This window comes from Punica granatum, chromosome 1, assembly GCF_007655135.1.
Source record: "Punica granatum isolate Tunisia-2019 chromosome 1, ASM765513v2, whole genome shotgun sequence".
Lineage (NCBI taxonomy): Eukaryota > Viridiplantae > Streptophyta > Magnoliopsida > Myrtales > Lythraceae > Punica > Punica granatum.
This window is the reverse complement of record NC_045127.1, coordinates 27696938-27769026: the sequence shown is the minus strand read 5'-3', so window position 1 is coordinate 27769026 and position 72089 is coordinate 27696938. Positions and strand designations below refer to the sequence as shown.

The window sequence follows — 72089 nt, the reverse complement described above, 5'->3', positions numbered from 1 at the left end:
GATAAGATGACTCACCATGAGTAAGAAAAGTCGGGTTGATTCGCCACGCACAAGGATGAACGATAAGAATAAGGATTTTCGCCACTAAACAAGGAATTTGTTCAGATAAGAAAAGAGAGGAAACGCTCTAGGCAATTCATTCAAAATATTCATCAAATTCGTATTTTTGAGATCTCCTCCTAGCATATATATATATATAGAGGAAAAACACCTCCCTTAACTCTTGAATAAGAAACTTACATCTAATATTTTCTAGATTACTTTCCTAAAATAGAATAAGGAAACAATCTGAAATATGAAATTTAAGACTACTGACTCAAGCTAATAATGAAAATAATATCTAATTAAGAGCAACTATATTATAACAGTATACGAAACTTAATATCTAATTGAGCTAAATTCTTGTTCTAGAATCTTCTAGGATGCGTGTTTGGACCCAAAAAATCAAATACGTTTTGGGCTGCAATCTGAAGCACATCAATAGGACTTTGTCAACTTTGTTGAGGGCAATCATTAAAAAGAACATCAAAACATGGGAAGAGTATTTACCACATGTTGAGTTTGCTTATAACAGATCTGCTCATTCTGCTACGAATTTTCCACCATTTGAAATTGTGTATGGATTTAATCCTTCAACTCCATTGGATTTATCTCATTTACCTTTGACTGAAAGCGTTAATTTAGATGGCAAAAAGAAAGTTGAATTTTTCAAACAGATTCATGAGAAAGCAGGACTCAACATTGAGCGAAGAACGGAGTAGTATGCAAAACACGCCAACAAAGGGTGTCATAAACTGATTTTTGAACCCGGAGATTGGGTTTTATTTCATATGAGGAATGAGAGATTTCCGGCGCAAAGACATTCCAAATTGCTTCCAAGAGGGAATGGTCATTTTCAAGTCCTAGAACGCATCAATGACAACGCTTACAAACTATACTTACTTGGTGAGCACAATGTAAGTGCTACTTTTAATGTTTCTGATTTGCTTCCTTTTGATGTAGGTGATGATTTGAGGACAAATCTTTTTCAAGAGGAGGGGAATGATGCAAATCGTAGCACGATTTCAAGGGATCTAGTTCAAGTTCCAATTGGACTAGTTACGTGAGCACGAGCACAGAAGTGTAAAGATGAACTCAACGGCATGTTTCAAGAGGTTTAGGCTTAAGTAAATTCGTGGAGGTTCATTGGACATGAACCATGCGATCAACAAAGATACATCAACATGATTCAAGTTCTAGAAGATTCCAGCCAAGTCTATGATGCAAAAGATTAATTTCATTATAATGCCAATTTCTAAAAGTTTCTAGAATATTTGTTAAAGATTAAGAGACGATATCATCAAATTTTTTTAAAGTTTAAATCTCATAGAGATATTATATGAATATTTAGATTTTATATCTTTATAGATTAAGTCATATCTCTATAGATATTTTAGATTTTATTTTCCTTACTTTACGAGGGGATATAACCATATTAGGATTAGTTTTGGTCTATATATACTCATCTTAGTCAATTTTTAAAAGGAACATTCAGAAAATCGTGGGAGTATTATCTTTGGTTCTTCAAGAACTAATTCGAACTTATCGGAAATTTTCGTGACGTTCATCATCGACTTATCAAACGGATTTCCACCACCATTTGTGGCGTCTTCCTATACCGAGGTTCTTGTTTCGTAATAAACAACGGGTTGAGGTCAATTATACCAAGGTTCTTATTTATGTCGTAAACAACGGGTCGAAGATTTATCAATCAATTTTGATTATAGAACGATCTTGGGATCCTTTTGTTGATGGGTCTCGTCATTCTTGGCGGGAATCGCATCAGCCCTCGACCTCCGGGTCTTAAACAGGCACTAGTGACTCCTTTCTTACACGTGTCTATCACACGCCCCCACGGGAAGGTGGACACTCCCAAGTCGTGCGATCGGTCGCGCATATGCGGGCCGACGAGATGAAATTCGATTGTGCACAGTTTGGCGACTTCACTGTAGACACTTAGAGGGGGCTCAGGCTCAATCTCGTTTGTTTGTTTGTTATGCTTATTTATTTACCACTTTCATTTATTTTCTCCTCATTTACTTTCTTTAAATGATTTGCCTGATTTTTATTTTCCCAAAGCCGAAAGGTCTGTGAAGCTGGTAAAACTAATTATATTTTCTGTCTTATATTCATTTTTAACTTCCAAGTCCAATCCTTAGATTGAGCTGGTTCTAGGTAGCATTGGAAATTGGAACAAGCGAAGAGGTGCAATAATATCTGCATCCCGGATCAAAGCAAAAAAGATGTTTCCCTTTGTCATCCCCTCTACGCTCATGTTGATTATATTGAATGTTTTAGTGCTCTTCGATCAACTTTAAATCAGTTATTGGAAGACTTCTCTTAACATTACTGTTTGTGTTTTCCCCCTTCAATTTTATTTTGTTGCACCTTTTGACACTAAGTTGTTCTATGCAGCTACTTTCGTCATGCTGCTGGTTCACTTTTAATCCTCTCCAAAAACTTGGCGCAGTATATTAACATAAACAGGTCAGCAATTCATGCTGAGCAGATTTACATTATTTCTTATTCTTACTGTACGGATAGGACTTGGGAGTTTAGTGGGCCCATAGTTGAAAAGAGTAGATTTAATGTGCAGTAATAATTTATTTTAATGTTGCTCTGATCATCGTCTTAGCTTCCTTTTGTCAAAGACAGCATGCAATAAAGCACCATGAGCATAGCAACTATTCCTGTGATATAATGCAATAGTAAACAATCATTCCATATGTTATTCAGTGCGTCTCTGAAGACTTACGCTCATGATGATACCTCAGTCGGTTCTTGGATGATGAGCATTCAATAAACCTTCATAGACGACAGCCGTCTTTGTTGCAGTAGCATCACACAAGGTAACTCTATCTCATATCCCCGCCCTTCTGTTTCATACAGCATCTACCCTTACCTTTCAAATGCGACACAAATTTTATCAAATCTGAGAAATAAATGGTGCTTCGGTGATGAATTTGGTCTAAAGGCCGGGGTTCTAAAAACAAATTAGAACTTCTTTAGATGGATAGGAGATATTTCTTCTAGAGCTAGCTTTGGTTCTTTGCAATTTTTCCATGCAATAGACTTGAACAGTGAACATTCCTGTGCCTTGCCTTCATTTTCAGATAAGGTTTGTTCCCTGGCTTTAGGGGATAAATTCTTCTGGTGCCCACACGGCCAACTCCTGCGCTCGCTTCAAGTATTCAAGAGTCATTTGCGACATCATTCTTGTTAGAAGTATTCAAGACACTTCTTTCCGTGGGATGATGGAGGGATATCTATACACTGTCGGAACATACCGCCATATATATATATATATATATATTGAATAGAAGATGATGTAAATTCATTTCTTGTGTTTTCCCTTCATTAGGAGACGATTCATGCCAGAGCTGAACTCGCGCAATTTCTATGAGCTTTTTGTCCTGTTGATGACCTTCCTAGGGTGAGAGAACAAGTAGTTTATGCATTTTGGTTTGCTTATGAGATCGAACGGGGTTTCTTAGGGCCTCCTAAATCATTCTTTTTGGAGATACTTAACGAATTACTGGTCGCAATCTCAAGCTGCATTTCTACGACCAGATGAAGAACTTGATGCCTTCCTGAAGGATTTAATAAATTAAAATTTTCCGATTTAATATAAACTAAATTGAGTACGAGCCGCGTGGTATGACTCGTTTGGATATTGCTGGCTAAAATTCATCCATTTGATAAATGAACTGTAAATCTTGATCTAGTAGAATATTTCTTTTATTGCCTTTAATGTCATGATGAATGATGAGGAAATGTATTACCCGTTAGAATTGCCGGGGCCAGAATTAATGATGTAATCGAGCGATAAATCTTTTAATGTGCGGGTAAAATTGGTTGCCGTGAGATCGGGAGCTCCATGTATGCGTGTGATGTCATATGCATGCTTTGAATCACACATAGCTTAGGTTGTGTGGATGTGGCATGGCCCCGTGGGTTATCTAGGGGTGATTAATCTAGTTTCTTTTTCTTTTTTGTTATCGTGGAGTGTTCTGAGTTTTGCCTGACTAATGACCGCTGGTTTCAAGAGATTTCGAATCTAGGACGAGGTGGATACTTAGCTCCATTCTTGCCATCAGGTAAAATCCTTTCGGGTTGGGTGATTAATCCAATTAATCAATAGATTTAGATCGCTTAACTCTATGACCAAATACAATTTGGAGATGTTTGGTAGGCCGGATAGAATTTCTAAAATCCTAATCCTATGTTTGGTGCCGACCGGATTAGAATATACTTGGATAAAAGTAGAATGCAGCAAATCTTAGGGCATGTTTGGTTCGTAGGAATTGATCAGGAATGGAATACCTATTCCGCACGGAATACACATTCCGACGTTTGGTTCACGGGAATGCGGAATAGGTATTCTAGATGGGCAACACAAGCCGGAATTGATCAAGAACAAGAAAGCCCCCATTGAATGTCCGGAATAGGCATTGCTTATCCCGAAATAAATGCGAAAAGACGAAAATGCCCTAACAATTCTTCAGAATTTTCAGTCTGATGCCATCGGTTATCTCATTTCCCCGACCCACTAATAAAGGACCCTCTGCGATTCCTCGAGCCCTCCTCCGATTGCGATTCCTCCCTCAAAGCTCCGCGCCTCAACGATTCAACTCCGCTAGTCCACTCGGCGACTCCACTCTGGCAGTCGAAGCTCACACGTTAACCCATTCCCCGCTCCAGAGCCCCTGACCTCCTCGCTCTGTCGAAGCTATCTGCTTGATTTCTACCCCAGTTTTCCGTTGTAATCAGGTTTGTCCCGCTGCTTATCAAGTCCGAGCTTTCAATTTTAAGAAAAGTTTAGTCGATTATCAAGTTAGGATTTTCGATTGGTTGTTCTGGCAATTGATTTTCAGGTTAGGAATTTGAATTTCAAGTAGGTTTTCGGTTTTAGGATGGGGTTTTCGAAGCTGTTAGGTTGTCTTGAAGGCATAGTCTCCGGTTTTGATTCCTTTGAGTGTATTATTTGGGGAATCAAATTTTGTTTTTCCTCTTCTCTGAAGCATACTGATATGCATTTGCTAATTCAACTGCCGAAGTTAGCATCATATTAAAATCAGAATGTGTTGAAATGTGTTGTCTCCAGTTGTCTTTGTTCCTACTGATATGTGTATTTTCTATTGTGGAAAGTGTTGTTTGTTCCAGTTGTGTTGTTTCCTGTGTTTCAGTGCTTAGGTTCTATTGTTTCTGGTTGTGTTTCAAGGTATGTGAATGCTTAACATCCTTGATAATGGTCATCATAATGTTTACAGAATTAATAAGTGAGTTTTGGTTAATCTCTTTAGATGATCTGGTGGGATTTGAGGAAGCTTGGAAAGGAAATGCCAGAAAGCATCTTGATGGGCTCACGAACCAGAGCTGGATAAGAAAGAAGGGTGGAGTGATGTTCTTCAAATTGCAGTCCAACATGTATTCGAATTTTCGGGTCCAAACGCGTATTCTAGATGACTTTGGAACAAGAATTTAGCTTAATTAGATATTAAGTTTCTGATATTGCTATAATATAGTTTCTCTTAATTAGATATTATTTCATATATTAGATTGAGTCAGTAATCTTAAGTTTCCTATTCCAGATAGTTTCCTTATTCTATTTTAGGAAAGGTGTCAACTTCATATTCTAGAGTTAATGAAGGTGTCTGTCCTCTATATATATATGCTAGGAGGAGATCTCAAAAAAACGAATTTGATGACTATTTTGAATGAAATTACCTAGAGCGTTTCCTCTATTTTCTTATTTGAACAAGTCCCTTATTTAATGGCAAAAACCCCGATTCTTATCGTTCATCCTTGAGCGTGGCGATTCAACCCAACTTTTCTTACTCGTGGCGAGTCATTTTATCGAGTGAGTTTTTTTTGTTCTACCCTTCACCCTTCTTTCTTACCCAGTTCCGGTTCGTGAACTTATCATTTGGTATCAGAGCAAAGGTTCTATTCTTGTTGGCTGAGTGAAACAGGTGAAGGAGTATATACACGAGTGTTTAGTGAGGAATCCTTCTAAAAAACGTAATGGCTGAGGAAAACGTCCATCAGGTTTCGAGGGGACTCACACTCGAACAAGCCCAGTTCCTTGGGTTCCAGTGGAAGCAAGACGAGCTTTCTGCACGGCTCGATCAACTGACCCAATTGGTTGAGCAATTGGCTGTGGCGCGTGCTCCTCCACTACGTGCACATCGAGTTCCTAGACGGAATGTTCAAGTGGAAAATGAAGCTGACCAGGAGGACGAACTTCATGAAGAAGAAGAGCAGTCAGTTCCACGACGGGACCAAAGGGGCGTCGATAACAACCTCAAGCTGAAGATTCCACAATTCAAAGCACGAGTTCCCCTGAAGAGTACCTTGAGTGGGTCTAGTGCATCGATAAGGTGTTCGAATACTATGAGTACTCCGAAGCCCAGAAGTGTCAGCTTGCTGCCCTAGAGTTCACCGATTATGCTAATCTATGGTGGAAAAACATAAAGGCACAGCGAAGAAGAGATCAAGAAGATATGATTCGTAGTTGGCGGGAGATGAAGCGCCTCATGCATAGAAGATTCGTGCCTGAGTACTACAAGCAAGATATGTTCCTTAAACTGCAGATTATTTGTCAAGGAGGTATGTCCGTTGAAGATTATGTTATGGAATTCGAAATGTTGTTGATGAGATGCGAACTAAATGAGCCATGGGAGCAGACCATTGCTCGATTTATTGGTGGCTTGAACAAGGAAATTACGGATGTTGTGGAGTTGCAACCCTATGTATTTCTAGAAGATGTGATTAAGCTGGTCAATAAGGTGGAAAAGCAGCGAAAATGCGGCAAACTCAATGCATCACGGGTGTTTAACTCTAAATTAATGGTTGCTAGTTCGGTCAACAAAGGGTCTACTTCGAAGTGGAATGCACAGCAGACTAAAGTAGGCACTCATAGGCCTCAAGCTGAGTCGACAAAGGGAAGGGAGAAGCACACTGATCCGCAATGCCCTGTCCGGAGCTGAGACATCAAGTGCTTCAAATGTCTTGGACTCGGACACATAGTCTTCGAATGTCCAAATCGGCGGATGATGACCATCCAGAACACTCAAGAGACTGAGAGTGAAGATGAAGGGGTGGATGAGGAGGTTTCTGGAGGTGCGCAGAAAGAGAATGTAGAGTTTGCCGATGAGGGTGAGATGCTCATGATTCGTCGAGTCTTGAGTTCTCAAGCAAAGCTGGAAGAAGAACAGCGGGAGAATCTCTTCCGAAGGTGCACCATCCAAAATAAGGTGTGCGGAATTATTATCGATAGTGGGAGTTGCACCAATGTTGCTTCTACTACCTTGGTGGAGAAGTTGAATATGGCTACTACGAAGCATCCATGCCTCTATAAGTTGAGATGGCTGAATGATCAAGGCGAGGTACGAGTCACTCAGCAAGTTCGTATTCCATTCTCAATTGGGAAGACGTATAAAGTGAAGTATTATGTGACGTGGTTCCGAGGAGTGCAAGTCATCTTTTGTTGGGAAGACCGTGGCAGTATGATAGGAGGGCTTTGCACGATGGATATAGGAATACTTATTCAATCACCAAAGAAGGGAAGAGTATTGTCCTGGCACCGCTCAATCCACAGCAAGTGCAGAAGGACCAGAGTGCGAGTGCCAATGACTCGAAGAAAGAAAGCTTGGTGATGACTCTTACAGAGCTTGAGAGGACTTTGTTGAACTTCAACTTAGTTCTCATTCTATTCATGAAGGAAGCCACACCTGAAGAGTAGGTTTCTCTTCCGCCTCGGTTCATGGCTCTCTTAAAGGAGTTCATTAATGTATTTCCTGAGGAGTTGCCAGAAGGGTTACCTCCAATTAAGGGGATTGAGCATCAAATTGATCTTGTTCCTAGAGCTGCTTTGCTTAATCAACCAGCATATCGATGCAATCCGGGTGAAGCGAAGGAGCTGCAATGGCAAGTGAAAGAATTGCTTGAGAAGGGCTATGTGCAGGAGTCCATGAGCCCATATTCTGTACCAGCTCTTCTAGTGTCCAAGAAGGATAGATCCATGAGAATGTGTGTCAACAGTCGGGCCATTAACAAGATTACGGTTAAATATCGTTATCCCATTCCTCGACCAGATGATATGCTTGACGAGTTGAATGGCTCGAAGGTGTTTTCAAAGATCGATCTCAAAAGTGGATATCATCAAATCAGCATGAAGGAGGGAGATGAGTGGAAGACAGCCTTCAAGACCAAGCATGGTCTATATGAGTGGATGGTTATGCCGTTCGGACTGTCCAATGTGCCTAGCACCTTTATGAGACTGATAACCATATCTTGCGGGAATTCATTGGCCATTTTGTTGTTGTCTACTTTGACGACATTTTGGTCTACAGTAAGACCCTTGAAGATCATGCTGAGCATCTTAGGAGAGTTTTCGAAATTCTGAGACGAGGGAAGTTATATGGCAATATGAAGAAGTGTCAATTCTGCCAGGACAAAGTCGTCTTTCTTGGCTTTATTATCTTTCAGCGGGGTGTCAAGGTTGATGAAGAAAAGGTCAAGGCCATTCGAGAGTGGCCCACTCCTACTACTGCATCAGAGGTGAGGAGTTTCCATGGCTTGGCTTTCTTTTATAGGAGATTTGTAAAGAATTTCAGCACTATACTTGCTCCATTAACTGAATGTATAATGAATTGCTTGAGAAGGGTTATGTACGGGAGTCCATGAGCCCATGTTTTGTACCAGCTCTTCTGGTGCCCAAGAAAGAAGGATCCATGAGAATGTGTGTCAACAGTCGAGCCATCAACAAGATTACGGTTAAATATCGTTATCCATTCTTCGACTAGATGATATGCTTGACGAGTTGAATGGCTCGAAGGTGTTTTCAAAGATCGATCTCAAAAGTGGATATCATCAAATCCGCATGAAGGAGGGAGATGAGTGGAAGACAACCTTCAAGACCAAGCATGGTCTATATGAGTGGATGGTTATGCCGTTTGGACTGTCCAATGCGCCTAGCACCTTTATGAGGCTGATGAACCATATCTTGCGGGAATTCATTGGATAAGAAAGAAGGGTGGAGGGTAGAATCAACTAAACGCACTCGATAAAATAACTCGCCACGAGTAAGAAAAGTCGTTTTGATTCGCCACGCTCAAGGATGAACGATAAGAATCAGGGTTTACGCCACTAAACAAGGAACTTGTTCAGATAAGAAAATAGAGGAAACGCTCTAGGCAATTTCATTCGAAATATTCATCAATTCGTTTTTTTGAGATCTCTTCCTAGCATATATATATAGAGGGAAGATACCTCCATTAACTCTAGAATAAGAAACTGACATCTACTATTATCCAGATTACTTTCTTAAAATATAATAAAGAAAACTCTGAAATAGGAAACTTAAGACTACTGACTCAAGCTTATAATGAAAATAATAACTAATTAAGAGCAACTATATTATAACAGTATATGAAACTTAATATCTAATTAAGCTAAATTCTTGTTCTGGAGTCTTCTAGAATGCGTGTTTGGACCTGTAAATTCAAATACGTGTTGGGCTGCAATTTGAAGCACATCATCCCCTCTTGGTTGGAAAAAGACGCGTTCTCGAGTCTTCGTTAATCTTCTGCTGGTCTTCATGTGTGCGCTTTGGTGCTTTTTAGCTTATCACTTAATGACCAACTTTTCTGTCCAAACTCTCTCCAATAATTCTTCATAGATCGACTTCTTTTTGCTTCCTTGCCAACCATCTCTTTGGTTGAATTGCTACTGCTTTCCCGATTGAGTCATATATACTTCGGCTAACTTTGGCTCGATATAAATCTTCCATGGCAATTTCTCTTTGAACCTCTACCTGGTCTAGGTTTAAAATCAGTTCAGCCTGGACTTTCTCTGCAAAGTTTGAAATTAGTTCCTCCCAAATAATCTTGCCATTCGCTAAATCCTTATTGACCAGAACATTATTATCTTGTGACGCTTGAGCTGCTTCATTCTTGGACTCCATTACTTCCTCTTTTAATTTGTCACCCTTCATAAAAACTTCTTCAAGCTGTACTTTTTCCTCAACATCAACAATCGTCATAGGAAAAGCATTAGTTTTTCCATTCTTAAGAGGATAGGCAAACTTCGTGCAACAGTCTTCAGATTCGTGTAGGCGTTCTTCACATCCTAAAGGAAAGAATCTGACCTTTAAGAGTTGTTTCATATGCCTCTACGTAAATACCAAATTCCTTCCATCTCGAAGACAATTATTTTCCAATTTCTCCCACCAAGTAGAAGCTTTGCCCCTTAACCGATAAACAACTCTATCAACTCGGCTTCCATCATCGGGGATGCCGTAGTAGTCGAAGAATCGGTCCACATCCGAAATCCATGCCACGAATTCCTCGACATTCATGCTTCCGTTGAAAGTCGGGATTCTCTTTGGGTGATAATACTCTTGCACCCATTCTAAACTCTCGAGGGCTTGGGTAGCTCGCCCCAGCCGCGCTAAAATTTCTTTTGTTCGTTGTAATGTGGGGAGCAGGTCTTGGTCGAAGGTAAGCCCTCTTGGAACTCATTCTGGGTGGTCTTTAGCCATTATCTCCGCATATTTAGCAAAATCCACTCAATCACACTTGTGTTCACTCCTTCACGTGTTTCACTCGGCCAACATGGATAGAACCTTCGCTCTGATACCAAATGATGGGCGCACGAACTAGAACTGGATAAGAAAAAAGGGTGAAGGGTAGAACCAACTAAACTCACTCGATAAGATAACTCGTCACGAATAAGAAAAGTCATTTTGATTCGTCATGCTCAAGGATGAACGATAAGAATCGGGATTTTTGCCACTAAACAATGAACTTGTTCAGATAAGAAAATAGAGGAAACGCTCTAGGCAATGTCATTCGAAATATTCATCAATTCGTTTTTTTTAGATCTCCTCCGAGCATATATATATATAGGGAAGACACCTCCATTGACTCTAGAATAAGAAACTCACATTTAAGAGTACGTTTGGATTTAGAGTTAAAGTAACTTTAATTTTGATTTTGATTTTGATTGTGGAAAAGGACAAATGAGATGTGCTTATAAATTTGACTTGGAAAACGTGTGTTTTTGTTGTATAGTGTGTTGAGGTAAAGTTAAAGTTAAAATTTTTGATTTGGGAAATGTGTGTTTTTGTTATGTAGTGTGTTGAGTTAAAGTTAAAGTTAAAGTTAAAATTAAGTGTTTGGAAATTCAAACAGGACATAAAACTACTGACTCAAGCTAATAATGAAAATAATATCTAATTAAGAGCAACTATATTATAACAGTATAGGAAACTTAATATCTAATTAAGTTAAATTCTTGTTCTGGAGTCTTCTAGAATGCGTGTTTGGACCCGTAAATTGAAATACATGCTGGGCTGCAATCTGAAGCACATCACAGCTGGATTGATCATTCTAACAGCTACAATGGTCACGGTATGTATTGTTTCCCCAACTCCCGCATGGGTTTCTATTTCCCTCTGCGTTATATGGCCTTTGTTTTTAATTTTGGCTTATGCCAATTTCATTTTCAGGAAGCAGCAGCAGTAGGGGAGCTTGGGCTCTTCCATCAACAGACCATGCTGCTCCAAAGGTCGCTCAGCAGATTATTGAGAGTGCTAAGCCACCTTTCACGCAGGCCTCCAGTAAGGTGAAGCAAGAAACCAGCAGAAAGGGCGGTCGCTCTCGAGGGAAAACTGGAGGGCAGTAGAGGATAAGACTTCTCGCTTGTATAACCTTTATTCTAAATTCTCACTTTGGCGCACATGTTGAAGGCTCGCCACATATTGTGTTGTCTTTTATAGAACTTAAGTTTGATGTCTACGGGAAATATATTTCCGTTGTTAAATGGGATCTTGAATGAGCCGTAGATGGCGTTCAAAAGCACAGAGTTGGTTGTCTAATTGTCAAGCAAAGTGTAACATTTCTCATCTTTGTTCTTGTCACATTCTTTAGATAATTATGCTTATTAAATTATTAAAATAATTAATTTTATTAATAAGCACAATTTTCAGTAATTTAATTAAAAAAATTAATTTTTTAAAATTTATTTAATAATTGAAATATTTTTATTAAATGTCTATTCATTGTTAATTATTTAATTACTAACTAAATTATAATGTACGATAATTTTTAATTACATGAGAACATGTTTTTATTAGGATAAATTTTTTATTAATTCTTTAGATAATTATGCTTATTAAATTATTAAAATAATTAATTTTATTAATAAGCACAATTCTCAGTAATTTAATTAAAATTTTTAATTTTTTAAAATTTATTTAATAATTGAAATATTTTTATTAAATGTGTATTCATTATTAATTATTTAATTAGTAATTAAATTATAATGTACGATATTTTCTAATTGTAAGAGAACATGTTTTTATTAGGATAATTTTTTATTAATTCTTTAGATAATTATGCTTATTAAATTATTAAAATAATTAATTTTATTAATAAGCACAATTTTTAGTAATTTAATTAAAATAATTAATTTTTAAAAAATATTTACTTTTAAATTATTTAAAATGTTTATTTTTTATTAATTATAAAAATTGCCATGAAAGTTATGTACTTATCTTATAAAACCCATTTAGATTTACCATGAAGGGCATTTCTGTCTTTTTATCCTATTTCTGTTATTTCCATTTCTTATTCAAATCAACTAAACATCATAATTATAATTCTCAATTTTGCTATTCTCTCCAACCAAATAAAAAAATTTCATCATAATTTATATTTTGTTCCATATCTATTTTATTCATTGTCTATTCAATTCCAGCGAACCAAACGTAACCTTAAAGAAGGGGGTCAAGAATGGATCAAGATGTGATTATTTAAGACAAAAACGCCCCTCGCTTTCCATCACATTTTTGAATTCTACCATTGAACTTTTTTTTTTTGGTAAGCTACGTTGAAGAAGGAGAGGGGCGTCCAGCCCCCACCGCCCATAGTCAATTCCTCCGTTCTCCGGAGATGGCTCACAGTCATCTAAAGAGCATGTTTCTCATTTCACCAGCCAATGTAATAAAGTGGTTGTGGAATGGTTTCTGAAGCTACGACCATTCCCTAATTCACTCACAAATGCTTTTAATTGGTACACCACATCCCAGCTCAGTCTGTCAGAAACTGGGAGGATATGAGAGCACAATTTCACACTTATACTATGTTTGGATCGCTGTAATGTAATAAATTATTAATGAAATAGATATGTAATATGAATTTACGGGGAATTGAATCGGAACGTGGGAAAACTTTTTTTTGTTTGATTGGTGATAATAAAGATTTGGGAATTGAGAATTTGCACTTGGAATGACTTATCAAAAGTAAAAATGCCCCTGCCATCATTATTATTATTGGAATAATATAAATAGAATAAACATTTTATTTAAAAAAAATTGAGCACAGCAGGGCTCGCCGAAGTTGTCTCTAGCTTTGGCTAGCCTTGGGTTCCTGAGCCACCTGGGCTCGAGAGGCCCATGGATGGGTTCGTGACAATGACGCGAGCCAGCGATGGGGCTCAAGAGCCCTGTTCCCGTCGAACCAGGGCTTGGGTGGCCCAGTTTGTGGAGAAAGAAAGGCCCTGGTTCGTAGAGAGAGCTCTCTACGAACCAGGGCCACCCGAGCCAAGGTTCGACTAGAAAGGGGCTTGCAAGCCCATGGCTGGGTTCGCGTCGATGTCGTGAACCCATCCATGGGGCCGCCGAGCCCCGGTGGAGGAATGGCTCAGCGAGGTTCGAGCCAGATCTGGCTCGTCGAGGCCAAATCTAGCCTCATCGGAGTCGGATCTGGTTTCTCCGACTCGAGGGCATGCAAGAAGGTGTATCGGTTTCACCGTAGGTGGATGTTCAGCGGCGGCGAGGATAGAGGGGGTGGTGAAAGTGGCGGCGGAAGGGGTGGCAGGAGGAATGATTCGAAATTTTGATGAGATAATGAGGGCAGACTAGTAATTTCGACACTTATTACATATGTAATTGCTATTGCGTCAGTTATATCATGTATTACACATCCTAGGCCAACCAGTACTATTACGGATGAAACAATCGGCGTAATGGGCATTACATACGTAATTGATGTGTAATGTAATCCCTATTACATCCAACCAAATGTACCGTTTGTTCTACCAAGATCGGTCAGAAACGATCCTCCTCAAACCACCTAAAGGTTAGGCGAGAAGGTTGATTTCAAGATGGGCATGGCAAACATGCCAGAGCTCCCTACTAGTAGGGTGTAAACAAAAAGCGAAAAACCCATCGAAAAAACCCGACCCTGCACGAACCCAAAGAATAAAAAACTGAAAAACTGTTTGCAAATTTGGGCGATTTTCCTTCTCATATTCGGTTCTCGGTTTGTATTTCAGGTTCAGGAAAGAAATCTGATGGGGACGAACTTGACCTGACTATGTATATATATTTATTATTTATATAAAATAAAAGCAAATAAAACACTACTTTAACCCCTCTAATCCCAATATTCCCCTAATGGCACGTTTAGTCAGCCGGCTAGGTTAGGAAATAAAGAGAGGATGGGATAGGATTAAAATCCTAGATATCCCAATCAAGTTTTTGGTACATGTGAAGGATTAGGTTTAGAATATTAAGATGAAATGAAATGGATGCCCTACAATCTTTTTCTTTTTCAATTTTCAGAATGAGTAGAATAATACTTTGAAATTAAATTAAAATGTTAATAATAAAAAATTAAAAAGTTAAAAAAAAAAAGGGACCAAGCAGTGAACATAATCATAGAATGAGAGGGGCAGTGGGCTGGATGCCGCGGACCACTTCTCCTGAAACAATCAACGAGGCAAGCTTACGCAGAAAACCTCCCAATCTTGAAGCACGAATTGCACATAAACAGAAATCCATCGCCGCAGAGTTTCTCATTTGAAATTTCCTTCCGGAAGGAAATTGACACTCCCCAACTCGAGCTCAGAGAAGAGAAGGCCTCCGCCTACAAATGATTGGAGGTGGAAATTCTTCGCGTAGTGTTCCTGATGCGATTCCCACCAAAAACGACGAGACCCGACAGCTAAAGAATTCCAAGATCATTCCACGATCAGATTTGATTGACAAACCTTCGACCCGTTGTTTACGACATAAACAAGAACCTTGGTATAACTGACCTCAACCTGTTGTTTATTACGAAACAAGAACCTCGGTATAGGAAGATGCCACAAACGGTGGTGGAAAGTCGTTTGATAAGTCGATGATGAACGCCACGAAAATTTCTCGATAAGTTCGAATTAGTTCTTCAAGGACCAAAGAGAATATTCTCACAATTTTCTGAATGTTCCTTTTCTTAAAAATTGACAAGATGAGTATATATGGACCAAAACTAATCAAAATATGGCTATGTCTCATCGTAAAATAAGGAAAATAAAATCTAAAGTGTCTATAGAGATATAACTTAATCTATATAAAGACATGAAATCTAATACTTTATTTGGTTTGTTAGTGTGATTTTAAAATTACACTTTAACTTAATTCTATCCACAAAAAAATAAAATAACTCATATAAAGTCAAAGGGTGGGTCCCATTTATATCACTTTTCTTTCACAACAAAATAAAATAACTCATACAAAGTCAAATGGTGGGCCCCATACATAACCATTTATACAACTCTTTTTCAAAATCAAAATCTGATTTTAAAATGTTACTTACAAGCTAAACGCAGCATAAATATTCCTAGAGTATCTCCATCAGATTTAAACTTTAAACAAATCTGATGATATCTTCTCTTGACCCTCAACAAATTCTAAAAACTTCTAGAAAATGGCATTATCATGGGTTAATCTTCTGCATCATAGACTTGGCTAGAATCTTCTAGAACTTGAATCATGTTGATGCATTTTTGTTGATCACGTGGTTCATGTCCAATGGGCTTCACAAATATGCTTGAGCCCAAACCTTTTGAATCAGGTCGTTAAGTTCATCTTTAAACTTCTTTGCTCGTGCTCGTGTAATCGGTCCAATTGGAACTTGAACTGGATCCCTTGAAGTCGTGCTACGTTTTGCATCATTCCCCTCCTCTTGAAAAGGATTTGCCCTCAAATCATCACCTACATCAAAAGGAAGCAAATCATCAACATTAAAAATAGCACTTACATTGTACTCACCAGATAAGTCTAGTTTGTAAGCGTTGTCATTGATGTGCTCTAGGACTTGAAAATGACCATCCCCTCTTGGAAGCAATTTAGAACGTCTTTACACAGGAAATCTCTCTTTCCTCATATGCAACCAAACCCAATCTTCACGTTCAAAAATCATCATATGACGCAATTTGTTTACGTGTTTTGCATATTGCTCCGTTCTTCGTTCAATATTGAGTCTTGTTTTCTCATGAATCTGTTTGACAAATTCAGCTTTCTTTTTGCCATCTAAATTAACATGCTCAATTAAAGGTAAAAGAGATAAATCCAATGGAGTTAAATGATTAAATTCATAAACAATTTCAAATGGTGAAAATTTAGTAGCAGAATGAACAGATCTGTTATAAGCAAACTCAACATGTGATAAACACTCTTCCCATGTTTTGATGTTCTTTTTAATGATTGCCCTCAATAAAGTAGACAAAGTCTTATTTACTACTTTAGTTTGACCATTAGTTTGTGGATGACAAGTAGTAGAAAATAATAACTTAGTACCTAACTTACACCACAAAGTCTTCCAAAAATAGCTCAAAAACTTAGCATCTCTATCCAAAACAATTGTTCTAGGCATGCCATGTAACTTCATAATCTCCCTAAAGAACAAATCAGCAAGATGCGAAGTATCATCCGTTTTATGACATGGAATAAAGTGTGTCATCTTAGAAAATCTATCCACAACCACAAAAATTGAATCTCTCTCACGTTTAGTCCTAGGTAATCCTAACACAAAGTCCATTGAAATATCAATCCAAGGCTCACTAGGAATAGGTAAAGGAATATACAAATCGTTGGGTTGCACTCTGGATTTAGCTTGCTTACATGTAACACATCTACAAATTCTCTCAACATCTCTTTTCATATGTGGCCAATAAAAATATTCTTGCAAAATAGTTAAAGTCTTTACAACTCCAAAATGTCTCATTAATTCCCCACCATGAGATTCCTACACTACTAACTCCCTCAAAGAACAATTAGGCACGCATAACTTATCCTCTCGAAACAGGAACCCATCATGCCTGAAGAACTTACCACAAAGGGTTTTCTCACAAGCCCGATATTCCTCACAAAATTCATGGTCATCAGCATATAAATTTTTAATGTGCTCAAAACTAAGCAATTTCGTATCAAGTGTAGAGAGTAATGCATACATGCAAGAAAGTCATCGACGACCACATTCTCCTTACCTTTCTTATACCGAATGATGTATGGAAACGTCTAGATGAACTCCACCCATCAGGCATGTCTTTTGTTTAGCTTGTGTTTCAAGTGTTTCAATGACTTATGATCAGCGGAGGATTTTCAGCCCATATCTGTGTCAACGAGCTCAAGCCCAAAAAAGCATATCTTGGATATATCAAGGAAATATTCTCGTGATGTAGAAGGGGAAGATGAGATGTCTTAATCCATAGATTGAGAATATTATTATCTTAATTAGATAGTATATTTAATTTAGATAGAAATATATTTAGAATTAGATATTACTTGCAATTTTAGTCTAAATCAGGAGTCTGAAGTTTCCTATTTCAAATTATTTCTTTGTTCCATTATAGGAAGATAATCTAGAGGAGTATAAATGTCAGTTTCCTATTCTATAGTCAAGGGATGTGTCTTCCCTCAATATATAGGCTATTCACTTCATTGTAAGAGAAATATATACTTTAGAAACACCTATTGATGAATGATACTTTGAGTTTGCCATAACTCTTTCTTTTCCAGCATATCGTTAGGGTTTATCCATGTTCTATTCCCTTCGAGTCTAAATTCAGATTTAGGCGCGAGAAACCGTGATCCGCGCTGCATCAGTTGGTATCAGAGCAGGAATTGCCTAAATCTGATCATGGCGGACGAGGCGATTCACAACCACCCTAATGCCGAAGAGCAGGAGGTGGAAGCGATTCAAGCACAAGAGCAGAGGATTGAAAGGATGGAACAGACACTCGAACAGAGGTTGGAGCGGAGGCTAGACGAAAGGTTTGAGGAGCTGCGTGTCATGCTTGGTGCTCTAGACTTGCGTGTTGGTCAAAACGCGGAAGACGAACGTCGGGCATATCGAGTTGTTCCTCGTGAAGAGCCTGTTGTTCGACACATTTCGACCAATCGTACACTTCAAGTCGATGCTGGACCATATCAAGATGGAGGATACGATCAAGTTGTGAATTATTGTGATAGAGGAAGATTTCAATGGGATCCTGGAGATAACCATCCTAGAAGAATTCCTATTTTTTATGGAAGAGTAATTGACGAGGATTTTCTTGAGTGGATTTCCGATGTGGATTGTTTCTTTGATTACTATGATATCCCCGATAACGGAAATCGAGTAGATCGGGTGGGTTATCGCTTAAGAGGTGAAGCTTCTACTTGGTGGGAAAGATTGCAACAAGATCGCGTTCAGGATGGCAAAGATCCAGTTTTTACATGGAGGCGTATGAAGAGATTTCTAAAGGCAACATTTCTTTCCTTGGAGTATGAAGAGTACTTATTTCAATTGTACCAGCAAAGTTCTCAAGGAATTAAGACGGTTGAAAAGTATACCATGGAATTCCTTCACTTGGTTGAATGCGTTTTACTAGTGGAAAGTGAAGATATCAAAATCAGGCGTTATCTAGAAGGCCTAAATCCTGGCGTACGAGAAAGAATGGGGAATAAGGTGATTTCAACTTTATCTGAAGCTTGCAACTTAGCTTTTAAGGCTGAATTGCAATTCAAGGAACAAATTAGAACAAAAACTCGAGCAAATTTTGCTAATTTTGCCAAACTTCATCATGAAAGGGCTAAGGTAAATCTTAGTGATAAGGCGAATATTCATCAAGCGATGGAAGAGAAAATTTCGAACGGTAACCATGGAAACGAAAAGGAAAACGAGAGATCAACGCCAATCGACTGCAAGGAGAAGAAGATTAAGGAAGTTTCCAAGATTGTTGAGAGTCTTAAAAAGGAAGATGCTATCGAGGTGAAGAACGAGTTAACTCTAGAATCACATGAGTTGCCTATGTTCATTGTGAAGAATTTATATTTTGAAGATAAGTTCCCAAAGGTGTCATCGGTATTAACATTTCCACATATGGAATTTGAAACTTTGGTGAATGAAGATCCATCCATACGAGCGATTCAACATCTTGGTGACTACAATACTCGAAGCACATCGAAAGCTTGAGGACGAGCTTTTCACAAGTGGGGGAGAATGACGCGGAGGATTTTCAGCCCATATCTGTGTCAACAAGCCCAAGCCCAAAGAAGCGTATCTTGGATATATCAAGGAAATATTATCGTGATGTGGAAGGGGAAGATGAGATGTCTTAATCCATAGATTAGGAATATTATTATCTTAATTAGGTAGTATATTTAATTTAGATAGAAATATATTTAGAATTAGATATTACTTGCAATTTTAGTTTGAGTCATGAGTCTAAAGTTTTCTATTTCAGATTATTTCTTTGTTCCATTATAGGAAAGTAATCTAGATGAGTATAGATGTCAGTTTCCTATTCTTAGTCAGGAGAGGTGTCTTCCCTCTATATATAGGCTATTCACCTCATTGTAAGAGAAATATATACTTCAGAAACACCTATTGATGAATGATACTTCGAGTTTGCCATAACTCTTTCTTTTCCAGCATATCGTTATGGTTTAATCGTGTTTTATTCCCTTCGAGTCTAAATTCAGATTTAGGCGCGAGAAACCGTGATCCGTGCTGCGTCAGGTGTGAATCACAAACTCCTTAGGCCATTGGTAGTACTGCCACCTCTCTAAAGCCCGAACCAATGCATACAACTCATTGTCATAAGTTGGATAGTTTAAGACTGTCCCGCCTAATTTTTCACTAAAGTAAGCAATTGGTTGTCCTTCCTACGTAAGAACTGCACCTATATCCATATCTGAAGCATCACATTCAATCTCAAAAGTTTTTGAAAAGTTAGGTAAAAACAATAGAGCAGGGTGGGTCAGCTTCTCTTTGATTAGCTGAAACGCCTTCTCTTGTTCTTCTCCCCATCTAAATCCAACGTTCTTCTTGATCACTTCAGTAAGTGGTACGGCTATGCTACTAAAGTCCTTTACGAACTGCCAGTAAAAACTAGCAAGCCCATGAAAACTATGAACATTACCTACACTTGTGGGACTCGGCCACTCTTGGATTGCACGTACCTTCTCCTCATCAACCTGTATACCATGTGCACTAACAACAATTCCCAAAAATATAAATTTATTGGTGCAAAAAGTACACTTCTTCAGATTAGCAAATAATCTTTCCTTCCTAAGCACATCTAAAACAGATTTCAAATGTACCTTATGATCATCCAAGTTTTTACTATAAACGAATATATCATCAAAGTAGGCAACAACAAATCTACCTATAAATGCATGCAAAGCATGATTCATAAGTCTCATAAAAGTGCTCAGAGCATTAGTCAAACCAAAAGGCATAACTAACCATTCATACAAACCATATTTTGTTTTAAAGGCAGTTTTTCATTCATCTCCTTCTTTCATTCTAATCTGATGATAACCACTCTTTAAATCAATTTTAGAAAATACACAAGAACCATGCAGCTCATTTAACCTATCATCTAAGTGAGGAATATGTTGACGATACTTTACCGTTATGTTGTTGATTGTTCGGCAATCAACGTACATTCTCCACATCCCATCATTCTTAGGTACAAGTATAACGGAACAGCGCATGGGCTCATGCTCTCCCTCACGTACCCTTTCTCCAACAACTCACTTACCTGCTGTTGAAGTTCCTTTGTCTCCTTAGGATTGCTCCTATAGGTTGGTCGGTTTGGAATTGTCGCACCGAGAACAAAATCAATTCAATGTTCAATCCCTCGGATTGGAGGTAACCCATGTGGTGTTTCCTCGAGAAAGACATCCTTATACCCCTGCAAAAGAGAAACAACAAAATTAGGCAGAGCGAGGTCAAGTTCGTTAGTGTTGAAAAATGCCTCTTTGTACAAAGTACAATCATCGGCTGATTTGAAAATATTGCTCGCTTAATTTCACTCATTTTTACATAGAAATTCTTTTGTTTTCTCTCTAATTTTCTCTCAATTGCCGAATTTTGATTTTCTTTTTCTCTATCATTTTTCTCGACCTCTCTCTGATTTTCACTCCTTTTCTTCTGTTCACTCTGTTTCATTTGATCACCCTCTTTTTGCAATCTCACTTGATCCTCATATACTTGCTGCAGTGTTAGTGGTACAAGAGTGATTGATCGTTGATTGAGTACAAATGGGTATTTGTTCGTAAAGCCATCATGCTTCACTCGCCTATCAAACTGCCATGGACGCCCTAGCAACAAATGTCCCGCTTGCATCGGTACTACATCACACAACACTTCATCTTCGTATTTACCGATTCGAAATGCAACTAACACCTGCTTGTCCACCATTATCTCACCACTATCATTTAACCATTGCAACTTGTATGACTTGGGGTGCTTCAACATGGGCAGTCCCAATTTTTTCACCATTGTTGTGCTTGCGACATTAGTACAACTACCACGATCAATAATCACACTACATACATTGTCTTTAACGTAGCACCGAGTGTGAAATATGTTCTCCCGCTGCACTTCCTCAATTCCTTTCGTTTGCAAGATAAATGCTCTCATTGCCACCAATGTCAATGCATCGAGGGCTAAATATTCTGTAGCAACTTCAGTAATACTCTTAGTACTATTGTGAGACATAACTGTTGTAAAACAAAGTTAGAAAGAAAAGGACCTCACAATTCTCTCCCTACGTGTTTACACTCGAGAATGTGAATCACCATACACTCATGTTTTCACTAAAAAAAATGTGGTTTTTAGCCCTCTAATGTTCTAACCACTCTTGTCTTTTTTCACTCGATAATTTTCTTTCAGTTCTTTTGGAACTAAACAAACAACTCCAAAATTTCCCGCAACAATTCACCAAGAACTCATCAAGGAAAATTAATGGTCAAAGGAAATTTCAGGAAGAAAAGAAACAAGAGAAAAGGCAACCAGTATGAAGTATACCAAAATGTTATATGGATAAAAAGATATGAATGATTATATAGGGAAAAGAATATGGAAGAAAGAATATTACGTAATTATGGGAACAAAATAATTGTGGATCGGCAATAAAGGAAATAACAACTTTAGAATGGTCTGAAGTGCAAAATTTGGATCAAATTGACAATGACAGCTTCTCTCTTTTCTTTCGATCCATTTTTTTTCAACTCTGTTTATTTTTTTGGCCGAAATTTGTTTTTTTTTTTTTTTGCTGCTAACAATTTACAAACGACAAACCAGACGGAATGAAATTTAGCAAATTGAAACGAAAAGGATAGGATAAACCTGATTTGGAGCCTGATGCTCTAATACCAAATGATGCGATTCTCGCCAAGAATAACAAGACCCGACAACTAAAGGATCCCAAGATCGTTCCACGATCAGATTTGATTGACAAACCTTCGACTCGTTGTTTACAACATAAACAAGAACCTTGGTATAACTGATCTCAACCCATTATTTATTGTGAAACAATAACCTCGGTATAAGAAGACGCCACAAAAGGTGGTGGAAAGCCGTTTGATAAGTCGATGATGAACGCCACGAAAATTTCCCGATAAGTTCGAATTAGTTCTTCAAGAACCAAAGAGAATACTCTCACAATTTTTTGAATGTTCTTTTTTCTTAAAAATTGACAAGATGAGTATATATAGACCAAAACTAATCATAATCTGGTCATATCTCATCATAAAGTAAGGAAAATAAAATCTAAAGTATCTATAGAGATATAACTTAATCTTTAAAGACATGAATCTAAATATTCCTAGAATATCTCCATCAGATTTAAACTTTAAACAAATTTGATGATATCTTTTCTTGATCTTCAACAAATTCTAGAAACTTCTAGAAAATGGCATTATCATGGCTTAATCATCTGCATCATAGACTTGGCGAGAATCTTCTAGAACTTGAATCATGTTGATGCATCTTTGTTGATCACGTGGTTCATGTTCAATGGGCCTCCACGAATTTGCTTGAGCGCAAACCTCTTGAATCAGGCCAATGAGTTTATCTTTAAACTTTTTTGCTCGTGCTCGCGTAATCGGTCCAATTGGAACTTGAACTGGATCCCTTGAAGTCGTGCTACGATTTGCATCAATTTCTCCGGAGATGGGCTCACAGGCGACCTCGGTCAAGTTGGTGGTTGCCGGCAGGAGCACCATCACCCTTCTCCAAAGTTGAATTCGTGGGTTTGAATGGATGGCACAGTTTTGAAAATTTGATTCCAAATGAAGGGTAATTATATAGCTTAAAATCATTTACTAATCCGGGTCCAATCCACCTCCTTAGTCGAATTTGGGCTAAAGAATAATCCGATTCAATCCTCCTTCATTTTCTATTCTAGTGGTCACTAAACACTCGATAAAAATTTGAGAAATCTTATTCGGTGTTATATCTAGTCGACCAAACATGGCCCAATTTCTTATATTCTCTTCACTTTGAGTAATTTCGATTATATTGTTACGGTTTTTAACCTTAAAAAGCATGTACTATTCAAAAACCAAGCAATTTTGATTATATTGTTAATGTGCTCAAAACCAAGTAATTTTGCATCTAGTATAGAGAGTAATGCATACATACGAGAAAGTGTATTGGTGACCACATTCTTCTTACCTTACTTATATCGAATGACGTATGAAAACGTCTCAATGAACTCCACCCATCGAGCATGTCTTTTGTTTAGCTTGTCTTGGCCCTTCAAGTGTTTCAAGGACTCATGATCGGTGTGAATCACAAACTCCTTAGGCCATAGGTAGTGCTGCCACGTCTCTAAAGCTCGAACCAATGCATACAACTCCTTATCATAAGTTAGGTAGTTTAAGGCTGTCCCGCTTAGTTTTTCGCTGAAGTAAGTAGTTGGTTGTCCTTCCTGCGTAAGAACTGCACCTATACCAATACCTGAAGCATTACATTCAATCTCAAAAGTTTTTGAAAAGTTAGGTAAAGATAATAAAAGAGCGTTGGTCAGCTTCTCTTTGATTAGCTAAAACACCTTCTCTTTTTTTTTCTCCCCATCTAAATCCAACGCTCTTCTTGATCACTTCAGTAAGTGGTGCGGCTATGCTACTAAAGTCCTTCACGAACCGCCGGTAAAAACTAGCAAGTCCATGGAAGCTACGAACATTACCTACACTTATGGGACTCGGCCACTCTTGGATTGCACATATCTTTTCTTCATCAACTCCTTGTGCACTAATAACAAATCCCAAAAATACAAGCTTATCGGTGCAAAAAGTACATTTCTTCAGATTAGCAAATAACTTTTCCTTATTAAGCATATCTAAAACAGATTTTAAATATACCTTATGATCATCCAAGTTTTTGCTATTAATAAATATATCATCAAAGTAGACAACAACAAATCTACCTATAAATGCACACAAAACATGATTCCTAAGTCTTTTAAAAGTGCTCGGAGCATTAGTCAAACCAAAAGGCATAACTAACCATTCATACAAACCATATTTTGTTTTAAAGGCAGTTTTCCATTATCTCATTCTTTCATTCTAATCTGATGGTAACCACTCTTTAAATCAATTTTCGAAAATACACAAGAACCATGCAGCTTATCTAACATATCATCTAAGCGAAGAATAGGATGACGATACTTTACCGTTATGTTGTTAATTGCTCGGCAATCAATGTACATTCTTCACGTCACATCCTTCTTAGGTACAAGTATAACCGGAACGGCGCATAGGCTCATACTCTCACTCACGTACCCTTTCTCCAACAACTTACTTACCTGCTGTTGAAGCTCCTTTGTCTCCTTCGGATTGTTCCTAGAGACTGGTCGGTTTGGAATTGTCGCACCGGGAACAAAATTAATTTGATGTTCAATCCCTTAGATTGGAGGTAACTCAAGTGGTATTTCCTCAGAAAAGACATCATCATACTCTTGCAAAAGAGAAACAATAGAACTAAGCAGAGCGAGGTCAAGTTCGTTAGTGTTGAAAATTGCCTCTTTGTACAAAAGTACAATCATCGGCTGATTTGAAAATATTGCTTGCTTAATTTCACTCATTTTTGCATAAAATTCTTTTGTTTTCTCTATGATTTTCTCTCAATGGCTGAATTTTGATTTTCTTTTTCTATTTCATTTTTCTTGGCCTTTCTCTGATTTTCACTCTTTTTTCTTCTATTCAATCTCTTTTTGCAATCTCATTTGATTCTCATATACTTGCTGCGGTGTCAATGGTACAAGAGTGATTGATCGTTGATTAAGTACAAATGAGTATTTGTTTGTAAAGCCATCATGCTTCACACGCCTATCAAACAGCCATGGATGCCCTAGCAACAAGTGTCATGGTTGCATCGGTACTATATCACACAATACTTCATCTTCATATTTACCAATTCGAAATGCAACTAACACCTACTTGTTCACCCTTATCTCACCACTATCATTTAACCATTACAACTTGTACAGCCTAGGGTGCTTCAACAAGGACAGTCCTAATTTTTTCACCATTGTTGTGCTTGCGACATTAGTACAACTACCACCATCAATAATCACACTACATACCTTGTCTTTGACGTAGCACCTAGTGTGAAAGATGTTCTCCCGCTGCACTTCTTCAACTCTTTTTGTTTGTAAGCTCAATGCTCTCTTTGCCACAAATGTCAATGCATCAAGGGCTAAATATTCCTCTTCGGAAACGTCCTCCGATGGGGGCATGTCATCGATGTCGGAATCTTCATTGTCGGTCATAATTTCACCATTGTCTCGCATCACATGACTCGTTTGTTTGGGCATTAACTTGCTATGTGTCCCCTACCTTGCCATTTAAAACACTTGATGTCACGATTCTCGGAGGTAGAAGTGTCGGTTTTACCTTGAGGAACGTGGCTGGTTGCTTCTACTTTTGCTCGGTCTTCGACTTCGACGTGGATTGCTTCTCATCTTTCTTCCATTGATTCAGTTTCCAAGTGGATGTGCTTGGACTTTGACTTGCACGTGTATTGCCCTTCCTCTTGAATTGGTTCTCAATCTTTATGGCCATATGAACCATATTCTCCAACTCCACATAATGTTGTAATTCCACGGCATTTTAAATTTCTCGGTTCAATCTCGCCAAAAATCTTGCCATAGTAGCCTCCTGATCCTCCTATACATTTGCTCTAATCATGACCACTTCCATCTCCTTAAAATAATCCTCTACACTCTGGTTACCTTGCCTAAGACTTTGCAACTTATTATACAACTCCCGGTAGTAATAACTAGAAACAAATCATTTTCTCATCACCATTTTCATTTCCTCCCATGTATCTATAGGTGGCTCTCTATTTCTTCGCCTATTTATCACCAATTTATCCCACCAGATAATTGCATAATCTGAGAATTCAATTGCTGCCAATTTGACTTTCTTAAGCTCAGGATAATTATAACAATCAAATACAAACTCCACATTTTTCTCCCACTCAAAGTATGCTTCGGGATCACTCTTTTCTTAGAACGATGGGATTTTCATTTTAATACTACCCAAGTTATTGTCTTCCCGATTCCTAACTTCTCTAAACCGCCCTCCACGTCTCCTATTACTAACAACCGAATCTTGATCATCTTCTTCATCAAAACTGTCCCCATAATTCTCTTTATCTTCAACCCTCACTTCCCTCGGTTGAACTCTTTCCCTCCTACGCGCATTAAGAGCTTTTCGTGGCTGCTCCACATGTGTGTTCTCCATCCGATCTATCCGTTCATGAATCTGCTCCAACTCCAACCTCATCACACGCCCCATCTCACTCATTATGGCCTCCATAAGTACTTTTAGATCAGCCAATTCCGTAGCACTTTCGGGAATACTCTTTACACTATTGTGAGACATTATTGCTGCAAAATAAAGTTAGAAAGAAATGACATCACAATTCTCTCCCTTACGTGTTTACACTCGAGAATGTGAATTACTCTACACTCGTGTTTTCACTCAAAATAACAAACAACTTGTTTTAACCCTCTAATGTTCTCACCACTCTTACCTTTTTCCACTCAATAATTCTCTTTCAGTTCTTTTGAAACTAAACAAACAATTCTCCAAAATTTCCAGCAGCAATTCACCAAGAACTTATCAAGGAAAATTAATGGACAAAGGAAATTTAAGGAAGAAAGAAAACAAGAGAGAAGTTAACTATTATGAAGGATGACATTTATCAGAATGTTATATGGATGGAAAGATATGGAGGATTATATAGGGAAGGAAATATGGAAGAAAAGATATTATGTAATTCTACGAACATAATCAATGTAGATCAGCAAGAAAGGGAAATAACAACTTTAGAATTGTCTGATATAAAGAATTTGGATCAAATTGACAATGACAGCTTCTTCTTTTTTCTTTGGGCAAATTACAAAAAAAAAAACCCAAGTTTTGTAAAATGTCTCAGTTTTGTCCTAAATTTTGTTTTGTAACAAAAAAAACCATAAGTTTTCTAAAATGTCTCAAAAATGACCTCCGTTATAACTTCCGTCAATTTTTACCTACGTGTGACCTACGTGGACTGTTAAAGGGACCCACTAGCCTACGTGTGACCTACGTGGACTGTTAAAGGGACCCACCATCAGCAGCAAAAATTGACGGAAGTTATAACGGAGGTCATTTTTTAGACATTTTAGAAAACTTATGGTTTTTTTGTTACAAAACAAAATTTAGGACAAAATTGAGACATTTTACAAAACTTGGGTTTTTTTTTTTGTAATTTACCCTTTTTCTTTCGATCTTTTTTTTTCAGCTCTTTTTCTTTTGTTGAAATTTGTTTTGTTTTGTTTTTTCTTTTTGTTTTTTTTCCTACTACTAATAATCCACAAAGGACAAACCAAATGGAATGAAATTCAGCAAATTAAAATGAAAATGATAGGATAAACCTGATTTGGATCCTGATGCTTTGATACAAAATGATGCGATTCCCGCCAAGAATGACGAGACCAATAACAAAAGGATCCCAAGATTGTTCTACAATCAGAATTGATTGACAAACCTTCGACCCATTGTTTCCGACTTAAACAAGAACCTTGGTATAACTAACCTCAACTCATTGTTTATTGCGAAACAAGAACCTCGGTATAGGAAGACGCCACAAATGATGGTGGAAATCCATTTGATAAGTCGTCGATGAATGCCACAGAAATTTCCGATAAGTTCGAATTAGTTCTTCAAGAACCAAAGAGAATACTCTCACAATTTTCTGAATGTTCATTCCCTTAAAAATTGACAAGACGAGTATATATATAGACCAAAACTAATCCTAATATGGCCATATCTCCTCGTAAAGTAAGGAAAATAAAATCTAAAGTATCTATAGAGATATGACTTAATCTATAAAAATATGAAATCTAAATATTCTTAGAATATCTTCATGAGATTTAAACTTTAAACAAATCCGATGATATCTTCTCTTGATTTTCAACAAATATTCTAGAAATTTCTAGAAAATAGCATTATCATGGGATTAATCCTCTGCATCATAAACTTGACTGTAATATTCTAGAACTTGAATTATGTTGATGCATATTTGTTGATCACGTGGTTCATATCCAATGGGCCTCCACGAATTTGCTTGAGCCCAAACCTCTTGAATCAGGCCGTTGAGTTCATCTTTAAACTTCTTTGCTCGTGCTCGCATAACCGATCCAATTGGAACTTGAACTAGATCTCTTGAAGTCGTGCTACGATTTGCATCAGTTACCTTCTGTCCATTATTCACCGTGAATTGCTTACGTGGCCGTTAAATTTGACTAGTTGGTCGTTAATTGCCTCGTGTTACCATCCCATTGGTGGTCCATTTTCTTTTTCCCTTAAACTCTTCCCCTCTTCTTCCTCATCCCATGTTCTTCCTCTTCTGCCACATTCATCATCACCATCTCCATCACTAACACCATCAGACTTTCATTTCTTCCTCGACCTTCATCCCCATTCCTCCTCCTTTTTTCGCAATCATCATCAGCTTCATTTCCTCCTTCAGCTCCCCATTCTCTGGTTTTTCTATCCCTTGGTTCCCTTGAAGCCACTATGCTGCTATCATACTCCCTCGAGCTCCATAAGTCGCTAGTGTTGCCCTCTACTCCCTACCGTACTGTGACTGTGCTTCTCCTCAAGCTCCTCATCTCCCTATTGCTCGTTAACGCTGTACTGCTCTCCCTTAAGCCTCGTGGTTATTGTCTAGGCCCTTTCCAAGCTTAGTCTGCTGCTGTTGCTACTCCTTTACACCTGCTTTTCTCCTCCATCTCCAACCCCAAAAGCCATCAGCTTTGTCATCAACATCACCATCTCCTTTCTTTTGCTACTTCTTATTTCTCTTCTCTCCATAGCATTCTACATCTTCTCCATAGCATTCTACATCTCCTATGTAGCCTTCTACATTACATCTCCTTTATGGCCTCCTATATTTCTTTCATTGCCATCTACATCACCATCATCTTCATTCTATCTCCTCCCCAAAACCATCACCTTCATCATCGACATCACCATCTCTGTGTTGCTGCTGGTGTTCCAAGCCCCTTCCCTAATTGCTGCTATTGCTGGGGGTGTTCTAGGCCTCTCTTCTTGCTGCTAAGTTACTGTGTTGTTGTTGTCCAGTCCCTTTTGGGCCTCCCTAAGCTATTTACAGTTGCTACTCGTTGGGATGAGAAAGAACGCGGGAGGGGAAGAGGAAGAATAGGGGATGAGGAAGAATAGGGGAAGAGTTGAAGGGAAAAAGAAAATGGGCCGCCAATGGGATGGTTACACGTGGCAACTAGTCAAATTTAATGGCCACATAAGCAATTCACGGCAGAGAATGAACGGAAGGTGACGACGTGTTAAATTTGGAAAAGATTTGAAACGATGTGCATTTTTAGAAAAAAAAATTAAAGTACGTGATAGGTTAGGGAATTTGTGAATATTACGTGGAGGATAACGGCCACGTGTAGCAAACGTAACGGCCAAGTAGGCATTTGACCGGGGAATTTGGACGGAAGGAGACGGAGTGCTAGATAAGAGAAGATTTTGAAACTTTATATTTTTTTAGAAAAATTTTAAAAATTAGTGCTAGATTAGAAAATTTTTGAATAGTACGTGCTTTCTTAGATTAAAAACCCATATTGTTATTATTTTGGAACTTTGGAGTCGGGATGGGTATTGGTCTTATATTGAATGGTTGACATTATTACATTACAGAAGATAGTTTTTAATTATTTTGAAAAGTGGGGTTAACCGAAAAAACCCTATCTTATAATGGGCTGGTTCTTGGGCGGGTTTCACACTCGGAAAGCCTGACCAAAAAAATTTAGGACTCGACTTTTTTGGTAAAATCCCCTGATCCGACATTCGTGAATATGAATTTGCTTGGCTGTGTCATAACGGCCTAGAGCTTGAGCTAAAAAAGAAATTTCAAGGGATGGATTTCAAAGACTTCTTGGAGCTGTCTATGAAGACTACCATTTATGAGAATTTGCTAAGGAGGATTCTGATAAATGATCTGTCCGACCTGATGAGAAGATGCACGCCGTTCTGTCAAAATTGATAGTGGACTACTTAGAAATTGCATGTTCAATATCTAGTGAGACTACCATGTCCATTTATTAGTTATTTAGGATTTCTCTTTCATTGTACTAGGTTTTGAGCCTTCTTTATAACCGAAAAAAATTGATGGTATACTGATGGAGGAACTTAATTGATGTAACACATGAACCAAATTGATTTACAAGACCAATTGATGCATATTTTATGAGGACAAATTTGATATATAAAGGGACCAAAATATAGAAGGACTAACAAACAAAATGTGGGGCCGTTTGGTTCGCCGATTGTTAGATTACAAGGAATATTGGATTGTGGGAAAGTAAGCCCGGGAAAATTAGATTACACGGATGTGATATTACGGTATTTGGTCAGTTACTGTATAAGATTATGAGAGATTGTTGCGTTTGGTATATCAAATAAATTAATGGGAAACAACGTAATTTTACATCATTACTACAACAAAAGTTGATTTTAAATATTTATTTTTAATTTTAAATATATTTGCTACTCCTGTGATTCAGATAACACATACAATATCCATACCATATACATGACTCCATATAAAAATTCGGTCTCATATATATATATATATATATATATATACACTATAAAGGTTGCTTATGCAAGGAAAAACTAATAAATAAAATCATGCACGGTACATATATGATGAAAAACATATATTACTTTTCTTCATAGTTAAATTCTACTTCAATTTAATACAATTATTATAAAGTATCTAAAATTTTGATAATTCAATATCCTTGTTAAAAATATATGTCGTATTCTTTGACTGATTCTTTTTATGCCATTATATTGATGCATTTTATTTATAATATTTTTGGCTTATTCAAGTTTCGTAAGTAACGATCCATGTTTAAATACTTTATAAATCGGCCTATAAGATTGAATTAATAACAAAAATAAGACTCATCTTGTATTTTTCTTAGTTAAGTAAAATGAATTTCGAAATTAAGTTAATTTAGAAGATTAATTACAGTTTTTTTGCATTTGACATATTACTATTACTATTACTATTATTATTATTACTACTATTATATTTATTATTATAATATTTATTTATTATTATCGTTATTATTATTATTTACTTTACAGCTAAGTAAACGTATATATTATTATATTAATATATTAATAATATTTATTATTATAATAATATTATTATAGTATTTATTATTATAATATGTATATTATTATAATACTTATATTATTATATTTATTATTATTATATTTATTTATTTATTTATGATTATCATTATTATTATTATTATTATTCGCTCCACAGCTAAGTAAAACGTATATATTATTATTACCTACTTCATGGTTAAGTAGTTTATATATTTATGTTAATTTATTCTCATTTTTTAAAAAATAAAAGAGAAACTCGAGAGTATGAAAACGAAGTTATTTATAAAGTATTTGAAATTTTTGACAATTCAATATCCTTGTTAAAAATACATGATGTACTCTTCGACGAACCCTTATTATATCATTATACTGATGTATCTTATCCATAATATTGTTGGTTTATTCAAGTTCCATAAGTAACAATCAATGTTTAAACACTTTAAAACTCGGCCTATAAGATTGAATTAACAGTATAAATAAGACTTATTTTGTATTTTTTTCTTAATTAAATAAGATGAATTTCGTAATTAAGTTAATATAGAAGATTAATTGAAGTTTTTTGTATTTGGCAAATTACTATTACTATTAGTAGTAGCATTACTATTACTATTAGTAGTAGCGTTATTATTACAATTATTATTATTATTATTATTATTATTATCATTATTATTATTATATTTATTATAATATATTTATATTTATTATTATAGTATTTATTTATTTATAATTATGGTTGTTATTATTATTATTATTATTATTATTCGCTCCACAGCTAAGTAAACGTATATATTATTATATTAATTTATTATTATTACCTACTTCATGGTTAAGTAATGTATACATTTCATTTATTTATTCGTAATTTTTAATAATAAAAGAGAAACTCGAGAGTACGAAAAACAAATATACTATCTACGAGAACTTCCGAAATGTTTTCAATTTATATAGATATATATAGATATATACACATACATAGGCAGACAAATATAAAAAGTTTGAAGAACCAGGCGGAAAAGAAAAAAATTAAAAAAATTGAAAAAATAAAAACTTTTGAAGAACCAGGCGGAAAAGAAAATAAAAGGAAAAAGAAAAAAAAGAAAGAGAAAAGAGATTACCCCAAGAGTTTTAAGATTACCCCTTGTCAATGGAATCTCTTAAGGGGCGTTTGATTCGCTCAATCTCAAATTACATAAAATGTTAGATTGGAGGGAAAATAAATCTGGGAATATCAGATTATAGGGAATATGATATTACTGTGTTTGATAAGTTATATGTATTTGGTAAAGTATAAGTTAATTTAAGATCGTTACATTTGGTATATTAAATAAATCGATTGGAAAGTATAGTAATTTTACGGCTATACCCCTTATTTATATGGTTATTATACCAAAAGTTTATTTTTATTATCATTTTTAATTTTAAAAATATTTGTATATAAATACTTGTCATATGTTTATAAAAAAATATCTATTTAAATATTTATATTAATTATAAATATACATAAATAAAATATATTTAAGGGTAAATTACAAAAAAAACCTAAGTTTTGTAAAATGTTTCAGTTTTGTCCTAAATTTTATTTTGTAACAGAAAAAACCATAAGTTTTCTAAAATGTCTAAAAAATGACCTCCATTATAACTTCCATCAATTTTTGCCTACGTGTGATCTACGTGGACTGTTAAAGGGATCCACCATCAGCAGCAAAAATTGACGGAAGTTATAACGGATGTCATTTTTTAGACATTTTAGAAAATTTATGGTTTTTTGTTATAAAACAAAATTTAAGACAAAACTAAGACTTTTTACAAAATTTGGGTTTTCTTTTGTAATTTGCCCTATATTTAATGTAATTTATATTTATATAAATATATTATATTAATATTTTATCTAAATATATAATAGATAACATTTATATTAAATATAAATATAAGTATAAATATATATAAAATAAAACATATTTAATATAAATATTTATATTTATAAAAATATAAATATAAATAAGAATCTCATAAGTGAAAACCCAAATGGAATTCCCAAGTTCCAAATTACACCCAAATGGTGTAATGAGGGCGTAATATAGATGGGAATTTCAAATTCCCCACCTTGATTACACCGAATTGAACACCATATAAGGCCCGAGAAAACCTAAATTCCCGCGCCTAAGTTTCCTGCTAAATGCAGGAAACTCCGGTATAATCTACCGAGAATCTCGGATTCCCTCCTAAATTACACTGATCAAAACCGCCCCAAGTGGTAATTGATAAGTAGTTTCAACCTCGTAATGAGGAGAACATAAATTTGAGTTATGAAAGTGCACTTGTTCAAAGAGGTAATAATCATTAATACTCAATCTCTCGGGATTGCAAAAACAATGTCTCCCATAATTTTTGTAGGTGTACAAGTTGGACCTAAGTTCGAAATAATGTCTCCAATAATTTATCCACCGAAAAGTATATAAGGACCAATTTGATGTTTAGAAGTATAAAGAGACTAAGGTGACATTTGTTTGGACTTCAAATTTCAACACTTAAATTTAAATGCTCAAATTTTAAGCACCTATTAGGATGAGTGCGCAAGCGATCAAGTAAAAATTGTTTAGTGAAATAAATAGGCAAGAATTGAACTTATTTGATTATATATTTATACGGTAGCCCAATAATTTGCTTAATTTTATTTTGACCCAAACTTATATATTTAATTTTTTAAATAATTTTATAATAATAAAAAATTATTTTTTTTAAAAAAATAAAAATGTCAAATCAATCGAACTCTGATCGTAGAGGAGGGAAGGGTGGTGGTGGATAGGATCAAAGCCATTACCGATCCAATTTTTCCCCATGCTCTCTGTTTCCTTTTTCCTGCAAATGACAAATGGGACTAATTTGCAAATTGAAAAAAGTCAAGGACACCAGTGCAAATATGAGAAAAATGCCCCGAGCTGAGCGAATAAGAAGGTTTCAATTGACTTTTCTTTTTAATAATAGAGGCCAAAGACCTAGTATAATAAAAAAGAAATTTTAAATAAGTATTGAACCTATCACCTTTAGATTAACAGGCGATAGCATGTACCATTAAGCTACACTCTCTCAGTTGACTTTATCAGTAAGAGGTTTTCCAGGTTTTTTGAATTAATTTAGTAAGTTCAGTTAATCTTATTTGATTTTATCAAACAAGTTCAACCGAAGTTAACTACTTAATTTGAGTAATTCAACACCACCTAATTTGTTGTATGAAGGAACCAATGGATAAAGGATCAGATTGATGTGTAAAGGGGCCTGGCTAATGTACATTTTACAAGGAGAATCCAATTAATATAACAGACCATATTGTCTATTTATTCGTAAAAATAATCTAACGAGAGGTCGTGATAGGCTCACGAATCAGAACTGAGTAAGAAAGAAGGGTGAATGGTAGAACTAACAAAACTCACTCGATAAGATGACTCGCCACGAGTAAGAAAAGTCGGATTGATTCGTTACACTCAAGGATGAACGATAAGAATCGGAGTTTTCGCCACAAAACAATGGACTTGTTTAGATAAGAAAATAGAGGAGACGCTCTTGGCAATTTTCATTCAAAATATTCATCATATTCATATTTTTCAGATCTCCTCTTAGCATATATATATAGAGGGAAAACACTTCCCTTGACTCAAGATTAGGAAACTGACATCTAATATTCTTTAGATTACTTTCCTAAAATAGAATAAGGAAACAATCTAAAATAAGAAACTTAAGACTACTGACTAAAGCTAATAATGAAAATAATATCTAATGAAGAGAAACTATATTATAACAATATAGGAAACTTAATATCTAATTAATCTAAATTCTTGTTTAAGAGTCTTCTAAAATGCGTGTCTTGTCCCGAAAATTCGAATACATGTTGGGCTGTAATCTGAAGCACATCATCCCCTCTCGATTGGAAAAAGACGCGTCCTCGAGTATTCGTCGATCTTCTCCTGGTCTTCATGTGTGCGCTTCGGTTCTTTTTAGCTTGCTACTTAATGATCAACTTTTCTGTACGAACTCTCTCTTTTAATTCCTCATAGATCAGATTCTCTGTTCTTCCTCGCCGACCAACTCTCTGGTTGGATTGCCCCTTCCTCAGTGGAGTCATGTGCGCTTCAAGTAACTCAGGTTTCACTTGATGAAACACCATCGATAGATCTTCAATAGCAAATTCTTCCTAAAGTTCCTCTTGGGCTGAGCTTAAAATGGGTTCCTTCAAGACTTGCTTTGGAGAGTTTGAAATCAGTACCTTCGGAATGTTCTCCAAGCACTCCCGTTGTTCTTCTAACTTTGATTCTGAACTCACGACTTGCTGAGCCTTGAGCTTCTCACCCTCTTCAGCATATTTCACTTTCTCCTTACTTGTAACTCCACAAACATCTTCAACGGCCTCTTCAACTTCACTTTTGACAGAGTGAGGATTCTGGATGGTCGCCTCTCGCCAATTGGGGAATTCGAAGGTAAAGTGTCCAAATCCATGAAATTCAAGGCACTTAATGTCTCGGCACCGAACAGGGGGTTTGTCACGACCCGAATTTTCGATAGAACTTTTCCTAAATTTCATCGAACCCATTATCACATAAAAACTTACTTCTCATAAATTTCCAAAGTATATAACCAATCCATCAACTCTAATAGGTATATACACTTTTCCGGAGATTTCTTTTTCGCTCTCACATCAGTGATACAACTAAACAAAATCTTCAGGTCGTAACATTCTAAAGTCCATTCTATACAGAAAGGATATCTATTAAATAACTAAGGTTCCTACCTAGTCCTCCAAGCTGATCCCCGATATCAAAAAGTGATTCCTCCAAGCAATCGGAAGCTTATCTGAAAAAAAATGTATGCAGAGTGTGAGCTGCATTTCAGTGAGTACTAAATTCCAAAGCAAAATGAATAATATTAAGTGATAAATATATTTTAGACAATCAAATATTCATATAGACAGTAGTAGCATAAGCAAATATTCACCCACACGACATATTAGACAATACATATAAATGATTACTTACGTTCATTCATCAACAATCAATTACCCTTATAACCATATAAACTATTATTAGAATTAACCATTAACCAACATCATTTTGCACTCATAACCTAACTAAATCAAATTAGCAAGCAAAACGGCTTCAATACAATAATTCAGACAATCATAATAATCATCACATTTACAGCAATCCAACCAAATAACCAATATACAACACAACCAAATCAATATAGCCATAGGGTTGCGTTTCCTCGCAACAGAGTTATGACGGTACCGTGACCCCGCACTTCTCGCACATATCATTCTCAACTCCCAATATCCATATCTCATAAGCGGGGGCCGCCTATTAACCTCTGGCAGTAAGAGTTGACCTCAATTTGTATTCCGCCGAGTCTTAGCGGCCGATCATGTCCCTTTTTCTATTCCGCCGGGTCCAGCGGCCAATCAGGCCCCTGTTTATATTCCGCCGGGTCCAGCGGCCGATCATGCCCCTATTTATATTCCGCCGGGTCCAGCGGCCGATCAGACCCTATTTGTATTCCGCTGGGTCCAGTGGCCGATCTGGCCCATTTTGTAATCTGCCGGGTCCAGTGGTCCCATGGCTATAGTCAAACCACAATCAAAATAATGATCAGTTGTAACCATACCATCATTATACCCAAGCATAATCACAATCACATCACAATGGCAGCACATTACCATCACATATCTTATACACAACCAGTAAACACAATCACACCGCATTATCTCAAATCAAAGTGAAACATACAAGACAATGCCTCTCAAATTCCATCACGGAACATAGCACGACCAATTCCTTAATCTAACTATCACAATATTCATCTTAACAATTCATATAATTAGAACGCATCATTTCACAAAGGACTAGAATATTCACATAACATACACACACACACACACATATATATATATCATTTCACAATGGAATAAGGTACTCACCGATAATTTCCAAAAATAAATGACGTAGTTCAACTCTTCGAGATACATGGCTTGGGTATACTCCATCCCTGACATATATTAAATTTAACAAGACCAATTTATAAGCATATATCACACCACCAAGTAACTAATCAAACTCTTTGACAGTACGTTTGTTCCCCCTAAAAATTATAAATTATATTACAAACTAATTCTCCATTTCAATATATCTTAGAATAATTTTCATGAAAAAGCAATCCAATACTAGTCTCTAATATGTTTATCTAGCACAAAATAATAATAATAATAATAATAATAATGAAAGAAGCACCCCATGCAATCCCATGGAGAAAATTCACAAACAGCTGTAAACAAGACAAGAGACTATAGAGGACTAATATCAAAGTGGTGACCATAATTTGACCGGGAAATAGTCGCTTCTATTTATACAAAAAGGCATCTAGTTGGTCCAGTAAAAGCTAAGCTGATGAGCAAAAACCAAGAATAACCATCTTCAGGGGAAATTGGTTAAGAACATATAGATGTCAAACGAAAAATACGCCCAAGAATCGCAAAAGCACTACTGGCAGCTTAGTATCAACAAACTAATTCGATAAATGCCCGAATACTGAAACAACATTAACCGCAGAGCAGCTTCACATTTCGTACTGAGATAAGAACAGTCATTGCTAGTTCTACGGTCCGAAAATCCACAAACTTCCATTGACAATCTAAAAGTAAAGAAATTGCGGCGACAAGCAACACGGTGCAGAAGGAAGTAAAGCGAAAAGGGTGGTCGACATGTGTAATTTTCTTGAAAATCATGTTGGAAATTATGGCTAATGGGTGAATGAGGAAATTGCTCACGAGCTAATGACTCTTGATTTTCTTGGCGGTTACAAGAAATGAATGGATTGCATTCATGAATAATCAAATGTCATTAACATGTATATTGAATATATGTGAATAGGAAGAGTCATATAACGGATGGAACCCATAGTCTATAAAAGGGGCACACGGCAAAAAGGAAAGAGGACAAGAGAAAAAGTCTCCTGCCTTCCATTGCTTCCTATAGCCGATTGAAAAACAAGAAGGAAATTCGACCTCAAAAGTGTTCACGCTTCTCTTCGAGTTCGCTGAAGCGTTGCTGTTTGTGCTGCTGCTTCGCTTGTTGCCGTTTTATCCTGGGAAACGATTGTCCACGTAACCTCAAGCACCCAGGAGGGGACAATTCTGTTTCAAGGGGTTTGTGTCTAACACAGGACTCGGCTCTCTCTCGTATCTTTCGGTTTCGCCTTTGTTTCGGTTTGAATTTCCAAGTTCCTATACTAATGAAATTAAGTTAATTTGATAGTATTCTATTTGTCCGAATAGCTATTTGAATTATCGTTCAATTTTGTGACTTATTAAGGCTAATTAAATTTACGTCTTACAATCTTGAAACAGATTTTGTTATTTGAACGATTCGAATGGCGTCGGGGAACGATGGAGATACGACCAACGGAAGCCAGACTACTGGCTCCGGCCCTGCTCCTATCTTGCCTAACCATTTGGTTAGCCAAAACGTGGCTGCTCCCTCGATGGTCCCTGTGAACCATGTCGAGAAGCCCGAGAAGTTCAATGGGTTGAACTTCAAGAGGTGGCAGCAAAAGATGCTATTCTACCTCACAACTCTGAACCTTGCAAGATTTTTGACTGAAAATGCTCCAACCCTATCTGTGGGGGAGTCAGATGTGCAGGCTCTCAGTGCGGTTGACGCTTGGAAGCACTCCGACTATCTCTGCCGGAATTATATCATGAATAGTCTTCATGATTCCCTGTATAGTGTCTATCAGGGGTTTAAGACGGCAAAGGAACTATGGGAATCCTTGGACCGTAAATATAAATCAGAGGATGCCGGTGCGAAGAAATTTCTCGTCGGACGATTCCTCGATTTTAAAATGGTGGATTCAAGGACCGTAATGAGTCAAGTGCAGGAATTGCAAGTGCTCTTACATGAGATTCAGGCTGAGGGAATGGCTCTAAGTGAATCCTTCCAAGTGGCTGTTGTCATTGAGAAACTGCCTTCTGGTTGGAAGGATTTCAAGAATTATCTGAAGCATAAGCGAAAGGAGATGACAATGGAAGATCTTGTTGTCAAGCTTCGAATTGAAGAAGACAATAAAAACTCCGGAAAGGATCTCATCCTCCCTGCTGCTAAGGTAAATGTCATGGAGCAAGGGCAAAGCTCTAAGAACAAAAAAGGCAAGAAGAAGCTGGGTACGAATGGAGGAGTCTTCAAGCCCAAGTTTCAGGGGAAATGCTTCAACTGTGACAAGAAAGGTCACAGATCTGCTGACTGCAGGCTCCCAAAAAGGAAAAAGGATCATGAAGCAAACGTGGTCAATGAAATGGCTCGAGATGTGGCAGACATCAACCTATCTGCTGTGGTTTCAGAGGTGAACCTCATTGGGTCCAACCCAAAGGAATGGTGGCTTGATACCGGTGCCACCAGACATGTGTGCTCAAATAGAGACCTGTTCTCTATGCTCGAACCGGTCACTGGGGAAAGGATCTATATGGGAAACTCTGCCCATTCTGCTGTTGAAGGTCAAGGAAAGGTAGTCTTAAAGATGACTTCAGGAAAGGAGTTGACTCTGAACAATGTATTGTACGTACCTGAGATTCAGAAGAATTTAGTCTCCGGGTCATTGCTGAACAAACATGGGTTCAGGATGGTTTTTGAGTCGAACAAAGTTATTCTGTCCAAGTCTGGAATGTACGTAGGAAAGGGATATGTATGTGACGGGCTTTTTAAGCTCAATGTAATGACCATAATCAATAAGAATTCTGGTTCTTCTGTGTATTTGATTGAGTCTCCTGATTTGTGGCATGGAAGACTAGGTCATGTTAATTATAATACTTTGCGTAGATTAATTAACTTGAATCACATACCTACATTCCAAATTGATTCACGGCACAAATGTGAAATTTGTGTTGAGGCAAAATTGACAAGATCACCCTTTCAAACGATTGAAAGGAACACCGAGCCACTAGATCTAATTCATAGTGATGTATGCGATTTAAAGTTCGCAACAACAAGAGGTGGTAATAATTATTTTATTACCTTTATCGATGATAGTACAAAATACTGTTACGTATATTTGTTGAAAAGCAAAGATGAGGCCATAGAGAAATTTGTTCTCTATAAAAATGAAGTTGAGAATCAACTCAACAAGAAAATCAAGAGATTGAGGAGTGACAGAGGAGGCGAATATGTAACGCCTTTCGGGGAATTCTGTGCACAATACGGAATTATACACGAAGTGACTGCACCCTATTCACCTCAATCGAATGGTGTTGCTGAACGCAAAAATCGCACATTGAAAGACATGATGAATGCGATGATATTAAGTTCAGGATTACCTCAAAATATGTGGGGTGAAGCAATATTGTCAAGCAATTACCTATTAAATAAGGTGCCTCGAAAGAAAAGGGAAAAGACACCTTATGAATTATTCAGAGGTAGGAGATCATCCTACGACCACTTGCGAGTGTGGGGGTGTTTGGCAAAAGTAGTCGTTCCGGCACCAAAGAAAGTAAAGATCGGTCCTAAGACGGTGGACTGCATCTTTATTGGCTATGCACATAACAGTAGTGCTTATCGATTTCTTGTGCATGAATCTAAGATTCCCGATATACACAAGAACACGATAATGGAATCAAGGAATGCATCGTTCTTTGAAGATGTATTTCCATGTAAATTGAATGAGGTATCGAGTTCATCAAAACGAACCTCGTGCACTATGAATGATGGACTTCATGACGTAGATCATGAAAGGCAGGGTTCGGATGAAGAGATTGAACCTAGACGCAGCAAAAGAGCTAGAATTGAAAAATTATTCGGGAATGATTTTCTGACATATTTGTTAGAAAATGAACCACAAAGCTATGCTGAAGCAGTAAATTCCTCTGAGGGACCTCTTTGGAAGGAGGCAATCAAAAGTGAAATTGATTCGATTCTGCGAAATCACACTTGGGAATTAGTGGATCTCCCCACTAGTTGTAAACCCTTAGGATCCAAATGGATCTTTAAAAGGAAAATGAAAGCAGATGGATCCATTGATAAGTACAAGGCCAGGCTTGTAATTAAGGGATACAAGCAAAAGGAAGGCTTGGACTATTTTGATACTTATTCTCCTGTGACAAGAATAAATTCCATTAGGATGATACTTGCAGTTGCGGCATTGCGTAATTTGGAAGTTCATCAAATGGATGTGAAAACAGCTTTCCTAAATGGAGATTTAGATGAAGAAATCTATATGGAACAACCCGAGGGGTTCGTGGCTCCAGGAAAAGAAAGGAAAGTCTGTAAATTGGTCAAATCATTGTATGGGTTAAAACAAGCGCCAAAACAGTGGCACGAAAAATTCGATAATGCAATGATTTCCAAAGGATTTAAAATCAATGAGTGTGATAAATGTGTATACATTAAAGAAACAGAAAATGGTTACGTCATTTTATGTCTCTACGTGGATGACATACTCATTGTTGGTAGTGATGACAGAATGATCAAATCTACGAAGAATATGTTGAATTCAAGATTTGATATGAAAGATATGGGACTCGCTGATGTGATTTTAGGAATTAAAATCATGAGAACATCAGATGGACTAATTTTGAGTCAGTCACACTACATAGATAAAATTCTGGAAAAATTTACCAAAAATGATTCTGGAATTTCAAAGACTCCAATAGACAATAATCTTCATCTATCAAAGAATAGAAAAGAGAGTATTTCTCAGTTAGAATACTCGCGGGTCATTGGAAGTCTGATGTATCTGATGAGTTGTACTAGGCCTGATATTGCATACTCGGTTAGTAGACTCAGTAGATATACGAGTAATCCGAGTGGAGACCATTGGAAGGCAATTGTCAGGGTACTCAAATACCTTAGATACACTCGAGATTACGGGCTGCACTATACTAGATATCCAGCTGTCCTAGAGGGATACATTGATGCGAATTGGATATCTGATATAACGGATTCAAAATCCACTAGTGGATATGTGTTCACACTAGCAGGTGCAGCAGTTTCATGGAAGTCCTCGAAACAAACTATTATCGCTAGGTCCACAATGGAATCTGAGTTTATTGCTCTGGATAAATGTGGAGAAGAAGCTGAATGGCTACGCCATTTTCTAGAGGGCATTCCTCAATGGGAAAAACCTGTGCCACCAATTTGTATCCACTGTGACAGTCAAACAGCAATTGGAAGGGCACAAAGTAATATGTATAATGGTAAGTCTAGACATATACGTCGTAGACACAACACCATTAGACAACTGATCTCAACTGGAATTATATCTATTGACTACGTGCGGTCAAAGGATAATATATCGGATCCGCTAACCAAAGGGTTAAGTAAAGAGCAGTTTGAGAAGTTGTCAAAGGGAATGGGTCTAAAGTCCATTAGAGGAAAGGTTTTATAGCGGACACCCAACCTAGCTGACTGGAGATCCCAAGATCTAGGTTCAATGGGACAACCAAGTTATAGAACCGAATCAAATCACTGTAGGGGAGAAAATCCCTGGACCATTCCTTGATGAAACAGTGATAAACGGATAAGGCTAGCAATCTAAATTGCTTTAATGATATGTGAAATCACCTATGTGAGAGAAAAGTGAGGCCGCTTTAGAGGAGAATTTTTATGGACTTAATTCTTCAGAAACTCTCGCAGAACCAGAACGGTGTTCCATGGCAAAAAAAAAAAGGACACAACTATGAGAACCGAAGGAAGTCAGTTGAATCTTGTGTGAGGTGTGTAATATCTTTACACAAAACAGCAGAACAATTCAAGGACATCGTGTCTATTGGACTGCTAGTAAAGTACATGCATTTTCACAAGGGAAGGTTCAAGGGTGGTGACACCTACCTATCCTATACAGGTTCAACTGGTGAACACTATTTACGAGTCGAAACAAAACAATTTCCATTCATGTGGGGGATTGTTGGAAATTATGGCTAATGGGTGAATGAGGAAATTGCTCACGAGCTAATGACTCTTGATTTTCTTGGCGGTTACAAGAAATGAATGGATTGCATTCATGAATAATCAAATGTCATTAACATGTATATTGAATATATGTGAATAGGAAGAGTCATATAACGGATGGAACCCATAGTCTATAAAAGGGGCACACGGCAAAAAGGAAAGAGGACAAGAGAAAAAGTCTCCTGCCTTCCATTGCTTCCTATAGCCGATTGAAAACAAGAAGGAAATTCGACCTCAAAAGTGTTCACGCTTCTCTTCGAGTTCGCTGAAGCGTTGCTGTTTGTGCTGCTGCTTCGCTTGTTGCCGTTTTATCCTGGGAAACGATTGTCCACGTAACCTCAAGCACCCAGGAGGGGACAATTCTGTTTCAAGGGGTTTGTGTCTAACACAGGACTCGGCTCTCTCTCGTATCTTTCGGTTTCGCCTTTGTTTCGGTTTGAATTTCCAAGTTCCTATACTAATGAAATTAAGTTAATTTGATAGTATTCTATTTGTCCGAATAGCTATTTGAATTATCGTTCAATTTTGTGACTTATTAAGGCTAATTAAATTTACGTCTTACAAATCAAACCCTCCAAGAACTTCACCTGCAACTTGTCTGGGCTTCGTGAAGGAGAATCGTGGAAGACGAGGATGAGAAGGGAGGCAAGAGCCCAGACCCACAGAGAGACCTCCCACGTATAATTTCAATCCCATTCTCTCTCTCTCTCTCTCTCTCTCTCTATTTTTCTGTTTTCTCTAGTAGCAGAACAATGGAAGAGGAAGACAGAGCAGGACAAAACAAAGAAAGAATGGAAGAAATAAATGGCAAAATGGCATGGCGGTGGAAATGCAATTGCAGGGGGAAATGAGGCCACGTGGGCCCTTCCACCCCTTTCTTTTTTCTTTTTTTTTTTCCTGATGTTCTAGCAATATGTACGTAATGTCTACATATATATATATATATATATATATATAAACATGTACATACATATATATACTATTTGAAAAAAAATGTCAGGTCTCACAGGGTTGTGGATTGATCTCTTTCTCCTTCACCTTGGCCGACTCAGCTTGAGACTTGAGCGAGCACTCAACTTCCTTTTGTAGCTCGTTCTACTTTGAGGCTGACCCTTGGGGTGTAGATCCAGCAATCATCGGCTTCAGGTTGAACACTATTGGCGTAGTTAGTTGGCCATGTTTTCGCTGCCCTCGTACCTTAATGGCTAGCTTTATCACATCCTCTAGGGACACAAAAGGCTGTCGTTCGATCATATCCACAATCTCCTTGTTCAAACCTCCAAAGAAACGCGCAATGGTAGTCTCTTGAGACTCACGCAGTTCACATCCCATGGTCAGCAGCTTGAATTCCTTAACATAATCTTCTACAGACATACCACACTGTCTAATACTTTGCAATTGAAGATAAAGCTGTTGCTTGTAGTACTCAAGCACAAATCTTCTACGCATAAGTCTTTTCATCTCCCATCAACTACGAATCTCATTCTCGCCATCTCTCCTTCGTTGTGCTTTTATGTTTTCCCACCACAGATTCGCATAATCGGTGAACTCGAGGGCAACAAGCTGAGCCTTTTGGGCTTCGGAGTACTCATAGTATTCGAACACCTTATCGACGCGCTGGACGAACTCGAGGTACTTTTCAGGGGAACTCGTGCCTTTGAATTGCGGAATCTTCAGTTTGAGGTCGTTACTGACGCCCCTTTGCTCTCGTGGTGGAACTGGCTGCTCTTCTTCTTCAGGAAGTTCATCTTCCACTTGAACATTCCGTCTAGGAACTCGACGTGCACATGGTGGAGTATCACTTGCCAAGGCCATTCGCTCAACAACGTGGGTCAGTTAATCGAGCCGTGTAGAAAGCTCGTCTTGCCTCTGCTGGAACCTAAGGAACTGGGCTTGGTCAAGTGTGAGTCCCCTCGGAACCTCATGGACGTTTTCCTCATTCATTGCGTTTCTCATAGTGATTAATCACTAAACACTACACTCCCTCACGTGTTTCAATCGGCCAACAAGAATAGAACCTGGCTCTGATACCAAATGATAGGCTCACAAACCAGAACTAGGTAAAAAAGAAGGGTGGAGGGTAGAACCAACAAAACTTACTCGATAAGATAACTCGCAACGAGTAAGAAAAGTCGGGTTGATTCGCCACGCTCAAGGATGAATGATAAAAATCAGGGTTTTCGCCACTAAACAAGTGACTTGTTTAGATAAGAAAATAAAGGAAACGCTATTGGCAATTTCATTCAAAATATTAATCAAAGTCGTATTTTTCAGATTCCTCCTAGTATATATATATATATATATATAGGGAAGACACTTCCCTTAATTCAAGATTAGGAAAGTGACATATGATATTTTTTAGATTACTTTTCTAAAATAGAATAAGGAAACAATCTGAAATATGAAATTTAAGACTACCGAATGAAGCTAATAATGAAAATAATATCTAATTAAGAGAAACTATATTATAGCAATATAGGAAACTTAATATGTAATTAATCTAAATTCTTGTTTAAGAGTCTTCTAAAATGTATCTCGTCTCGAAAATTCAAATACATGTTGGCCTGCAATTTAAAGCACATCACGTCGCGCTTTCCTTTGGCTAAACTGAAACTTTCAAAAAAAATGAAAAAGAAAAGAAAAGAAAACCCATAGGGATTATACCCTGCTCCGTGCGTTCGGGGCCTGCGTACGGTCAGGCTAGTGAGGCGAAAGCTAGATAGCCTACCATAGAAAAAGAAAAAGAAAAAAACCCTCAGTGCAGATCGATCCGTAGCTAATATATATCCCCGAATTGTTTGCGGATCGGATTTAGATAATACCTCTGGCTCTGCCTCTTCCATTCACAAAATCCCGTAGTTGCTGAAACCACCCACTACGGTACGTGCACCAGAGAGTCCTCTTCGGAAGCGGAGATGGGCGCATTCGTCCGATGCTGCTGCCGCTGCTCCTACAAGCCCCTCTTCTTCCCCGCACCCCTAATCTTTCCTCTCACGGGGCTTCGCTTTCAAACCCATCTCTCTCTCCCCCCTCTCAGCCGCAAAAAGGGGCACTTGCTTGGCTTCAGACATTCCCTCACGAGGTTGTCTCAGTCTGTGGTCAGGTGCAGCCCCGGACAAGGAGAGGCACGTCCGACGCTGCCGCCCCCGCCGTCCAAGGAGTTGTGGTTGTACAACACTATGGTTAAGAAGAAGGAGCTCTTCAGGCCCAAGTTGGAGGGCAGAGTCGGGATGTACGTCTGCGGCGTCACCCCCTACGACCTGAGCCACATTGGCCATGCTCGCGTATATGTCACCTTCGATGTGCTTTACAGGTCTGTTCGTTCTTGTTCATTCGCCATGGGGATTATTAGCTTAGTCTAAATGCTCGATCCAAGCAAAGGATTAATCGTAAGGATCGTTTAACTCGCTGTATTTCCGTATTTTGGACCGGACGAGGAGGCAGAAAATGTGTACAGGATAAGTTTTTGGATGAAATTTTACCATTGATAATTGGATCTTATTTCCTTAAATATACCGACGGGTGTTGATTGAGTTTAAAATGGTTTAAACAGGAGATGAGGTAATACTGTTGTTGAGACGGCCTTCTGATTGTAATAGTTAGATGTAACTTATTACATTGACAATGTTAGAATTTGATTGTAGGAATTAGAGCGGTTTTCTGGGTTTAGATTCGAATATGAGTCCATTTTTCTAATCCTTTCCCATGGCAAGCGAAAGAACTTAGAATTCTTACATTACCTTTCATGCCTCAATTCGCAAATTATATTACTAATTCTTGTTTCATGTTTGTTTCTATGTGGTGATTAGGCAGATATCTTAATTATTTGGAGTATGAAGTTTGCTATGTCCGTAATTTCACTGATGTTGATGACAAGGTCAGTTAAGTTCCCTTGAATTTGACAGCTAGTCACCACTTTTTTGTGTAAAACCTTGTCTTCTTACTTATATCTATATAGATGAAGATACTCCAAAGTGACCTACTATTATAGAACTTTGAAAGCTATAAAATTTTTTATTACCTCTTCTGGTGTTTTATATCGTGAATGAGATTTGATACGATTTTCTGCTGTGAGAACTCAATTCCATGCCAAACATCAATTGCTTTTGATATTTTGGAATGACAGGAAGCTGAGCATGCACTTTTCAACTTCTGTAGATTATCACCCGAGCAACCGACCTTGGGGAGGATCCTATTACTTTGAGCCGCCGATACTGTGAAGAATTTAAGGTGGACATGGTACAGCTTAATTGCTTGCCACCTTCGGTTGAGCCACGGGTTTCAGAGCACATGCCTCAGATTATTGACATGATCAAGCAGGTAATTTGCCATTCAACTGTATTTACTCTAGGATAAAGTTGTGCTCTTTGCTGCTTGTTTCGTTGGAACGCGATAAATTCTCTGTTGTGACACTTATGTGCTGTATAATTGTCCAAGGCTTATTTTCTTGTTGATAAAAAAGATAGAAAAAGTTTATTGATGTGGAAGTATGTCTTACTCGCAATACAATCGCAGTAAACTATACAGTCAAAAAGGCCATGCTCAAATTACCCTTCTATCAATGGACAAAACATTTCTGTTCACACGTTCAACTTGTGATGCTTAGTTCTGAAAACTCAGTTTAAGTTTTATGTTCGTTCATGTATGGGTTCTTTACTGATTTAACTTTTATAAAACAAATCCAATTTATCATGTTCATAATGGCAAGAAAAAAAGGTCATGTGCGATTGAAGTCATTTTGTGTTTTCTGAGAATGATGGAAAGCTCACAACTCCGGAAAGCTTTCCTTCGACCACGTTTGTCAAACTCGCAAGTTAACTTGTAGACTCGTCCGAAGTATTCATCACTAGGGAGCGAGTGAACTCGTGACAAACTCGAAATTTGGAGTAAACTAGCTAAGGAAATATAGAATAGCAGGAAGGCTTTGACCATACCTTCTTCTCATAGGTGAACGAAGAAGTAGAGGGGTTATTTCGTAAAGGCGATCGCTAGAACTGTGGCTTCTCGAAAAAGCCAAACCCGGAACAGAGAACGGTGCTATTTATGGACTCGTTAAACTCGGCTCATTCACGTGTTAACTTGTTCATTCAAAATTTTGCTTATATTATGGGCCCACGCTTGAATGTTGTGCCAGGCCCAACGTGCTGGTTCTGCTGCATGGCTGGACCATTTTATAGCTGTTTCAGCGTCCTTCTCCTCTTCGCTTGGTCTGATTGGGACAAATGAGTGAAACGAAATTCTTTTCTCCTTTATACCTCTTTTCCGTGCAAATTGCTTTTTGTTGTCTACATATTCTTTTTTCCCTTCTTTTTTAGGATTCTACATTTAATATTGTAAGATGTAACATATATAAAACATAATGAGTCTACATAGACCCTCGAGTTTGATAACCTTGCCTTGGACAAAACAAAAGTACCATGAACACTAGTTTAAGGGCTTGAAGGACTTGAACCATCAGACACATTACCGTGGTTCATCCACTCAGCAAACAAGAATATTGTAATTGCAGCGGAAGCAATTATAAAAGAAAAAACTAAAAAATAAAAATAAAAATACATCCCAGCGTGTTCATGAGTATACCCATGAGAATATCCCAGTTTATATAACTATGTTTAATGTGTGCCTCATATAAGTCTGCATGCACTTATGCTGCTGATGTTTAATAAGGTTATCTAAATTCACCATTTTCATAGTCTGCATGCATCACAAGTGCTTAGTGATTTGAACTTTGGTTCTGTTGTTCGTTCTCTTTTAACAGATTCTGGACAATGGGTGTGCATACCAAATTGATGGAGATGTTTACTTTTCAGTAGACAAGTTTCCAGATTATGGACGATTATCTGGGCGGAGCCCAGAAGATAATCGAGCTGGTGAGCGAGTTGCAGTGGACCCAAGGAAGAAAAATCCGGCCGATTTCGCTCTTTGGAAGGTGCGAGAAAATGCATGATTGCGCCTTTATTGACATGAGCATGTCTCAATTCTGAACATTCATAATGCATTTATTTTAAAAGATAAGTATATGTTTTCTGAGCATAAGAAGCATTGAGGATTTATATATTATCTAATAAAGTCGGAGATTCTTATTCTTAAATTTCACTACCCAAAAAAAAAAAAGAAAAAATGATTAAGTTTGACAAGGGATGTGAATAGCAATCCGTCTTGTTTGGTTAATCTTCAACATTTAATGTTTCCAAGAAGTGATTCTTCAGTATTTTTTGTTCCTCTACTTCAAAAGACTTTTTACCTTCGTTTGAATCATCGGACCCATGATATTGGTTAAGGGTTGAAAAGCAAAAGTTACAGGGTGTTTAGCCATAATGCAGTCTGCAAAAAAGGGCGAGCCTTCATGGGAGAGCCCGTGGGGCCCAGGAAGGCCTGGGTGGCACATCGAGTGCAGTGCCATGAGTGCTGTTTATCTCGGACACTCCTTCGACATTCATGGTGGAGGAATGGATCTCATCTTCCCACACCATGAGAATGAAATCGCTCAAAGCTGTGCTGCTTGTAACAGAAGTGATGTAGGCTATTGGGTCCACAATGGTTTTGTCACTGTGGACATGGAGAAAATGTCCAAATCCCTTGGAAACTTCTTTACAATTCGGCAGGTAAGAAACAAATTATAATATATAATGGAATTGCATGTGCTTTTTTTAGTTACTAATATGGGCCAACAACTTGAATACTGGACTGGAGTTGAACCAGCCAAGCTATGGTTTGATGGCTTCACCGAGTTCAGTGATCTGGATTGTGAAAATAATAGTATTGGAAAACCAGACCCATGGGATTATGTTTAATCGTGTTTTAGATTATAGCAATTGTTGTTGAACAAATTCTTCTGCTTAATTCTCTATTTGGTAGGTTATTGAACTTTACCACCCACTGGCTCTGAGACTCTTCTTGATAGGGACCCATTATCGATCTCCTATAAATTACTCTGATGTATTGCTTGAGAGTGCATCAGAGCGTATTTTCTACATATATCAGGTATGGCAGTGAAAACTTCTTGGACCGTCAAATATCTCATAAGTTGCATGTAGTATGCTGCTTCATGGTAATAGTTACTGGTTTTGCAGTAAAATTTGTTTGTTTCCATTGGAATCTTTCATTTACCTGCAATAGAAGCTCATAAGTTTCTCAGATTTTATGTTTCTACGTCTGGTCCACCCCAAAGTCACTGTTCTCCAATTCTTTTGCAAAACCCAAAGTATCATGGTTTGAACATTAGCAACTATCGCTTAGATGAAGATGAAGGCATAAAAAGGAACTGTTCAAATTGCATGAAAACATCCCTGAATATTGCACTTCTTTTTGGTTTAGGTCTCTACTTTAATCTGATCTAGTGCCTCTACTTTGAAAAACATTTGGTTTTGTTCCTCTATGAAAATCTTTTGCAAATATCGGTGCCATCGAGGATTGATTCAACACCGGAACATCCTTGATCGAGGAACCCAACCACTGCTACTGCCTGCAAGCTTGGTGACCTCGATCTAGGGTCCTTAACTGGTATTCTTGTGGCTGGGTTGGTTAGCAACTAAGGTACTTGCTAGCAGACAGAATAGCTTTTATTTTTGATAGTTGAGGAACTTGCTCAGATCAAAGTAAAATGCAGGGAGTGTGAGAGCCCAACGTTGAGGGAGCTGTTTTTAGTATTTGACGTAAAGCATTTTAAGGTAGCTTTTGTTAATCTTCTTTTTGGAATAATGTCACATTTCCATCTTGTCCTTCCGAAATGTGCTGCCTCCTGTTTGAGGGTGGGGCTCGTGACTGTTGAAAGGACAAGTTATATCTTGAATATGATGTCATCGGATTAGTTGTTTTGACGAGACTCAATTGGAAACAGACGCTTGATGACTGTGAGAGGGTTCTGAGTCAGAGCATTTCACCAGTCATTGGAGACCCAATCCCACTAGATATTCTGAATTCCATCAGTAAGCTTGAGAACAAATTTCAAGTCTTCATGTCTGATGATCTTCACACTCCAGTCGTATTGGCAGCAATGTCTGACCCATTGAAGACCATCAATGATCTGCTGCACACTCGTAAGGTAATAAGGTTCAGGCATGACTTCCCTTTTCATCTGTCATCATTTTGATAATTTTAAGATTCGAATACAAACTTTGTGCTTTTCTACCTTTTGCCTCCAAACATGTTTCTTGACTTGCATGTGCGATACAGGGGAAGAAGCAAGCACATAGGATGGATTCCCTTGCAGCATTAGAAAAGACCGTGAGGAATGTTCTCATTGTATTAGGATTGCTGCCTACTTCTTACTCCAAGGTATTAGATTTTCCTCAGGACTTTAAGGCCCATTTGTCTCAAGGAAACCATTTTCAGGAAAATCTTTGTCGGACTTTCAGCATTTGGTCATCAGAATACTGAAAAGTCAACAGAAATTGTTCTCCGTGAACTTGAATGATTATATTGTTATTTTCGGAAAATGGCTTCTGCTTTTAACTTCCATAAGTCTCTTCTGGGTTCGTGCCTGCCTGGTACAATTTTTACTTTAAGTGTAATTGCAGATCAATCTGGGCCTGGGGCGAGGTCCCTTGCTGCTGGTGGTCATATAGGGCCCTGCCAAGGTCATTTCTGGCTGGCCCTTAAATGGCGATCTGCAAAATAAGCGGAACTTTAGTTGCCTTGCGTGGATCCTTTTGAGTCAATAGTTCAGAGCCATATCCTCGTACATTTATTACCTTTAATGTAATACATAATTGATATGGAGTAAGAATAGAAGACTGAAATGTACCGGCATACATGCTTTGGCTTAATTTTTATGGTATTATCTTACTAATCTCTAGCTCCTTTTTTCTGACAACTGTAAGTGCACTTCTCCTGACTTAGGTTTTGCATCAGCTGAGAGAAAAAGCACTGAAGCGCGCAAAATTAACAGAGGACCAAGTCTTGCAGAGAATCGAGGAAAGGAACTCAGCAAGGAAAGCCAAGGAATATGAAAAATCAGATGTGATTAGGAGAGACTTAGCGTCTGTAGGGATCGCTCTCATGGACAGTCCCGATGGGACGACTTGGAGACCTGCTATCCCACTCTCGATGCAGGAGCATCAATTTGCTGTATCATGAATAATTCCCGAGGAGAACATTATATGAAACAATTCTCTCTCTCTCTTTTCCCTGCACAAAGTTGCGGATAATGGGGATCCAATGTTTGGAGATCGTGGTTGAGCATTGTAAGTCGAAATTTGAGGTGGTGGTTGTTTTATTTGCTCGGAGAAGGTTTGGTAGAACAAAATTGCTCTGCTTTAGGCTGGTGAATTGCACCGGTTACTAAAACCTTTTAGCCATGTAATAATTGGGGACAAAATTTTTTTTTAACAATTTGGTTCAGAACTTTTTAATTAGTTGCAATCAACTGTATATTGTCAATTGTCCACCGATGCCGTTAGCATTGGTTGATGTGGCATCTAACGTGTCTTAGACATAGGCAAACAACCTAATAAAATATTCATTTTAAATTTTAACTAAAATAAAATAAAGAAAAATAGAAAAGATGAAATTATAATAAAAAAAATCCCTCTCTCCCCTTTGCTTCTCTCTCTGTATTCCAAACCTTCATCGGGGCTTTCGTCGGGCCCCTAGTCGGCCCTTTCCTCTGCCCAGACTCTCGTCACCCTCTCTCTCCCCTCTTCTTCCTCTTATGTCTATTTCTTTTCTCTCTTTAAAAACAAAAAAAAATGGCTATAACTGGGGTAGGGGCGCCCCAACCCTAATCGAGCTTGCCAACTAGTTTTGAGCTCGGACCGAGGGTGGGGTCACTGGTGAGGGCTCCTTCACCCCGACTGGTTCCAGATCTCTCGAAGATCTGGAGATTTGGCTTGGGTCAGGTTGGGGGACCTCATCAGCGACGACTCTTTCACAATCAACGGTTAAATTAGTCGTTCGTTGTCCATCCTTTTTTAAAAAAAATTAATTACTTATATTTTCTAAATCCTATAAATAGAATACATACCCAAATTTTTTCCCACACAATTTCCACTCCAAATTCACATTACTCCCTCCTCTCTCTCTTCCCGAAAAAAATGGACCCTAGTCAATTCAATCACAATGCTTTCTATCATTACGTGCAAAATTCTAACGTCTCACAAGATTCAAATTCTCAAAATCCACAATCTTCAAACTTCCCGAATCCAAACTCCTTGAGCCCAAATTATTAATTCCCTTATTTTCCATATAATTTTTCATTTTCCCCTAATCCAAACTTTCCCACTCAATATTCCCAATTTATGGGGGGATCCGCTTCGGGATCGGCAAGCGTTGGGGGTTCGTCTATTCAATCTCCTCATTTGGCCTCAACTTCATCATTCAATCAATTTTCCAGCGAGGGCGGTCTAAATACTATCAAACTCAACAATAGTGAGGAAGTCGAAGTAGGTTGCGGTCCAAGGCGGCATTGGACCTGGGAAGAGGATGACGTGATGATTAGTGTATGGTTGAATACGTTGCAAGATTCTGCTACCAACACTGACCAAAAAGGCGATATGTTTTAGGATTAGATCTTCAACTATCACAAGGAAAACAGGCTATGGACCAGATAAACAAAAGTGATGAAGAAATGATGGGGCAAGATGAACATCTGCGTTCAAAATTTCATGGGATTTCACCAAGAAGCAATAAATCATTGTCGGAGCGAGTGGAATGATGACAACGTAATGGATATGGCTCGTGCACTCTATCAAGCAAAGCATACGACTGAGTTCATTTTTAAGAGGCATTTGAATATCCTCAAAATCCATCAGAAATGGCGAGTAGTTATAACGGACGTCCAAAACGAGTCAAGATAAGTCCTTCCGGGGCATACTCGACTCCGTCAAACCCCAAAACACCAATGGCCAATGATGGGCTCACGAATCAGAACTAGGTAAGAAAGAAGGGTGGAGGGTAGAACTAACAAAACTCACTCGATAAGATGACTTGCCACGAGTAAGAAAAGTTGGGTTGATTCGCTACGCTCAATGATGAACGATAAGAATCGGGGTTTTCACCACTGAACAAGGAAATAGAGGAAACGCTCTAGGCAATTTCATTCAAATATTCATCAAATTCGTCTATTTGAGATCTCCTCCTAGCATATATATATATAGAGGGAAGACACATCCCTTGACTCTAGATTAGGAAACTGAGATATAATATTCTCCAGATTACTTTCCTAAAATGGAATAAAGAAATAATCTGAAATAGGAAACATAAGACTTCTGACTCAAGGTAATATAAGAAATAACATCTAATTAAGAGAAACTATATTTTAGAAATAATATCTTCTTGAGGCAGCTAGAGTCTTCTGGATTATGGGTCGTCACTTTGGGCTGGGATGCTTGTCATATTTTCCAAACACTTCAGTATAGTAATGGGCTCGAGACGAGTTGCAGCAAGCTTCTTACTCTTGGAACGCGTGATAGGATCTGAACTAGATCTCACCTCGTCTTGGACTGTATTCTCAGGCACATCATCCCTTCCCGGTTCGGAAGGATTTGCCCTCAAATCCAGATCTTCTTCATCTTCAAAATACGGAGATAGGTCCCTCACGTAGAAGGTCGCTGAAACACTATAATCATCAGGCAACTATCTTGTAAACATTGTCATTAACCTTTTCCTTGACACGAAATGGACCCTCAACCCGCGACATCAACTTACTCTTTCTTTTACTTGAAAACCTCTCCTTACGAAGGTAAATCCAAACAAGATCACCTCGATTGAAATGAACTTGCTCACTTCCTTTGTTCACACCTTGAGTATATGCTGCATTCTTCTTCTCAATCTGCTTCTTCAATTGTTCATGCAAAGCTTTGATCTGCCATCCAAACACACTCTAGAATTGGCTGGCAAAGGTGTCAAATCAAGGGGTGTGATAGGATTGAAACCATAAACCACTTCGACCAGGGTAAGGCAGGTATCCTAACTCTTCAAGTTTTTATTCACAGCAGCTCAAAGTAAAGAGGAGAGAGCACGATTTACCACTTCAGTTTGGCCATCAGTTTGGGGATGACAAGCCGTGCTGAATAGCAATTTAGTGCCAAGCTTCGCCATAAGGTCTTCCAAAAGTAACTGAGGAACTTAGGGTCCCGATCATACACAATACTCATAGGAATACCATGCATCCTCACCACTTCTTTAAAGAACAAATCAACAACATGGGAGGCATCATCAGACTTGTGACATGGAATGAAATGAGCCATCTTAGAGAAGCGATCAACTACTACCAGAATCGAGTCTTTGCCCCTCTGTGTCCTCCCTAGAGAAGATATATAAGTTTTCATTCAACTTTGTGAGAGAGGTTTTTCTCTAAGCTGTTTGCCAGAAACTTCACCGATATTGCAAGCGGGTCATCACAAGTGTGATGACTTGTGATTCTCGACAGTTATAATATTGGTTTCTAGCTCATTATAGCTAGCGGGTCAATATTCAATATTATAATATTGGTTTCTGGCTCTTTATAGTCAGCGGGTCAATATTTCCTATCCTTGAAACCTTCATTGGACGATCTCGGGTTTGATCTCATTCTCTTGTTGTTGGGTCTCGCGGCAGGTTCGTCGAGGTTCGTATCAGAACTTTGGCTCCAATCCAGGTTTCGCCTATCCTATTTCGTTTTTTTTGTTATCCATTGTTCTTAGGATTCGTAAATTGTTGATAGAAGTTGTGATTTTTTGTTGACTGTTTCCAACTGTCCTGAAGAACCCTAAAGTTTTAGTTTATCTTATTGGAGATCCAAACAAAAAAAATCGTCCACAAAATTATACAGAGAAAAAAAAGGAAAAAAGAAGAAAAAAAATTTGAAAAAAAGGGAAAGAAAAAAAAGAAGAAAGGAAAGAGCAATTGTTTTTGAAATCTTAACTTTTGGGGTGGAAGAAACTTCCATAGATATCACTGCTAATAAAGTGAAGTAGGGAATTCCAAAAGTTTCATGTTATTTTCTTCGATATTTACCATTATCCTTGAAGTACATTCCTTTATATATTCTTGTTTACATTGATGGACCACTGGCATATAAAGTGCAATTAGGAAATCAAATATTGTTTCCTTTCAATTGAATATTTTCCTATCATATTCTTTTCTTGTCTCTTAAATCATTCATTCATTCCATTTTGATACTTTCCATAAATCTCTTTTTTCCTTATTCCCACAATTCTTCCTTGTACATTTCAGTTGTTTCGTTAACTTCATCTACCACATTATTTCCTTTCTCATTTAGGTTTGGATCCTAAATTTGATTCAATTTCTGAAATCAATGATTATAAGTGCTTTGGGCTAATTAACAGATTTTACTCTTGTGATTGAATTGCTTAGTCTCTTATGAACTTTGAGGAGAAAATCTAGAGAGAAAAAAAAGGCAAGAGTGGTGAGTATATGGGTAAAAGCCTAGAATTGAGTGAAACATGAGTGTTGAGTGACATTAATTTGAGTGCAAACAAGTGAGCAAGTGGTTGTGAGGTCCATCTCTATTTTCTAAAGTTTCACTTGCAGATTTCATCATGCCACAAGAAAGTAGAGGAAATGATAAGAATAACGGAGGAACTGATTACAACATGATGATCCGAGATATGCAGCAACAATTTGAGCGCATGAATGTGATGGTTGATTTGATTTACGATCGGTTGGAAAAGCGAGACAAGCTGATTGAACAGTTGCTAGATGGCTATGACGAAGCTTCTGGTTCATCCTCTTGTAAATTGACGTGGGTTTCTTCGACGAAGAAGGAAAAGAAAATAGCCTTGAAGCCAATAAAAGAGAAACCCACAACCAAGTTTCAACCCAACGGCAAAGAGAATGGTCATAGTGCTTCTCAATTCCTGAACAGCGATGGTCGGAACGCAACGCTATTGCCGCTTCCACCTAACCAAATGGATGAAGAGCAATTTCAAATCAAGCATTCCATTGGCAAGAAAAGTGAGGAATTCAAGAATGTCTTTCTCGAGCAAATGCCCCCATAAAAGTCACCAATCAAGTCAGTTGTCATAAATTCGAGGACGAATCTTTTTGAAGAGAGGGGGAATGATATGATCCAGCTAGAGGACCCTTCGCATGGGCATGATGAAGAATCCCAGGATGACAGGGTCGGACATGAAGGCAAGCTTTGGGATAAGCATGTGTAGCTAGAGCAAGTACAAGAGCACGAGCCAAGCTAATCCAACCAGCGATGCAAAGGCTGTTATTGCATGTCCATGGAAGAGAAGTTGAGCTCTTGGGCGGGCTGCATGTGGAACAAGAGGCTATGACCGTTCATATCCTAGAATTCTATTTAGAAGATGATCCCAGTTCAAAGGGATGAATTTAGGTGATTTTCAATTACTTGGGCCTATTTCATTTTTGGGCTCATTACACTTAGGATTTATTTTAGTCCAGTCTATTAGCCCAATTAGGTTATCAGCTAGTATCTCTCTATAAATAGGCATATGTCATCCCTAGAGAAGATATATCAATTTTCATTCAACTTTGTGAGAGAGGTTTTCTCTGAGCTGTTCTACAACAACTTCACCAATATTGCAAGTGTGATGATTTGTGATTTCCGACATTTATAATATTGGTTTCTAGCTCATTATAGTTAGCGGGTTAATATTTCATATTATAATATTGGTTTCTGGCTCTTTATAGTTAGCGGGTCAATATTTCCTATCCTTGAAACCTTCATTGGACGATCCCGAGTTTGATCTCATTATATTGTTGTTGGGTCTCGCGACAGGTTTGTCGAGGTTCGCATCACGTTCCGATCATCGCTGTCCAGGAATTGAGAAGCAATATGACCATTCTCCTTGCCGTTGGGTTGAAACTTGGTTGTGGGTTTCTCTTTTATTAGCTTCAAGGCTATTTTCTCTTCCTTCCTCGTCGAAGAACCCCACGTTAATTTACAAGAGGATGAACCAGAAGTTTCGTCATAGCCATCTAGCAATTGTTCAATCCGCTTGTCTCGCTTTTCTCGCTTTTCCAACTGATTGTAAATCAAATCAACCATCATATTCATGCGCTCAAATTGTTGCTGCATATCTCGGATCATCATGTCGTAATCAGTTCCTTCGTTATTCTGATCATTTCCACTGCTTTCTTGTGGCACGGTGAAATTTGCAAGTGAAACTTTAGAAATAGAGATGGACCTCACAACCACTCGCTCACTTGTTTGCACTCAAATTAATGTCACTCAACACTTGTGTTTCACTCAATTTTAGGCTTTTACCCTCTGATATACTCACCACTCTTGTCTTTTTTTTTCTCTCTTGATTTTCTCCTCAATGTTCCTAAGAAACTAAGCAATTCAATCGCAATAGTAAAATCAGTTGATTAGCCCAAAGCACTTATAATAATTGATTTCAGAAATTGAATTAAATTTAGGATCCAAACCTAAATGAGAAAGGAAATAATGTGGTAGATGAAGTTAACGAAACAATTGAGATGTACAAGGAAGATTTGTGGGAATAAGGAAACAAGAGATTTATGGAAAATATCAAAATGGAAGGAATGAATGATCAAGAAAGGAATATGATAGGAAAATATTCAATTGAAAGGAAACAATATTAGATTTCCCAACTACACTTTATATGCCAGTGGTCCATCAAAATAAACAAGAATATATAAAGGAAGGTACTACAGGGATAACATATGGAAGAAAATAATAGGAAACTTTTGGAATTCCTTACTCCACTTTATTAGCAATGATATCTAAGAAAGTTTCTTCCACCCTAAAAGTTAAGATTTCACAAATAATTGCTCTTTCCTTTCTTTCTTTTTTTTTCAATTTTTTTCTTCTTTTTTCCTTTTTTTATGTATTTTTTTTGGACGAATTTTTTTTTTGGATCTCCAATAAGATAAACTAAAACTTTGGGGTTCTTCAGGACAGTTGGAAACAGCCAACAAAAAATCACAACTTCTATCAACGATTTACGAACCCTAAGAACAATGGATAACAGAAAAAACGACATAGGATATGTGAAACCTGGATTAGAGCCAAAGCATTGATACTAAATGATGCAAATCTTGATGAACCTGTCGCGAGACCCAACAACAATAGAATGAGATCAAACCCAGAATCGTTCAATGAAGGTTTCAAGGATAGGGAATATTGACTTGCTGACTATAAAGAGCTAGAAATCAAAATTATAAATGTCGGGAATCACAAGTCATTTGACACAGCGCGGATCACGGTTTTTCGCGCCTAAATATGAATTTAGACTCGAAGGGAATAGAACACGGCTAAACCCTAACGATATGCTGAAAACAAAGACTTATGGCAAACTCAAAGTATCATTCATTAATAGGTGTTTCTGAGGTATGTAGTTCTTACAATGAGGTGAATAGCCTATATATAGAGGGAATACACCTCCATTGACTATAAAATAGGAAACTGACATCTATACTCCTCTAGATTACTTTCCTAAAATGGAACAAGGAAATAATCTGAAACAGGAAACTTCAAACTCCTGACTCAAACTAAAATTGCAAGTAATATCTAATTCTAAATATATTTCTGTCTAAATTAAATATACCACCTAATTAAGATAATAATATTCTCAATCTATGGATCAAGACATGCTTCTTTGGGCTTGGGCCTGTTGATACAGATATGGGCTGAAAATCCTCCGCGTCATCATCACACTTGCAATATCGGCGAAGTTCTTGCAAAACAGCTCAGAGAAAACCTCTCACACAAACTTGAATAAAAACTGATCTATCTTCTCTAGGGAGGCCACATGCCTATTTATAGAGAGATACTAGCTGATAATGTAATTGGGCTAATGGACTGGGCTAAAATAAATCATAAGTGTAATGAGCTCAAAAATGAAATAGGCCAAAGTTATTGAAAAACAACTAAATTCAGCCCTTTGAGCTGGGATCATCTTCTAAATAGATTTCTAGGATATGAACGGTCGTGTCTTCTTGTTCCACATGCAACCCTCTTAAGAGCTCGTCTTCTCCTCCATGGACATGCAATAACAGCCTTTGCATGGCTTGTTGGATTCGTTGGGCTCGTTCTCTTGTACTTGCTCTAGCTGGCACATGCTTATCCCAAAACACACCTTTAAGCCCGACCCTGTCATCCTAGGATTCTTCCTCATGCCCATGTGAAGGGTCCTCTAGCTGGATCATATCAGTGGGTCCCATTGGCACACAAAGTAGGTGTTAACTATTGGAGTGTGTTTTCTAATAAGTGCCTCCATGGCCGTGGATGGATGTCTTTTTGACGTATCGTCGATGTATGGGCCGAAGTGGCACCCAACAAAGACACTCTTGTTGGACTTGCCCTAATTGGCCATGTCATGAACTGTGTTTCCGCATTTTGTGGCACCCGTTAATCTAGACGAATGGGGAAATATCGTGGCAGGAATTCGAGAGTTGAACAATGCAACAAAAATGGCAAAGGAACCTGGTGTCTCGATCTGAAACGATGGACAAAGTACACCGTGTAAACGAACCACCTCTTTGAAAAACAATTGAGCCACATTCGAAGCATCTGTAGTTTTTCGGCATGGTAAGTGTGCCATCTTCGAGAATCTATCTATAACAACAAAGATGGAATCCATACCCGGTTGAATACGAGGCAACCCCAATATGAAATACATGGACAAATCCTCCCATATATCTTGACACAGCGCGGATGATGCGATTCTTACCAAGAATGACGAGACTCGACAACTAAAGGAGCCCAAGATCGTTCCACGATTAGATTTGATTGACAAACCTTCGAGTCGTTGTTTACAACCTAAACAAGAACCTTGGAATAACTGACCTCAACTCGTTGATTATTGCGAAACAAGAACCTCGGCATAGGAAGAGGCCACAAACAGTGGTGGAAAACCATTTGATAAGTCGATGATGAACGCCACGAAAATTTCCCGATAAGTTCGAATTAGTTCTTCAAGAACCAAAGAGAATACTCTCACCATTTTCTGAATGTTCCTTTTACTTAAAAATTGACAAGATGAGTATATATAGACCAAAACTAATTCCTAATCTGGCCTTGTCTCATCGTAAAGTAAGAAAAATAAAATCTAAAGTATCTATAGAGAGATAACTTAATCTATAAAGATATGAAATCTAAATATTCCTAGAATATCTCCATCAGATTTAAACTTTGAACAAATATGATGATATCTTCTCTTGATCTTCAACAAATATTCTAGAAACTTCTAGAAAATGGCATTATCATGGGCTAATCCAGACTTGGCTGGAATCCTCTAGAACTTGAATAATGTTGATACATCTTTGTTAATCATATGGTTCATTTCCAATGGGCCTCCACGAATTTGCTTGAGGCCAAGCCTCTTGAATCAGGTCGTTGAGTTCATCTTTAAAATTCTTTGCTCGTGCCCGCGTAACCGGTCCAACTGGAACTTGAGCTAGATCTCTTGAAGTCATGCTACGATTTGCATTAGCGGATCACAATTTCTCTCGCCTAAACCGAATTTAGACTTGAAGGGAATAGCACACGTCTAAACCCTAGCGATATGTTGAAAACCAAGAGTTGTGCAAACTCAAAGTATTATTTAACAATAAGAGTTTCTAAGATATCCTCTTACAATGAGGTGAATAATCTATATATAGAAGGAAGACACCTCCATTGACTATAGAATAGAAAACTGACATTTAATTTCTCTAGATTACTTTCCTAAAATGGAACATGGAAATAACCTGAAATTGAAAACTTCTGACTCTTGACTCAAGCTAATATAGGAAATAATATCTAATTAAGATAAATTATATTATAGCAATATTATAGCAGCCAGAGTCTTCTAGAATATGGGCCGTCTCTTTGGGCTGGACTCCTCGTCAGTCTCCCCCACTTGTGGAAAGCTCGTCCTCGAGCTCGTGTTGAACTGAGGATATAATGGCTCCTTCGAATCATAGTAGGGGTAAATGTCCACCACATTGAATGCACAGGAAATACCCATGGACTCGAGAAGATCCATGACATACGCATTGTCATTTATCTTTTTCAACACCTTGTATGGAACATACATCTTCGGCTTCAGCTTGTTATAACTTCCAACGGGAAATCTTTCTTTCCTAATGAACACCATCACCATATCCCCCTCTGAAAAGAGTTGCTCCTTACGATGCTTGTCAACGGCCTTCTTGTACTTCGCATTGGTAATTTCCAACTTTTGATGAACTTGTTGCTGCATTGATTGCACCTCCTTTGCCATGCTTTCTACTGCAGCATTGCCTCTGTAGGTCCTTGGTAGCTTGACTAAATCGATAGCATGCCCTGAAACCTTTTGACAAACTATCGAGAATGGAGATCTCCCAGTAGCACTATGAACAACATTATTGTAGGCAAATTCAGCTCGAACCATATTTGCCAAGGTTCTATTCATCGACTCCGTTTGACCATCTGTTTGCGGGTGAGCTGTACTACTGAACATTAATGTGGCATCATATATTCTTCATAAAGTAAGCCAAAAATGGCTGAGGAACCTGGCGTCTCGATCTGAAATGATGGACAAAGTACATCGTGGAAATGAACCACCTCTTTGAAAAACAGTCGAGCCACATTCGAAGCATCTGTAGTTTTTCGGCATGGTAAGTGTGCCATCTTCGAGAATTTATCCACAACAACAAAGATGGAATCCATACCCCGTTGAGTACGAGGCAACCCCAATATGAAATCCATAGACAAATCCTCCAATATATCTTCTGGTACCGACAATGATAGATAGAGATCGGTGTTTTACTTCTGTCCTTTAGAAGTCAGACACGTAAGGCACCTTCGCACGAACTTCTCCACATCACGACGTAATTTTGGCCAATAAAACCACTCCAAAACAGCTGTACGGTCTTGTCACATCCAAGATGTGCAGCTAGTCCTCCACCATGTAAATCCCTAAACAGTTTCTTCCGGAGGGATGAACGAGGAATGCAAAGCCGGTTACCTCTCATTAGAAATCCCTCATGGTTGTGAAACTTTCCAGCTTCTTGGAGATTTTGCGCCTTGGACCAAGCTTCGGAAAAATCCTCGTCATCAACATATTGCTCCTTCAGCTCTTTTGATGAGGATCGCAAGCATGACAATGAGGCTGATGCACACGAGCTTGGAAGCCGGATTCGTGAAGAACGAGCTGATGCACAAGATCTTGGAGGCTTGCATGTTCCAAGTAGGCTAATCACACAGGCGAAGGCTAGACAAATCCAACAAGCTATGGAGAGCTTGTTGATGGGCTTTTGGGGCCAAGAGGAGTCTAATTCAATTGGGCCTCCAAAGGGATCTGACTTGCCATGAGATAATCGATAGTCCACCCAAAATTGGATTAGACGCTTAAGGGACGTGATACGATTCCCGCCAAGAATGATGAGACCCGACAACTAAAGGATCTCAAGATCGTTCCACGATCAGATTTGATTGACAAACCTTCGACCCGTTGTTTACGACATAAACAAAAACCTTGGTATAACTGACCTCAACCTGTTGTTTATTGCGAAACAAGAATCTCGGTATCGGAAGACGCCACAAACGTTGGTGGAAAGCCGTTTGATAAATCGATGATGAACGGCACAGAAATTTCCGATAAGTTCGAATTAGTTCTTCAAGAACCAAAGAGAACACTCTCATGATTTTCTGAATGTTCCTATCACTAAGATGAATATATAGAGACAAAACTAATTATAATCTGGCCATATCTCCTCCTAAAGATAAGGAAAATAAAACCTAAAATATCGATAGAGATATGACATAATCTGTAAAGATATGAAATCTAAATATCCCGAGAATATCTCCATGAGATTTAAATTTTAAACAAATCCGATGATATCTTTTCTTGATATTCAAATATTCTAGAAACTTCCTCAAACACTTGCTGAATTTAGCCTTGTCCGAAATCTTCTATAACTTGAATCATGTTAATGGATCTTTGTTGATCACGTGGTTCATGTCTAATGGGCCTCCACAAATTTGCTTGAGCCCAAACCTATTGAATCAGATCGTTGAGTTCATCTTTAAACTTCTTTGCTCGTGCCCGTGTAACCGATCCAATTGGAACTTGAACTGAACCCCTTGAAGTCGTGCTACGATTTGCATCATTCCCCTCCTCTTGAAAAGGATTTGCCCTCAAATCATCACCTACATCAAAAGGAAGCAAATCACCAACATTAAAAGTAGCACTTACATTGTACTCACCAGGTAAGTCTAGTTCGTAAGCGTTGTCATTGATGCGCTCTAGGACTTGGACCATCCCCTCTCAGAAGTAATTTGGAACGTCTTTGCGCTAGAAATCTCTATTTCCTCATATGCAACCAAACCCAATCTCCGGGTTCAAAAATCAGCTTATAACGCCCCTTGTTGGCGTGTTTTACGTACTGCTCAGTTCTTCGCTCAATGTTTAGTCTTGCTTTCTGACACAGCGCGGATAACGATTTCTCGCTCCTAAATCCGAATTTAGACTCGAAGGGAATAGCACACGTGATGTGCTTCAGATTGCAGCCCAACATGTATTCGAATTTTCGAGATCACACACACATTCTAGAAGAATCTGAAAAAAAAATTTAGCTTAATTAGATATTAAGTTTCCTATATTGGTATAATATAGTTTCTCTTAATTAGATATTATTTCCTTTTTTAGCTTGAGTCAGTAATCATATGTTTCTTATTTCATATTATTACCTTACTCTATTTTAGGCAAGTAATCTAGAGGAGATTAGATATCAATTCCCTATTTTAGAGTCAAGATGGGCGTCTTCCCTCTATATAAATATGCACATATTGTAAGAGGAGAAGACAGACGAATTTGATGAATTTTTGAATGAAATTGCTTAGAGCGTTTCTTATCTTTTCTTATCTAAACAAGTTCATTGTTTAGTGGCGAAAACCCCGATTCTTATCGTTCATCATTGAGCGTGGCGAATCAAAACGATTTTTCTTACTCGTGGCGAGTCATGTTATCGAGTGAGTTTAGTTGGTTCTACCCTCTACCCTTCTTTCTTATCAAGTTCTGGTTTGTGATCTTATCAACACGTCTAAACCTTAGTGATATGCTGAAAATCAAGAGTTGTGCAAACTCAAAGTATTATTAAACATTAAGAGCTTTTGAGATATCTAGTTCTCCCTTCTGGTACATTTAGATGGACTATATATAGGTCTAAGAAAACTGAGAAACTAAAATAGGAAATTAGAATCTAGGCCCTTACTATGTAATTTCCTAAAACAAAACAAGAAATTATTCTAAAATTAGAAACTTTAGCCTCTTGACTCGAACTAAAATTACAAGCAGTATATAATTCTAAATATATTTCTATCTAAATTAAATATACTACCTAATTAAGATAATAATATTTTCAATCTATGGATCAAGACATCTCATCTTCCCCTTCCACATCACGAGAATATTTCCTTGATATATCGAAGATATGCTTCTTGGGGCTTGGGCTTGTTGATACAGATATGGGCTGAAAATCATCCGCGTCATTCTCCCCCACTTGTGAAAAGCTCATCCTCGAGCTTTCGATGTGCTTCGAGTATTGTCATCACCATGAAGTTGAATCGCTCGTATGGATGGATCTTCATTCACCAAAGCTTCAAATTCCATATGTGGAAATGTTAATACCGAAGACACCTTTGGGAACTTCTATTCAAAATATAAATTCTGCACAATCAACATAGGCAACTCATGTGATTTTAGAGTTAACTCGTTCTTCACCTCAATAGCATCTTCCTTTTTAGGACTCTCGACAATCTTGGAAACTTCCTTAATCTTCTCCTCCTTGCAGTTGATTGGCGTTGGTCTCTCGTTTTCCATTTTGTTTCCATGGTTACTATTCAAAATTTTCTCTTCCATCGCGGGATGAATATTCGTCTTATTACTGAGATTTACCTTAGCCCTTCCATGATGATGTTTGGCAAAATTAGCAAACTTTTCTCGAGTTTTTGATCTAATTTGTTCCTTGAATTGCAGTTCGGCCTTAAAAGCTAAGTTGCAAGCTTCAGATAAAGTCAAAATCACCTTGTTCCCCGTTCTTTCTTGTATGTCAGGATTTAAGCCTTTTAGGTAACGCTTGATTTTGACATCTTCACTTTCCATTAGTAGAACGCATTCAGCCAAGTGAAGGAATTCCATGGTATACTCTTCAACCGTCCTAATTCCTTGAGAACTTTGCTGGTACAATTGAAATAAGTATACTTCATACTCCAAGGAAAGAAATCTTGCCTTTAGAAATCTCTTCATACGCCTCCATGTAAAAACTAGATCTTTGCCATCTCGAACGCGATCTCGTTGCAATCTTTCCCACTAAGTAAAAGCTTTACCTTTTAAGCGATAAACCACCCGATCTACTTGGCTTTCATTATCAGGGATATCATAGTAATCAAAGAAACAATCCACATTGGAAATCCACTCTAGAAAATCCTCGTCACTTACGCTTCCATCCCAAATAGGAATTATTCTGGGATGATTATCTCCTGGATCCCATTGAAATATTCTGATGTCGCAATAATTCACAACTTGGAGTGAACAATTGGTTGAAACGTGTCGAACAACAGGCTCCTCACTTGATATGCCCGACATTAGTCTTCCGCGTTTTGACCAGCATGCAAGCCTAGAACACTAAGCATGACACGCAGCTGCTCGAACCTCTGGTCTAGCCTCTGCTCCAACCTCTGTTCGACTGTCTGTTCCATCCTCTCAATCCTCTGATCTCGTGCTTGAATCGCTTCCACCTCTTGCTCTTCGGCATTATGGTAGTTGTGAATCGCCTCGTCCGCCATGATCAGATTTAGGCAACTCCTGCTCTGATACTAACTAACACAACGCGGATCACGATTTCTCACGCCTAAATCCGAATTTAGACTCAAAGAGAATAGCACACGTCTAAACCCTAGCGATATGCTGAAAACCAAGAGTTGTGCAAACTCAAAGTATTATTAAACATTAAAAGTTTTTGAGATATCTAGTTCTCCCTTCTGTACATTGAGATGGACTATATATTGGTCTAAGAAAACTAAGAAACTAAAATAGGAAATTAGAATCTAGGCCCTTACTATGTAATATCCTAAAACAAAACAAGTAATTATTCCAAAATTGGAAACTTTAGACTCTTAACTCGAACTAAAATTGCAAGTAATATATAATTCTAAATATATTTCTATCTAAATTAAATATACTACCTAATTAAGATAATAATATTCCCAATCTATAGATCTAGACATCTCATCTTCCCCTTCCACATCACGAGAACATTTCCTTGATATATCCAAGATATGCTTATTTGGGCTTGAGCTTGTTAATATAGATATGGGGTGAAATCTAATGATAAGCTCACAAACCAGAACCTGATAAGAAAGAAGGGTGGAGGGTAGAACCAACTAAACTCACTCGAGTAAGAAAAGTCGTTTTGATTCGCCACGCTCAAGGATGAACGATAAGAATCGGGGTTTTCGCCACTAAATAATGAACTTGTTTAGATAAGAAAAGATAAGAAACGCTCTAAGCAATTTCATTCAAAAATTCATCAAATTCGTCTTTGTTCCTCTCTTACCATAAGGTGCATATTTATATAGAGGGAAGACACCCCCTTGACTCTAAAATAGGAAACTGATATCTGATATCCTCTAGATTACTTTCCTAAAATAGAGTAATGTAATAATCTGAAATATGAAACTTAAGATTGCTGACTCAAGCTAATATAGGAAATAATATCTAATTAAGGGAAACTGTATTATAGCAATATAGGAAACTTAATATCTAATTAAGCTAAATTATTGTTCTAGAGTCTTCTAGAATACGCGTTTGGACCCGAAAATTCGAATGCATGTTGGGCTGCAATCTGAAGCACATCATCCCCTCTCGGTTGGAAAAAGACGCGTCCTCGAGTCTTCGTCAATCTTCTGCTGGTCTTCATGTATGCGTTTCGGTTCTTTTTAGCTTGCCACTTAATGACTAACTTTTCTATACGAACCGTCTCTTGTAATTCCTCATAGATCAGATTCTTTGTTCTTCCTCGCCAATCAACTCTCTGGCTGGATTGCCCCTTCCTCAGTGGAGTCATGTGCGCTTCAAGTAGCTCAGGTTTCACTTGATGAAAAACCATCGATAGATCTTCAATAGCAAATTGTTCCTGAAGTTCCTCTTGGGCTGAGCTTAAAATGAGTTCCTCCAGGACTTGCTTTGGAGAGTTTGAAATCAGAAACTTTGGAATGTTCTCCAAGCACTCCCGCTGTTCTTCCAACTTTGATTCCGAACTCACAACTGGCTGAACCTTGAGCTTCTCACCCTCATCAGTATATTCCACTTTCTCCTTACTCGTAACTCCACAAACATCTAAAATGGCCTCTTCAACTTCACTTTCGACAGGGTGAGGGTTCTGGATGGTCACCTCTCGCCAATTGGAGAATTCAGATGTAAAGTGTCAGAATCCATGAAATTCAAGGCACTTAATGTCTTGGCACCAAACAGGGGGTTGTGGATCGACCTCCTGCTCCTTCACCTTGGCCAACTCAGCTTGAGACTTGAGCGAGCCCTCAACTTCCTTTCGTGGCTCGTTCCACCTTGAGGCTGACCCTTGGGGTGTGGATTCAGCAATCACCGGCTTCAGGTTGAACACTCTTGGCGTAGTTAGTTGGCCATGTTTCCGCTGCCTTCGTACCTTAATGACCAGCTTTATGACATCCTCTAGGGACACAAAAGGCTGTCGTTCGATCATATCCGCAATCCCCTTATTCAGACCTCCTAAGAAACGCGCAATGGTGGTCTCTTGAGACTCACGCAGCTCACATCCCACGGTCAGCAGCTTGAATTCCTTAACATAACTTCTACGGACATACCACACTGCCTAATACTTTGCAATTGAAGATAAAGCTGTTGCTTGTAGTACTCAGGCACAAATCTTCTATGCATAAGTCTCTTCATCTCCCACCAACTACGAATCTCATTCTCGCCATCTCTCCTTCGTCGTGCTTTTATGTTTTCCCACCAGAGATTCGCATAATCGGTGAACTCGAGGGCAGCAAACTGACACTTCTGGGTTTCGGAGTACTCATAGTATTCGAACACCTTATCGACACGCTGGACCCACTCGAGGTACTCTTCAGGAGAACTCGTGCCTTTGAATTGCGAAATCTTCAACTTGAGGTTGTTACCGACGCCCCTTTGCTCCCGTCGTGGAATCGGCTGCTCTTCTTCATCAGGTAGTTCATCCTCCCGATCAGCTTCATCTTCCACTTGAACATTCCGTCTGGGAACTCGATGTGCACGTGGAACAGTAGCACGTGCCAAGGCCATTCGCTCAACAACTTGGGTCAGCTTATCAAGACGTGTAGAAAGTTCGTCTTGCCCCTTCTGGAACCCAAGGAACTGGGCTTGGTCGAGTGTGAGTCCCCTCGGAACCTCATGGACGTTTTCCTCATCCATTGCATTCCTCAGAATGATTCCTCACTAAACACTCGTATGTACACTCCCTCATGTGTTTCAATCGGCCAACAAGAACAGAACCTTCACTTTAATACCAAATGATAAGCTCACGAAGCAGAACTTGATAAGAAAGAAGGGTAAAGGTAAAACCAACTAAACTCACTCGATAAGATGTCTCGCCACGAGTAAGAAAAGTCGTTTTGATTCGCCACGCTCAAGGATGAACGATAAGAATCGGGGATTTCGCCACTAAACAATGAACTTGTTTAGATAAGAAAAGATAAGAAACGCTCTAAGCAATTTCATTCAAAAATTCATCAAATTCGTCTTTGTTCCTCTCTTACAATAAGGTGCATATTTATATAGAGGGAAGACACCCTCCTTGACTCTAAAATAGGAAACTAATATCTGATATCCTCTAGATTACTTTCCTAAAATAGAGTAATGTAATAATCTGAAATAGGAAACTTAAGATTGCTGACTCAAGCTAATATAGGAAATAATATCTAATTAAGGGAAACTATATCATAGCAATATAGGAAACTTAATATCTAATTAAGCTAAATTCTTGTTCGGGAGTCTTTTAGAATACGCGTTTGGACCCGAAAATTCGAATGCATGTTGGGCTGCAATCTAAAGCACATCAGCTTGCCTACACGTGACACATCTACCACAAATTTTCTCAACATCTCTTTTCATATGTAGCCAATAGAAGTGTTCTTGCAAAATAGCTAAAGTCTTTGCAACTCCAAAATGTCTCATTAATCCCCCACCATGAGATTCATGCACTAATAACTCCCTCAAGGAACAATTAGGCACCACATAACTTATTCTCTCAAAACAGGAACCCATCATGCCTAAAGAACTTACCACAAGTGGTTTTCTCACAAGCTCGATATTCCTCACAAAATTCATGGTCCTCAGCATATAAATTTTTAATGTGCTCAAAACCTAGCAATTTTACATCAGGTGTAGAGAGTAATGAATACCTGTGAGAAAGTGCATCAACGACCACATTCTCCTTACTTTGCTTATACCGAATGACGTATGGAAACGTCTCGATGAACTCCACCCATCGGGTATGTCTTTTGTTTAGCTTGTGTTGGCCCTTCAAGTGTTTCAAGGACTTATGATCGGTGTGAATCACGAACCTCTTAGGCCATAGGTAGTGTTGCCACATCTCTAAAGCTTGAACCAATGCATACAATTCTTTATCATAAGTTGGGCAGTTTAAGGCTGGCCCGTTTAGTTTTTCGCTGAAGTAAGCAATTGGTCGTCTTTCCTGCCTAAGAGCAGCACCTATACCAATACCTGAAGCATCACATTCAATCTCAAAAGTTTTAGAAAAGTTAGGTAAAGAAAATAAAGGAGCGTTGGTCATCTTTTATTTGATTAGCTGAAACGCCTTCTCTTGTTCTTCTCCCCATCTAAATCTAATGTTCTTCTTGATCACTTCAGTAAGTGGTGCTGCTATGCTACTAAAGTCCTTCACGAACCGCCGATAAAAACTAGCAAGTCCATGAAAACTACAAACATTACTTACACTTTAGTAGTAAGGCCGTGGTTCTTTTGATAGGCTAAAGAAACTACTAATCTTTTTTTTATTAGTGAGAAACTATGAGCTTACAAATTTATAATGTCATTCCATTTTACGGGACACGTTATAGGCAGTAAGCCTCCACATCTCCAACATTGGCAGGCTCAAGCTTTCAAACGCAATTCCCGTATTTTAGTAGAACTATATGGAAGTCGTCAGCTAAGGTTTTATGTGCTGAAATGTATATGAAGCAAGTACTGGCTAGGGCCGAGCTTTTCATGTGCTGAAACAGAATTCAAAAAACTAGAATAACTGGAATCCGAAAACAAATGCCACTTTTGGTTCCAGAGCAGCGGGAACTGATGTCCGGCTTGAAAATGGAATAGCAAGAGCAAAAG

General features: G+C 38.0%; 1 protein-coding gene and 1 long non-coding RNA gene across 7 annotated transcripts; one reads left to right on the top strand and one right to left on the bottom strand.

The window, feature by feature from the left end:
* Nucleotides 1-36433: 36433 nt before the first annotated feature.
* Nucleotides 36434-38608, bottom strand: LOC116198638. Its single transcript, XR_004155359.1, has 2 exons — nucleotides 37812-38608; nucleotides 36434-36691 (listed from the first exon to the last, which is right to left on the bottom strand). It is a non-coding gene; the product is annotated as an uncharacterized LOC116198638 (long non-coding RNA).
* A 7919-nt stretch (nucleotides 38609-46527) lies between these two features.
* LOC116213157 (cysteine--tRNA ligase, chloroplastic/mitochondrial) lies at nucleotides 46528-53191 on the top strand. Of its 6 annotated transcripts, none has more exons than XM_031548002.1 (9): nucleotides 46528-47137; nucleotides 47638-47701; nucleotides 47983-48144; nucleotides 49583-49753; nucleotides 50148-50429; nucleotides 50683-50808; nucleotides 51665-51868; nucleotides 52000-52101; nucleotides 52666-53191. In XM_031548002.1, exons 1-9 carry the CDS (start codon nucleotides 46740-46742, stop codon nucleotides 52900-52902), a joined length of 1746 nt encoding a protein of 581 aa, XP_031403862.1. In that variant the 5' UTR covers nucleotides 46528-46739; the 3' UTR covers nucleotides 52903-53191. The 6 variants fall into 6 exon arrangements, with proteins under 6 accessions (XP_031403862.1, XP_031403877.1, XP_031403891.1 ...); XM_031548017.1 differs by having other exon boundaries at nucleotides 47634-47701; nucleotides 47951-48144; XM_031548010.1 differs by having other exon boundaries at nucleotides 47000-47137; nucleotides 47634-47701.
* Nucleotides 53192-72089: the final 18898 nt, after the last annotated feature.

What these genes read in the sequence shown, in the direction of transcription:
- LOC116213157 (XM_031548002.1), top strand. Translation starts at nt 46,740, where the DNA reads ATGGGCGCATTCGTCCGATGCTGCTGCCGCTGCTCCTACAAGCCCCTC. An exon ending in ACTTCTTTACAATTCGGCAG is followed by an intron (nt 50,430 to 50,682) that starts GTAAGAAACAAA and finishes TCTATTTGGTAG; the next exon opens with GTTATTGAACTTTACCACCC. An exon ending in GTATTTTCTACATATATCAG is followed by an intron (nt 50,809 to 51,664) that starts GTATGGCAGTGA and finishes AATTGGAAACAG; the next exon opens with ACGCTTGATGACTGTGAGAG.